Source organism: Dama dama, chromosome 19 (assembly GCF_033118175.1).
Source record: "Dama dama isolate Ldn47 chromosome 19, ASM3311817v1, whole genome shotgun sequence".
In the NCBI taxonomy this organism is placed as follows: domain Eukaryota; kingdom Metazoa; phylum Chordata; class Mammalia; order Artiodactyla; family Cervidae; genus Dama; species Dama dama.
The window spans coordinates 3,373,717-3,445,805 of record NC_083699.1 but is presented as its reverse complement, the minus strand read 5'-3'; the positions used below and the strand labels follow the sequence as shown (position 1 = coordinate 3,445,805).

Genomic DNA, 72,089 nt, shown 5'->3' with positions numbered 1-72,089 from the left:
TGCTTCCTCCCACTCTCCTTACTTTCCACAGGAGACGGGACCCAGGAAAGGCAGACCTGCCCACTCTCTGCTCTGTATTAACGAGGGGCTTTGGGGTCATGTGAACTACACTTTCTGTAGACTGAGAGGCCAGCCTTGGAGAGAAACAAAGTTTGGTCAGGATTTCTCAGGCTCCTCTTGTGATAGAGCCACATACCAGGGGAAGCTTTTGGAGGGGGATGTTTTAAATGCAGAAGGCCTGAGAGCAAGTGAAGCTGGGCATTTGTGCCCCTGAGGCCTGATGTCCCTGGAGAGGCTTCCAGCGGGCTTGGACATCCAGAAACTTCAGTCCCTGTGCTTAGACTCATTTCTGCAAGGAGACACCGTCCTAACTAGGGCACTATACAATTTATCATACAGACTAGGACATTTTTAAGAATAAATAGATTATCAGAATAATTAAAATAATATAGTTTTAAAAGTATTTTTGAATGACAAATTATTGAATTTATAAGGTAGTACTGGGTCAGCTGGTAAAGAATCTGCCTGCAATGTGGGAGACCTAGATGCAATCCCTGGGTTGGGAAGATCCCCTGGAGAAGGGATAGGCTACCCATTCCAGTATTCTGGCCTGGGGAATTCCATGGACTGTATAGTCCACGGGGTCGCAAAGGGTTGGACATTGCTGAGAGACTTTCATGTTACACACTCAAAAACTATTTTCAAAAGTAAAAATACATGTTCATATGTATTAAAGTTTAAAAAATTTATGCTATTTGAGCATAAAAAACATAAGAATAATTTTCTGGTACACAGTAACATACTTTAAAGTTCTCTTAGATATAATATGTCTCTAATAATACATCATAGGTGTTTTTTTCCTAAAGACTATATTCTTTTTCAATAAGGTCCCTTTGTTTTTAATTTTTCATGAAGTTGCCTAAAACCCTCAAATTTGCATTTTATAGTTAATTTGAATTGTTAGCAGCTTTTTTCTTCATAGTTATAATCTAAATTGAAACGTTAATAATTGTAAGGTCTGCATAATACCTGATAAGCTCAGAACAAAGTGAAAGAGTTTCAATTCTAATTTTATTTTATTTTTTTCATTTAAATATATAAATACTTAAATTCAAATATTTTCATAGGTACTTTCTTTTTTTCTTCTTTAACTGTCAATTTTGCACTTTTATATGACAAATATTTTTTAAAGGAAAAAATCATCAAAAATTCTGTCATGATTCTTTGAGTATTACAAATATACACATTTGTTGAGTAAAACAAATATACATATTACAAAAATATAGGCCTTTCAATTTCATTCTGTTGTGGCAAAGAATGCAAATTTAGGCAATTAAAAACAAACAAACAAAAAGTTTGTCCAACAGTTCTTTGTGTAAGTCAAAATAATGGAAAGCACAATTATGAAACTTTAAAATTAAATCTTGTAAAAACCATTTAAACTCTCATTGTTTATCAATTCCTCCCTTGCTTTTATGTGGCTTAGTTTCAGTATCTTCTTGTTTGCTTTAGCTTCAATAATTGCAATTTGCTAAAATGTACAGGCTAAAGTTTTGGGGAGCTCCTCTTATTGAATACTTTGAATAAGTACTTCCAACTGATTTTAAGCAAAATATTGCAAAATTTAAATAATATATTTACAAAAATGTTCAATGTCATTATAGGACACATGTTGAATTAGAAATTTGTTCTTGAAAGACTCAAATGTTTCTAAAATCTAACTAATTTTGGACAACAAAAAGTGAATTTATATGCCACCTTACCTAAGCATTTTCTTGCTTCAACATCAGTGTTGCCATGAAAATTATGTAGCTCAGTTATTTTACCTTTATATTTATAAAAATATTCATAAATTTTGATAATACAGTTTCTATTACAATTGGTAGAGTATCACAGCTTGTTTGAACACAATTATGAATCATCTGTATAGAAATCAATTCCAGTACATTTTTGTTCCATAGCACTGTTTTTTTTTCCCATAGTCCTGAACATCACCAAAATTTGTAAACATACAATGACTGCAAAAGCAAGTAATTTAATCCTTAGTGTTGCACTTTGTAACTGAATTTACAGTAATAGCATTCACAATAATTTCAGGCATTTTGCTTTAAACAAAATAAAATCCTGAAAGTTTTGCTTTGATTCCATGAAAAATTTTTTGGAAGTTTGCAAATATTGCTGGAACTAATGGGATTTTTTTGGTGACACCAGATGACACAGATATAAAATTGGCATCATTTAATAGTTTGGCTGGATCATCAAAAAAGCAAGAGAGTTCCAGAAAACATCTATTTTTGCTTTATTGACTATGTCAAAGCCTTTGACTGTGTGGATCACAATAAACTGTGGAAAATTCTGAAAGAGATGAGAATACCAGACCAGCTGACCTGCCTCTTGAGAAACCTGTATGCAGGTTAGGAAGCAACAGTTAGAACTGCACATGGAATAACAGACTGGTTCCAAATAGGAAAAGGAGTATGTCAAGGCTGTATATTGTCACCCTGCTTATTTAACTTATATGCAGAGTACGTCATGAGAAACGCTGGGCTGGAAGAAGCACAAGCTGGAATCAAGATTGCCAGGAGAAATATCAACAACCTCAGATATGCAGATGACATCACCCTATGGCAGAAAGTGAAGAACTAAAGAGCCTCTTGATGAAAGTGAAAGAGGAGAGTGAAAAAGTTGGCTTAAAATTCAACATTCAGAAAACTAACATCATGGCATCCGGTCCCATCACTTCATGGCAAATAGATGGGGAAATGGTGGAAACAGTGACAGCCTTTATTTTCTTGGGCTGCAAAATCACTGCACATGGTGATTGCAACCATGAAATAAAAGACGCTTACTCCTTGGAAAGAAAGTTATGACCAAACTAGACAGCATATTAAAAAGCAGAGACATTACTTTGCCAACAAAGGTCCGTCTGGTCAAGGCTATGGTTTTTCCAGTGGTCATGTATGGATGTGAGAGTTCCACTATAAAGAAAGCTGAGCGCTGAAGAATTGATGGTTTTAAATTGTGGTGTTGGAGAAGACACTTGAGAGTCCCTTGGACTGCAAGGAGATCCAACCAGTCCGTCCTAAAGGAGATCAGTCCTGGGTGTTCATTGGAAGGACTGATGCTGAAGCTGAAACTCCAATACTTTGGCCACCTGATGCGAAGAACTGACTCATTTGAAAAGACCCTGATGCTGGGAAAGATTGAGGGCAGGAGGAGAAGGGGACGACAGAGGATGAGATGATTGGATGGCATCACCGACTCAATGGACATGAGTTTGGGTGGACTCTGGGAGTTGGTGATGGACAGGGAGACCTGGCGTGCTATGGTTCATGGGGTTGCAAAGAGTTGGACACGATTGAGTGACTGAACTGAACTGAATAGTTTGGCAAGTTCTGCTTATGTTAATATAGTCAAAATATTATCAGCTATCTCTTTACACATGTATATATATAAAGAAGCTTGAAATTGAAAAAAGACAAAATTAAAATAGAAAAAGCTTATTGTTGCTGCTAATTCACTTCAGTTGTGTCTGACTCTGTGTGACCCCATAGATGGCAGCCCATCAGGTTCCCCCGTCCCTGGGATTCTCCAGGCAAGAACGCTGGAGTGGGTTGCCATTTCCTTCTCCAATGCCTGAAAGTGAAAAGTGAAAGTGAAGTCGCTCAGTTGTGTCTGACTCTTAGCGACTCCATGGTAGGCAGCCCACCAGGCTCCTCCATCCATGGGATTTTCCAGGCAAGAGTACTGGAGTGGGGTGCCATTGCCTTCTCCAAAAGGTCATTGGAGCTACATCAAAAGACATGCTTCAGAACGGGTTGTACAAATATACCCTCTGAAGCTGCACCTGCTTAACTCTTGTATTCAGTCCCAGTCTTCTTAGACAAACTATTAACTTTTGAAGCAGCCTCTGGTGCTTTATTAGATCTGTAGCTCCTCATTTTCAAGTGGTCAATGATTTCACTGTGGGTCCCATTGTGGGTCATAAATGTGTACGTTTTGGGCAAGTTTTGCTTTCATAATTAAGTTCCTTGAAAAATGGAAGTTCTGTGCTTAAGTTTTCATTAAACTCATACTTTTGCATCCTTGAGGTCATTGCTCTTGAATGGGTTTCTTGAAAAATAAGAAACCATTGTCAAATAATAAAATAAACAGTTGTGTATTTGCATCATTCAATAAATGGCAAAGCCTCCATAGGTTCAGACGACACAGCTCTACAGCAGAACTGCTTGTGGTCCGTTTCCTGGGCATAATTATCTAGCCCATAACTCTACATGTTTCCCATTGTCATGATGCTCGGTGGCTGCATTACAGAGAATGTCACAAGATGACACAGTGGCTGGCAAGGTCAACACCGTGGAAAATTTGACTCACCATGGCCTGAGACCTTTTGTCCCTAGCAACTTGTGACTGAGTATATCTCATTTTATCAGTGAGGGCCCTACATGGTGGCAAGGAAGTATTAGCTATCTTGCTTCTGGAAAAAAATTGGGAAAAGAAAAATGAGATATTGCTGGTTTCTTTCAGTTTTTCCATATGTGAAAGTGAAAACCACATTGCCCAACCATCCCATATACTCTTCCAATGTCCACCCAATCCATTGTGGCTTGTTTTGACACAGCTACTAATAAAGACATGATTAAAAACTGAAGTGTCTGAGACGAATGCTTACACCAAAAGGATGCTGAGAATATAAGTGTAAACTGGGACTCTTCTGAACAACCTGGGATATATAATCACCCTCAGTAAGTATTAGTTGCTCAGTCATTTCTGACTCTCTGCGACCCCATGGACTGTATAGCCCACCAGGCTCCTCTGTTAATGGAATTCTCCAGGCAAGCATACAGGAGTGGGTAACCACTCCCTTCTTCAGGGGAGATCCTCTCAACCCAAGGATCACACCTGTGTCTCCTGCATTGCAGACAGATTCTTTACCATCTGAGCCACCAGGAAGCTTCTTAAACCATGATGTTATTTACAGTGTTGATCACTCAGTCATGTTCAATTCTTTGCAGCCCCGTGGACTGTAGCCCGCCAGGCTCTTCTGTCCGTGGGATTTCCCAGGCAAGAATACCGGAGTGGGTTGCCATTCCCTTCTCCAGGGCGTCTTCCCAATCCTGAGACGGAAACTGGGTGTCCTGTATTGCAGGCAGATTCTTTACTGTCTGAGCCCAATAATCACCCATAACCTCAGTCATTTCTTTCTTTTTTTGGGGGGGGGGGGGCGGTGAATTTGGCTACATGACACAGTCTGCTTGTCTTTAGAGTTGTCATAGATAAACCTTATCATGTATTTCGGAGAAGGCAATGGCAACCCACTCCAGTACTCTTGCCTGGAAAATCCCATGGACAGAGGAGCCTGGTGGGCTGCAGTCCATGGGGTCGCTAAGAGTCGGACATGACTGAGCGACTTCACTCACTTTCACTTATCATGTATTTATTCTTAAAGTAAAGCAATTCACTGACTTTTGAGTTTATTTAACTTCTGGAACAAGACCTTTAATAAAGCATATTACAGACATTGTGCTTGGCCTCATGCTATGAAAAAAATCCCTGTTTCCATCTGGCCCACAAGGCCTTGTGGGAGAGGGCCCCCCACTCCCTCTCTTCAGCTCCATCTTGTTCCATTTCTTCTACACCATGACCTTCTGCCAAGCTTGTCTTGGTTCAGTCCTTCAGAGAAATCAAGTCTTCTCTGTACTCAGAGCCCTTACAGGCTGCTCCCTCTGCTAGGCTTAGTCTCCCTCCCGTGCTTCCAAGCTTGGCTCCATGTCTTCTTGGGGATGATCTCAGCTCGAGCTTCACGTCTTTAGAGAGCTCCCCCCTGGCTGCTTACCTAGGCGAGGTCTCCTTTGGTTTTTCTCAATCTCAGTTCATATTTGTTTCCTTCATAGCACTTACTGCTTTTTGTTGCAGTTAGTTTATTTGTTGGCGTCTTTATTTTATACAATAGCAGTCCCTACCATGAGAATGTAAGACCCAGCCCCTTTTCATCTTCATATCCCCAGGGATGAAAAGGGTGGCTGGCAGTTCGCACAATAAATATTTGTTGGAGGAATGAATAACATACATTAATATTGTGATTAAGATGCCAAATACATATCAAAAGATTTATAAACAGCTGGGTCAAATATACCGTATATGAAAATGTTGATTATAATACCAAGTTTCTAAAAAAAAGTCTTATTTTAATAATGGTTTCTATTTTATATTTAGTAAGTTATTCTCAAGAGTACCACTTCTGTTCATTACAGAAACACTTCCCAGACTCTCTAAGTCTGAAAAAAAAAACGGGCAGCTATTCAGGTCCACTTGCTGAGATGGTCCTGTGGCCATCAACATCCCTCCAAACACACAGGGTTTAGACACCGGGCAACTGAGAATTTAAGCCAAGCACGTCTTTTCAGCTTTTTACCTTTATAAACCTTCCCTTGTATGGAATTGTGGTTTTTGAACAGATGGTTGAAATGGCTTTGGTAATGGAAGAGTTTACTATGTTGTTTTCATAAGCTGCAAACCATTGATAACTTTATTTGCATTATTTGATAAACATGCTCTGTTCTTCTCTGCATTTCTGCTCTGCAAATGTTCTGGTTTCTGGAAAAAATTTACTCTAACTCTATTAAACCTTTTGTAAAACAAAATGAACATCTCCTCATACTTTATCATTTAAAAAGATAATTCCTTGAGTTTGGTTTTAAACTATGCTCATTCTTTTAGTTCCAATGAATGTCATAATCACAAACAGATAATTTGTGAAGTATTTTTAATGCACTGCATTTTTTCAATTATTCATTGGAAATAAAAGGATTCTTTATAATTAAATATTCCATGTATGGTTTTGGCTAAGGGAGGTACCTTAGGTTATGAGAAATTAGATAGACTGTGTTTACTGTCCATGAATAAGGGACAGAAATTAGTACCTCAAATCACACATGAAAGCCAGTCTCATTTCTATAGTCTTCATGTTTTCAACTCTCAACAATAGTGGTAAGGCTAAAAATCTAATAGTAAAGGATTAGTGGATAAATCACAGTACGCCCATGCTCTGGAATATAATAAGGCATTAAACATGCTGGAGAAGAATGTGCCGTGTGCTGTGCTTAATCGCTCAGCTGTGTCTGAAACTTTGCAACCCCATGGATTGCAGCCCACCAGGCGCCTCTGTCCTTGAGGATTCTTCAGGCAAGAATATTGGAGTGGGTTTCCATGCCCTCCTGCAGGAGATCTTCCCAACCCAGGGATCAAACCCAGGTCTTGCGCATTGCAGCCATTCTTTACTGCCTGCGCCACCAGGGAAGCCCAAGAATACTGGAGTGGGTAGCCTAGCCCTTCTACACGGGATCTTTCTGGCCCAGGAATCAAACCAGGGTCTCCTGCATTGCAGGTGGATTCTTTACCAACTGAGCTACCAGGGAAACCCTACAGAAGAATAATTAATGACAAAAAACTATAAATGAAAAAGGCGGGAAATACAAGCATATGTGCAAACATTATATCATTTTTAAAATATAGGAAATCAGAGAAATGTTTATGCAGAGGGAAAAAAGACTGGCTGGTAATGTCAATATGTCAAAATACTAATGATGGTTTTCCCCGAGTGGCGGGATTCTTTGTCCCTTCCCCTCTCTTTCCTTCTTTCTCTCGTCCCTCCTTCTTTCATTATCAAAATTAATGAAGAAAAGAAAGTGGGATAGGGAACAGTTAGAGTTAGCAACATTAATTTTCTCACTTAAAAATACACATTAATATCATTTAAAAAATTGGAAAAGTACCAGAGGAGATATGAGAGGGAGAGTATAAATTACTCACTATACTCCTACCTCCCTGCCCTCCAATTTTCTTCCCTAGAAACCACCTCTGTTAATACCTTTTTGTATTTAAATATATAATTAGAAGTTTGACCATCTTTTTTTTCTTTTCTCACAGAATTGATAAGCCCTAATAACGCACAAAAGCAGATGGCTTGCTATATACATTTCACTGGCAGTTTTCTTTCCTGGCTTTTTTCCCTTGTCTTTGAGTATTGCCTTCAAAGTTCCAAATAAACTACTTGCATACAATTCAGCATTCCAGTCCTCTTCTGGGAACCCAAATTACAACACAAAAGATGTTATTTAATTTTTGTAAAGCTCTGTGAGGTTGATCACACCATGATGGTGTGATCACTCACCTAGAGTCAGACATCTTGGAGTGCAAAGTTAAGCAGGCCTCAGGAAGCATCACTATGAGGAAAGCTAGTGGAGGTGATGGAATTCCAGCTGAGCTGTTTCAAATTCTAGAAGATGATGCTGTGAAAGTGCCGCACTCAATATGCCAGCAAATTTGGAAAACTCAGCAGTGGCCCCAGGACTGGAAAAGGTCAGTTTTCATTCTAATCGAAAAGAAAGGCAGTACCAAAGAATGTTCAAACTACTATACAATTGCACTCATTTCACATGCTAGCAAATTAATGCTCAAAATTTTCATAGATAGGCTTCAACAGTTCGTGAACCAAGAACTTCCAGATGTTCAAGCTGGATTTCAAAAAGGCAGAGGGACCAGAGATCAAATTGCCAACATCCATTGGATCATAGAAAAAGCAAGAGAATTCCAGAAAACCATTTATTTCTGCTTCATTGGCTATGCTAAAGCCTGTGACTGTGTAGGTCACAACAAACTGTGGAAAATTCTTAAAGAGATGGGAATACGAGACTACCTGACCTGCATCTTCAGAAACCTGTATGCAGATCAGGAAGCAACAGTTAGAACTGGACATGAACAACAGACTGGTGCAAAATTGGGAAAGGAGTACATCAAGGCTGTATATTGTCACCCTGCTTATTTAACTTCTATGCAGAGTACATCATGCGAAATGCCAGGCTGGATGAAGCACAAGCTGGAATCAAGATTGCCAGGAGAAATATCAATAACCTCAGATATGAAGATGACACCACCTTTATAGCAGAAGTGGAAGAGGAACTAAAGAGCCTCTTGATGAAGATGAAAGAGGACAGTAAAAAAGCTGGCTTAAAACTCAACATTCAAAAAATGAAGATCATGGCATCCAGTCCCATCAGTCATGGCAAATAGATGCAGAAACAGCGGAAACAGTGACAGACTTTATTTTCGTGGGCTCCAAAATCACTGCAGATGGTGGCAGCAGTCATGAAAATAAAAGACGCTTGCTCACTGGAAGAAAAGCTACAACAAACCTAGACAGCGTATTCAAAAGCAGAGACATTACATTGCCAACAAATGTTTGTCTAGTCAAAGCTATGGTTTTTCCAGTAGCCATGTCAGATGTGAGAGTTAGATCATAAAGACTAAGTGCTGAAGAACTGATGCTTTTGAACTGTTGTGTTGGAGAAGACTGTTGAGAGTGCCTTGGACTGCAGGGAGATCAAACCAGGGAGTCCTAAGGAAATCAGTCCTGAATATTCATTGGAAAGACTGATCCTAAAGCTGAAGCTCCAATACGTTGGCTACCTGATGTGAAGAGCCAATTCACTGAAAAAGACCCTGATGCTGGGAAAGAGTGAAGGCAGGAGAAGGGGATGACAGAGGATGAGATGATTGGATGGCATCACCAACTCAATGAACATGAGTTTGAATGTATCTAAATATGGAGACTTTATTTTTTTGGGCTCCAAAATCACTGCAGATGGTGATTGCAGCCATGAAATTAAAAGACGCTTACTCCTTGGAAGGAAAGTAATGGCCAACCTAGACAGCATATTGAAAAGTAGAGACGTCACTTTGCCAACAAAGTTCCATCTAGTCAAGGCTGTGGTTTTTCCAGTAGTCATGTATGGATGTGAGAGTTGGACTATAAAGAAAACTGAGCGCAGAAGAATTGATGCTTTTGAGCTGTGGTGTGGAAGACTCTTGAGAGTCCCTTGGACTGAAAGGAGATCCAACCAGTCTATATTAAAGGAGATCAAGTCCTGAGTGTTCATTGGAAGGACTGATGTTGAGCTGAAACTCTAATACTTTGGGCACCTGATGCGAAGAACTGACTCATTGGAAAAGACCCTGATGCTGGGACAGATTGAAGGCAGGGGGAGAAGCGGGTGACAGAGAATGAGATGACTGGATGGATCACTGACTCAATGGACATGAGTTTGGGTAAACTCCAGGAGTTGATGATGGACAGGGAGGCCTGGCATGCTGCAGTTCATGGGGTCGCAAAGAATCAGACATGACTGAGCAACAGGACTGAACTGAACTGAAATTTGGATATACTAAGACTCCCTTGAGGCCTTTACCCCACAGTTAAAGTACATTGAATGGAATGCTCACTTTAAAAAAATGCCTCAGAGAGACCCTGGGAAATAGAACAATTTTCTGTAATTTCTTAAGTCTTAAGTGACTCTCCTAAAACTAACACACATTGTTAATCAACTATACTCCAATATAAAATAAAAAGTTTTAAAAAACAAACTGATTCAAATACTTTGGAATGATAGACTAATTTGAGGATAATCCTACCATCATAATTAAATGAATTTAAATAATCTGAACTTACATTAGGTTTCCATTCATTTAGGCCTTTGTTATCTAAGATTATTCTACATCTCAAAAATCCTATAAATATACAAAGACACACATATATTAAAACACATATTATATATATGTCTACATATTAATATATAAAAATATATACATATATAATAAGTTTACATATATAAATATATATATATACACATATAATCTTAGAGGAAATACTTCTGAGATCAAAGAATTACAAACATGACAATATAAAATGATTTGGAGGTTGTCATTATTGTAGGCAGTCCAACAAAATAATATTAGCTTGTCAGTCAGTCAGTTCAGTTGCTCAGTAGTGTCCAACTCTTTGTGATCCCATGAATCGCAGCACACCAGGCCTCCCTGTCCATCACCAACTCCCGGAGTTTACTCAAACTCATGCCCATCGAGTTGGTGATGCCATCCAGCCATCTCATCCTCTGTTGTCCCCTTCTCCTCCTGCCCCCAATCCTAATTCTCAAGTGTAGGAAATGGTGTTGTGTACTGAAGACTAAAGACAGATCTTCAATAAGTTCTTAAATTTTAACTTTTCTGAATAAGCCAAAGGAAAAGGACAAATAAAATCATTAGTACATTGAGACGATGTCAGGGGAGGAAAACCAGTTGAATAACATTAAGAGTCTTCCAGAGCATGTATATTCATCTGTGGGGCCCCATTGATGAACTTAAGTATTTCTTGATGGTGTGTTAGAATTTTCAAAAACTCAGTTATTTTCATGTTAGGGGAAATCAGAGTCTGATGGAACTGGCTTGTACTAACCAAATTTATAAGAGCCTGATTAATGACCAGGTTGCTGATTAAGTAATTTGAAGTGAAAAAAAAAACAGACCTAGTAAGGGGTCTAGAATATTTATGTTCTCGGGTCAAGGTTTTCTCTCACTTGTGCAAAAGTGCCGGGAATTTGAGTTACTGTTTTAAGACACTTGTTAGAAACAAATTCAGAATAAAAGAGACTAGATCATCTTAATGAAAAGTATCATTATAAAGAATCAACTGAAGTGGAAATGATTTGGAGAAAATGTATATATATATATATATTTTTTTTTTTTCAGAGGCTCAGACTGTATATTCTCAGTGGAATTTAAAAAATTCTCTTTTTAATACATTCTGGTGATAACGCTCAAGTCCCCACAGAAAAATTCACCTCTAAATTATGTGCTAAAGATCATTTGTCACTGGTTCATTTGCTAGTGGTGGTTTAGAGGCTAAGTCATGTCTGACTCTTGGAGCCCCTTGGACTGTAGCCTGCCAGGCTCCTCTGTCCATGGGATTTTCCAGTATCTTTCAAGATACTGTTCTTTCAAGAATACTGAAGTGTGTTGCCATTTCCTCTGGACCCAGGAATTGAATCCCAGTCTCCTGCATTGCAGGCGTATTCTTTACCAACCGAGTGAAGAGGGAAGCCCTGATAAGACTTTGCTATAAAAGAAATTAGATTCAGCCCACACCAAAATTCAAGCCAAAATAGTTGGCGCTAGCAGACGAGTCAGAGCTTCTTTCCTAGCTCAGTCAGTAAAGAATCCACCTGCAATGCAGGAGATCTGCTTTCGGTCTCTAGGTCAGGAAGGTCCCCTGGAGAAGGAAATGGCAACCCACTCCAGTATTCTTGCCTGGAAAATCCCAAGGACAGAGGAGCCTGGTGGGCTACAGTCCACGGGGTCTCGAGAGTCGGACACAACTTAGCAACTAAACCACCACCCATCAGTACAATTGAGAGAGGTTTCCCTCATAATATTTTTCTTCTTTATCATTTACTTAATAATATTTTTCTATCAATTTCCACTTCTTTCTTTAAACATTGTTATCTACTTCCCCTGCTAATGACCTTTACCTTTATGTCATCTGGATCATTATTCCACAGATTGGATGCTTTGGAAATGCTGAAACACTGCACTTTTATGCAGTTGCAATGTGTTTCATTTTGCTGGCACTTACCACTAAAACACTTGACTAATAAACAAGTTGAGAAACAAAGGATGGAATTTCTGTCTTATGGATCACCCCAATGTTCTTCATTGTAAAAATCAAGTCGGGGGAGATACTAAACAAACTGTACTCCCCACATTTTCTGTGGACAGAATTTAAGAATTCAGAGTCATGCACTATTAGATATATTAGGAACAAGATAGCATGTTCTTCCTTTCAATCTTCATATCGTTAGCATTTATCTAGTGTCTGACGGAGAAGTGTCAGGAAGTAATGGTCCTTAGATTTCTCACATTTCTAAACATCTTCCATGTAGAGGCATTGACTGCCTTTGTTCGGGAGTATTTTTTCAGGGATGTTGATAAAGCAAACTACCTTAGAGGGAGGAAGTATCTCCTTCAACCGCAAAAAGCCACCATGCTTGCTGTTCAGTATAAAAGGCCTGGTTCCTGAAGCTCAGAGTTCTCTCAAATGCTGACGCTAGCTACGGCTGCAGCTCTAGGTAATAAAGTCTTCTGTCTCTGACCCAGGAATATCACCACTTGTGCCAGCATCTATGAAACTGGCAAGCTAACTCGTTAACTCAAAAGTAAGATAAAATCTCCTGCCCTTCACAGTTCCTGAGAGTAAGTGCTCAAAAAAAAAAAAAAAAAAATCTGTTGAATGAATGAATTAAAAAAAATATTTAGGGGGTCTTATCATTCTTCTGAATAATGAACAGTTATCCAGAGAAAGAGCCCAAGAACGTCTCTTTGCAAGGAGCTATTTCACAATATATTTTCATCAAAGTACCAGTGTGTGTTAGTCAGCCTATGTTTATTTTAGATATCAGTGTTGACTTTAAAATGTTGGCAGCAGTGTGTTTGGACTTGGCTAAACATTGAGTTGTACGATGGGAACTGTGTGTTTATTTTAGCATTACCTAGTCATATAGGAACTCCAGACCTTCGATAGTCTTGCTTCTGCATCAGTGACCCTAATGGACAAGGCCCCAGGGTTGGTACACGGAGCTGAAATTCTATTCTCTTTCTAGAAACAATTATTTTATCTTAAAAACAATGCTTCACTTGGGACACAGAATGCTAACTTAGATGTTTATTTTTCCATCTGCTCCATTTTAGAACACCTGACAAACCCGGGCCTACAAGCTCTTTTCCAAAGGGACGTGACCTAGTCTCTCTGTGGGGCAGATGGCCAAGCTACCACCCGCTCCCCCCACCTCCGCCACCCGCCCCGGTGAATCATGACTCCAGGAGTCTGAAGAGAGAGCTGGTGCCAGGCAGTTGGGGATCCAGGAAGAAAAAAAAAAATGCTTCCCAAAGAGACAAGTAATTTAAGGTCAATCATCACTCCTAACTATCTTAGAAACTGTCCGGCATGTCAGGAGGGAGAAAGGACTGGGACCCAGGGGACGTAGATTTTCTCCTAGATTTGCCACATTTTCTGTGCTCCCGGGCAAGTCATTTGAGCTCTCTGGGTCTTGGTTTTCCCAGTTGTCAAATGGTAACGATACATGCTCTGCATATACATAATACTGCTTCATGCATCAAATGAAAGCACTCAGGCCTAACTGGTGGTTCAGTGGTGAAGAATCCGCCTGCCAGTGGAAGAGACATGGGTTCCAGCCCTGGTCCGGGAAAGAGTCCACATGCTGCAGAGCAGCGAAGCTGGTGGGCCTCAGCTACCGAGTCTGTGCTCTGGAGCCCGGAGCTGCAACTAGAGGGAGCCCCTGATTGCTGCAACAGAAGAAAGGCCACACAGCAACAAAGAGCCAGCATGACCGAAAATAAATAAATTCAATTATTTAAAAAATAAAGTAGCTCAGTTCAGTTCACTTCAGTTGCTCAGTCGTATCTGACTCTTTGCGACCCGATGGACTGCAGCACGCCAGGCCTCCCTGTCTATCACCAACTCCCGGAGTTTGCTCAAACTCATGTCCATTGAGTCTGTGATGCCATCCAACCATCTCATCCTCTGTCGTCCCCTTCTCTTCTCACCTTCAATCTTTCCCAGCATCAGGGTCTTTTGAAATGAGTCAGTTCTTCACATCAGGTGGCCAAAGTATTGGAGTTTCAGCTTCACCATCAGTCCTTCCAATGAATATTCAGGAGTGATTTCCTTTAGGATGGACTGGTTGGGTCTCCTTTCAGTCCAAGCGACTCTCAAGAGTCTTCTCCAACACCACAGTTCAAAAGCATCAATCCTTCGGTGCTCAACTTTCTCTACAGTCCAACTCTCACATCCATACATGACCACTGGAAAACTTTGACTAGACGGACCTTTGTTGGCAAAGTAATGTCTCTCCTTTTTAATATGCTGGTCATAACTTTTCTTCCGAGGAGTAAGCGTCTTTTAATTTCATGGCAAGTCTGGTAAATAAATGTAGCAATCGTATCACCCTTTTCTCAAGATTTCGGTTATAAAGTTAGAAAGGCTTTGAAGACCCTGGTGGCTTAGTCAGTAAAGAATCTGCCTGCAATGTGGGAGACCTGGCTTTGATCCCTGATTTGGGAAGATCCCATGGGGAAGGAAATGGCAACCCACTCCAGTATTCTTGCCTGGAGATTTCCATAGACAGAGGTGCCTGGCGGGCTACAGTCCATGTGGTAACAAAGAGCTGGACACGGCTGAGAACTAAGCACAGAAGACGTTTAGACAGGCTTACACAAATGGAGGTATTATTAGTATGGAGTTTATCCACCATATTCCTTTTGAGTTTTTGCTTCACTTTTTTTGCACTGAACAAAAAAATATCACTCTAAGGAAACAAATACAGTTGGGAATACCACGTACACATGATTGAAATATTTAGATCCTGGCAAAACCGACTTGCTTTTTTAGGCACTTTTTTTTTTCTTTTTGGCACTTTTTATGTGATAATCTGGATCAAAGCACTCAAAACTAAAACAGAATCAAATAATCAAATCAGCATTTGATAAAGATACAGCAGTGATGATTTCTTTCTGACTCATTAGATGTTCTTAAAGGAGTTAATCAATTAACCTGGACTCAATTTGCCCCAGTAAGACCCTGAACAGGATAAAGAATGCTCTCTAATAGCTTGTTGATTTCTGCCATGAATCAGCTTCCTGGGTGGTGTAGGAAGATGTTTTCTGATTCATAGAGAAGAGGAACTGATTACACAGGGTCTTTGTGGTACCAAGTCACTATTGCTATAATAAAAAATTGTATGTTTTCACATGGAGTGGGAGAAAAGAATTAATATTCATATTTCAGTTTTCACTGGATGGTGTAACTCTATAACACTAAGACTAGTTTTCAGGGTAATATGGACTAAAATTCATAAATATGTGCTGATAGAGATGTTCATAAAATTGACAGAAGGGATAAATATTCCTTTTTTTAACTTAAATAGCATGCAGAAACTAATACGCTTCATTTGGATTTTAACAATCACTCCTAAATGTGGTATATTTGTCCTAATATAAAAATGCAATGTTACTGAGCAAAACAGAGATGAAACAACCTCCAGAAAAGCATTCTTGAAACTTCATATTTCATCTTTAGGCTCATCTGTAAATGGGTTATTGTCATTTTACAGTGCTTCCTTAATAAACTGTAATCACAAGTTTCATGTTCTTATGAGATAATCCTTTTAATAATGGATCTATGACTTGACTATAAGATAAAGTGGTGAATTATTTACGTATAGATATATTATCTCTAATTGTGATTCATTTGTGACTTTCTGTTGAAGGATATCTTTATAGTACTGAGTCTGCCATATGTGTTTCAAGATATGATGATTTCCTAAAACACTCAGTAAATAACAGCGTCGCCATTGTGAATTTTAATTCTATTTTAAATATATACTATATATTTTGGACACAAGACTCTTGAATCAATCATCTTGTTAATCACTCATATGTGTTTTCAGAAAAGACAGATATTCTAGTTTTTGCTATTAAAAAAACAGCAAATACTTCTGAGCAGATACAACTGGAGAATATCCTCATTGGCAGTCAGATCAAGCTAGCTGAAAAGGTGCAGGCAGAACAACAACAACAAAAACCCCATGTGTTTTCCTGCCTAGTTTAATGTTTATTACTTTATCTATAATATAAGAACATCAATATTAGTAAAATAAATCTTAGGGCAAGCTAGAGTACATAGCAACCATCTCTCCAGATGAATCTGAGTCTAAATTTTCACTAATTCACTTTCATTTATTTCCACAAATTTAACATGAATGTGGAATACCTTTTGTTTTTTCCTTTTGTATGGGCGAAGCTTCTAAATATCTTCATAATGAAAAAACTGAAACATACACAATGGTAGAAAAAAAAAGTAATGAATCCACATACACCCGTCAAGCAACGTCAACAGATATAAACATGTGGTCAATCTCATTTTATCTACACTTCATTTCATTCAAAAGTGCTTCAATGTGTTTCTCTAAAAAGCATGTAAATCTTAAGAGAATAACCACTCACGTAAATGGAATATGGTTTCTGTATTGGTGGAGTTTGGCAGAATACAGGCTGAAGGGTAAGCATGGGGACTTAATGAAATGCCCGCAAATATTTGCAGGTTTAAATATTTATTTCAAAAAAAAAATTTATTTCAAAACAGAAGAGCCATTGTATTTCCTGGTGGCTCTATAATTCCAGTTGGTTGGCACCTGCAAAGCCATTTCTAATGCCTTTTATAACTAGTTGTGGGTGGATGGAGGAATACTTTGGAGGTTCAAGAAAACCTGGGGAGCTTCATGTGTTCTTGTGGGGGATTGGTGGAGCAGGATGGTTTTATCCAGTCACAGAGCAGCAGGGAGAGAAGTCCTGAGATGCTCCGTGTGCAGAGGAAACTCTGCTTTTCTCACACTCTGTACCAGCCTCGAGTCAGGAGGACTTCTTCCTTCACGTGCTGTCACCGGCTCTATCTTTCTCTGGTCTGGCCCCAGGGTCTGTACACACAGTGAGAAAAGACATATAAAGGAGACCCAGCCCTACGTAAATACATAGTGGACTTCTGCAGTGTTTGCTCAGCTCTTCAGAACTTAGAGATTTCATAGATATTGCCACCTTTAAACTTCACGGTAACCCTGCCAGGTGGCTATTATTTTGCCTGATTTATGGTGATTGAGCCAAAGACCAAAGTCGAGGGACATAGCAAGGTCATGGAGGAGATGAAGCTGGGGCACAAGGGTTCTCTGGCAGGCTCGTGTGTGTTCAATTTTTCTGTGCTCATTTGTTTGTTTCTTTTTTAATAAATTTTTAAAGTTGTGAAGGATTAGGAAAGGAGTATGGAATGAGTTTACAGTGTTTAAGAGCTTAAATACAGAGTTTAGGTATACAGGCTTTAAAGGAGCAAAACTAGTAGACCTTCCTCTTCCTTCTCCCACCTCCTGACTGGGAGCAAAGACGCCTCTTGCCTTCTCATGGAGGGATGGGTGTCATTAAGGTGATCTCCACATTAATAGGAGAAATGGAGTCAATGTATTGATCCTGGGTCCCTGTAAAAACAAAGGTCTTTTGTCTGGGTGCAGGAACAGAATTCAGTAGTCCGTGGGTTTGGATGAAGAAAAAAATTTTTCCTGAACCTTTAGCACTTCCTTCAAATATGAATATGGATTCCGAACCACAGCAATTATTAACTGTTTCTGTGAGTTTGTCACCAATGTAAATGATTCCTCTCACGTTATGATTGTTGTAAATATCTTGAAGATATCCTTTATGCTCATCACTATCTCAAAATGTTACTAGATTTGGAACTGGATTTTATTGCTACTATGCTAATAAAGACACATGTATTATGTTATTAGGAAGTTTAAAAGCCATCTTGATCACTGTATTTATTTAATTACCTATTTAATTGTAATAATACATATATTATTTTATGCACTTAAAAACATTACTCCTAGAAGAAGCATAAGCATCAGGATGCTGTCATGGGGTCTGTGGTACAAATAAAAGTTTTAGAAACTTGCTTTAAAGGAACATTCACTGAAAATCTTAAATTATTCTTAAGAGATCACATTTTCAAAACTTTTTTTTTTTGTTTAAGGAAGAAACTAGGTTGAGGAAATAATTCCCTGATTTCATCATCTCTTCCATCTCTCTACTTGATCCATTGAGCCGCTAAACAGCACAATTGCAATAAACTTTCATTGAGAATGATGCTCCTTTTTCTCCTTGGAAAAATGACCAACCTGCTAAAAACAGACCAAATTTGCTTCATGGGACACTTCCCAAAAGGAGAGATGGTTTAAGCTGGAGAAAGTGGAAAGGAAAGGAATATCTGGGTGGAGAAATTAGCCAAGGACAAGACCTGACCTTTAAAAGGACATTCTGAGTTAAATCTGAAAACAGCATTTGTCTTTATGTGGAAAACCATGCCCTTTACTAAATCTTCTGTGTCCTCTCGACCACAGGTAATCAAATTATGCAGGAAATAATTTAATAATTTTATTTTCAGTTGACAAGCAGTAAATTATATGCTAAATTTGTTTGCCTAAGGGAAGATATTTGTTGCACAATAACATCTGCTAATACATGTTCTTCTCAGAAAACCATTATATTGCAAATTTTAAATTTATGTACAGAAATGAAAGGGCCTAAGCATTTGGCTAATGTATACCTTCTTTAATATTTATTTAGTTAGTTAGTTATTTCTGGCTGTATCGGGCCTTAATTGTGGCATGTTGAATCTTTCATTGTGGCGCACAGGCTTAGTTGCCAAGACATGTGGGATCTTTGTTCCCTGACCAGGGTTTGAACCCAAGTCCCAGCTTTGGAAAGTGGATTCTCAACCACTGGACCACGAGGGAAGTTTCTTGACTGATATATTTTGATTATCCATATATATCCAGAGGAATTCAGAACTTCCATATGATTGTCTGAAAAACCCCTCATAGTTCAGCCCTCTACTTTGTGGCTAGAAATCCTTTTGCTTCGTTTGCTATTTCTTCTTACATGTATCCACACTAGGCAAAGTCTCTGAGAAATTAGTTAGGTGACTGTCGAGGGAAATACATAGAGCATAATGTTTAGAAACAGCAATAGCCAGAAAGAACGCACGGCTGTCCCTCTCAGAACTTGTGTCTTCACAGTGTCAAATTCTGTGTTTTACTGAGCCGATGATACTCATCGTGTCCCCATGAGTGTGCCTCGGCTGATCCTTCTTCCTGCAATATTCTTCCTGTTCCCGTTTACTCTCTACAACCTCAAGATCTGCTAGGGCTTCATTTTCTTGCAAAACTTAGCCTGACCCTTCCTCTTATTCCAGATGGGATTAATTGCCCCTCTGAACTGCTGAAGTCCTCCTTCCCTCCTTCTAGGGTTGTGAACTGGTCTTGATGTCCACCCTCCCCCCGTCCCCCACCAATCCTCCTCCTCTCTACTTAGTATCATGCTCTAGGCTGTGACCATCTCAAGACTAGAACTATGCCTTTGAGTTACAGGTGAGTATCAGGCCCTCAAGATTTTCTGTAGAATTAAATAAGTGAATGAAGCCAACAAATAAAAGGACTAATGTAACAAGCAATGTGAAGACTGAAGGATGTGTATGGAAGACAGGGGAGGCAAGCTGATCCCAAGCAGTCTCAGTCCCAAGAAGTTTTTGGAAACGTGTGTGTGTGTTTGCATGGGAGGAGGTGAGATTATACCTGACCGTGCATCAACGTGTTGCTGCTGTTCAGTTGTTAAGTCTTATTTGACTCTGTGACCCAATCGACTGCAGCACGTCAGGCTCCTGTATCCATCAATATGTCACAGAGCTTGCTCAAACTCATGTCCCTTGAGTGGGTGATCTCATCCAATCATCTCATCCTCTGTTGTCCCCTTCTCCTTCTGCCCTCAGTCTTTCCCAGCATCAGGATCTTTTTCAATGAGTTAGCTCTTCACATCAGGTGGCCAAAGTATTGGAGCTTCAGCTTCAACATCAGTCCTTCCAGTGAATATTCAGGACTGATTTCCTTTAGGATTGCCTGGTTTGATCTCCTTGCTGTCCACAGGACTCTCAAGAGTCTTCTCTAGCACCACAATTCAAAAGAATCAATTCTTTGGCTCTCAGCCTTCTTTATGGTCCAACTCTCATTTCTGCACATGACTACTGAAAAAACCATGGCTTTGACTACATGGACCATTGTTGGCAAAGTGATGTCTCAGCTTCTTAATACACAGTCTAGTTTCGTCATAGCTTTCCTTCCAATGAGCAAGCGTCTTTTAATTTCATGGCTGCAATCACCATCCACAGTGATTTTGGAGCCCAATAAAATAAAATCTGTCACTGCTTCCACTTTTTCCCCTTCTATTTGCCAGAAAGTGATGGGACCAGATGCCATGATCTTCGTTTTTTGAATGTTGAGTTTTAAGCCAACTTTTTTAGTCTTCTCTTTCACCCTCATCAAGAGGCTCTTTAGTTCCTCTTCACTTTCTGCCATTAGAGTGGTAACATCTGCATATTTGAGGTTGTTGATATTTCTCCCAGCAGTATTGATTCCAGCTTGTGATTCCTCCAGTGGTATTTCACATGATGTATTCTACATAGAAGTTAAATAAGCAGGGTGACAATATACAGCCTTGACATACTCCTTTCCCAATTTTGAACCAGTCAGTTGTTCCGTGTCTGGTTATAACTGTTTTTTCTTGACCTGCATACAGATTTCTCAGGAGACAGGTAAGGTGATCTGGTATTCCCATCTCTTTAATAATTTTCCACAGTTTGTTGTGATCCACACAAAGGCTTTAGTGTAGTCAATGAAGCAGAAGTAGATGTTTTTCTGGAATTCCCTTGCTTTCTCTATGATCCAGCGGAAGTTGGCAATTTGATCTCTGGTTCCTCTGCCTTTTCTAAACCCAGATTGTACATCTGGAAATTCTTAGTTCACATACTGCTGAAGTCTAACGTGAAGGATTTTTAGCATAACCTTGCTAGCATGTGAAATGGGCACAATTGTAGGCTAGTTCGAACAATGCCCGTTGGCATTTTCCTTCTTTTGTAGTAAGTATGAAAGTGACTCTGTCACTTTCTAGTGTGTAAATGCTACATTTCTCAAAATCAGAAAAATTGTTTCTATACTTTCACCTATATGACTGGCAGGCAATTCAGTCTCAATCATTCTTGGGGGATTCTCTCTTATCCTCTGGGGGTTCATTCAAGAATTTCCTGGTATCTAGGATGCCACAGCCTGTAGAGTCCTTATCAGCTGTGGCTCACCACTTTTCCAAAGCACTGGTCAGGCAGTATGCTCCAGGCACCAGAGACGCCCCTCAGGGTGGTCCACTCCTCTCCCACACATGGGCCCACAGGGTCTCCTCTGAGCTTGGGGGTAAGTGTTGAGCCTCCGAGGGACATCCTGAAATGATTCGTGATAGGCACTTACATGCCAGGGACCCCAAGTCCCAGGTCCTTCCAAAAACCTGCTTACTTCCTAGGCACATGTCCCCTCCCAGCCTGAGGGAAGCCTAACATTCCACCTCGATTAGGCAGTTTCTGTGGCTTTTACTGCAAAGCGCCAACTTCCACGTGCTCCTCTGGGGAATACATCCAGGGGAATTGCTGGATGGTGTGTCATGGGGAGGAAAAGGAACTGAAAATACTGGCTACGCCTTCCTTAACTCACCTTGCTACACTGGTCTTCAGAAGCAACAGAGGCTTACCTCCCTCCTCCCACAGCCTGTCCCCACCCTGACTGTCCCCACCCTGACTGTCCCCACATGGCCAGCCCTGAGTGTCCCCATGCTGCCAGCCCTGAGTGTCCCCACGCTGACTGTCCCCACGCTGCCAGCCCTGAGTGTCCCCACCCTGACTGTCCCCACACTGCCAGCCCTGAGTGTCCCCGCGCTGCCAGCCCTGACTGTCCCCACGCTGACTGTCCCCACATGGCCAGCCCTGAGTGTCCCCACACTGCCAGCCCTGAGTGTCCCCACGCTGACTGTCCCCACGCTGCCAGCCCTGAGTGTCCCCACCCTGACTGTCTCCACGCTGCCAGCCCTGAGTGTCCCCACCCTGACTGTCCCCACACTGCCAGCCCTGAGTGTCCCCGCGCTGCCAGCCCTGAGTGTCCCCACGCTGACTGTCCCCACATGGCCAGCCCTGAGTGTCCCCACGATGCCAGCCCTGAGTGTCCCCACCCTGACTGTCCCCACGCTGCCAGCCCTGAGTGTCCCCACGCTGCCAGCCCTGAGTGTCCCCACCCTGACTGTCCCCACACGGCCAGCCCTGACTGTCCCCACCCTGACTGTCCCTACCCTGCCAGCCCTGACTGTCCCCACACTGCCAGCCCTGAATGTCCCCACACGGCCAGCCCTGAGTGTCCCCACACTGCCAGCCCTGAGTGTCCCCACGCTGCCAGCCCTGACTGTCCCCACGCTGCCAGCCCTGACTGTCCCCATGCTGCCAGCCCTGAGTGTCCCCACCCTGACTTTCCCCACATGGCCAGCCCTGAGTGTCCTTACACGGCCAGCCCTGAGTGTCCCCACACTGCCAGCCTTGAGTGTCCCCACGCGGCCAGCCCTGAGTGTCCCCACGCTGCCAGCCTTGAGTGTCCCCACGCGGCCAGCCCTGAGTGTCCCCACGCTGCCAGCCTTGAGTGTCCCCACGCGGCCAGCCTTGAGTGTCCCCACGCGGCCAGCCCTGAGTGTCCCCACGCTGCCAGCCTTGAGTGTCCCCACGCGGCCAGCCTTGAGTGTCCCCACGCGGCCAGCCCTGAGTGTCCCCACGTGGCCAGCCCTGAGTGTCCCCACGCTGCCAGCCTTGAGTGTCCCCACGCGGCCAGCCCTGAGTGTCCCCACGCTGCCAGCCCTGAGTGTCCCCACGCTGCCAGCCCTGACTGTCCCCACACAGCCAGCCCTGACTGTCCCCACACGGCCAGCCCTGAGTGTCCCCACACGGCCAGCCCTGAGTGTCCCCACCCTGAGTATCCCCACACTGCCAGCCCTGACTGTCCCCACATGGCCAGCCCTGAGTGTCCCCACCCTGAGTGTCCCCACCGTTGCAACCACTGTTTCACTTTGCAGCCTGGGAGAGCTCAAGGCACAGGGTCTTGGCGGTTATCCCAGTTTTCTACATCCTGTTCGTGACTCCAAAGAAAACACAATTTCTGACTCAAAAACAAGCTGGAGGTTTCTGTTGAGACCTCAAATATTTTCCCAGAGTCCACCATAAAAACAATAATGTTATGTTTTAATTTAAAATGACTTGTTCAGGTTTTTGTGGCAAAACCCTGCTATAGTTTTGTTTATCCTACAAAGAATTTCAGGTTCACTTCTAAACAAAATATTTTCTAAGAAATAAAACAGACTTCCCTCTGCTGACCTAAATCTCAGTAAGAATAAGTGTTTGTTACAAAGTGCCAAACAAATATTTATAAACAATATTCTTTTGCCACTTGCATAATCTTGGCAATTATTACTCATGTTAGCATTGCTACTCAAAACCCAGCATTAATGTTTTCTTCACAATATTTTACTTTGGTAGTATAAAGGTACTCTATATTGCCAAAGACCTGTTGGACAAGTGCGGTCTTTGGTAGATTATGCTTACACTTGCCTTCTTTTTTTTGGAAACAGTAGGAAATTTATGAGAGGGGTTTTGGAAAGAAGAAATATTTTAGTTCTCAAACCCCATGATATTTATGTTCTCATACAAACACTAGCAACTAGACCCCATTTATAAGTAACACAGCTAAAAATCTGCCCCAATCTATGAGTAAGACTTCACTTTAAACATATAATCAAAAGATGGACAAATAATAGGAGACAAAAATGATTAACTTGTGAATATGAATATGAATGTTCATATTCTTCCTTTCACTGCCCATTAAGAGTATTTCCACCAGTGCCAACAAGGTTCGTGAGCATTTCTGATACAACACAGAATCAGAGACAAGATGGGAACGTGTGTGTTTGTTTTGGAATAGGCTAAGTTTTGGGCTTCCCTGGTGGCTCAGCTGGTAAAGAATCTGGCTGCAATGCAGGAGACATGGGTTTGATCTCTGGGTCGGGAAGATCCCCTGGAGAAGGGAATGGCTACCCACTCCAGTATTCTTGTCCCATGGGCAGGGAGCCTGGCGGGCTACAGTTGCAAAAGATTCGGACTTTCCAACCAAACAACCACCACCAGGCTAAATGTTACTTCTGGAAGACAATCGGCTAAAAGTGGAAGGAAAGGCAAAAACCAAGTAAGTCTTAGAATACATTTCTTGGGAGTTTGGACTGAATAGGGAGTTGAAATGACATAACTTTCTGGGCTTATTGAAGGACAGGCTAAGGTTCCAAAGACAAGGTGGGAACTGGAATTTAAGATGTGCTGCCAAGTACTGTATATCAGTCCCCTTGACAGACTCTACTAAGGAGTTTTCAAATGTTAGATTTTATTTATTTAATTTTTTAATAGATTGTACATTCACAGGTTTGAATTTTTAATGTACTATGTACTAGGATGTTTATCAGGAAGAAGTCTCCCTAATACTCTAGGCCCCAGGCACTCAGTTCTCATCCTTGGAGGCCACCAATATTACCAGTTTGTCTCTCTTACAAAGACATTTCATGCATGTCCAAGCAGGTAGACATTTGTATTATATGTCCTTTCCCACCTCACTTTTATATAAGTAGTAGCATATTACACAAAGCGTTCTGCAGTTTTATTGCCTTTACAATATCTTGTAAAGACATTATTTAGATAGAGATTTCTCTCTCTCTCTCTCTTTGTTTGGCAGCTGCAGAGTGTTCCATTGTAGAAACATACAAATACTTTTAACCCAGCCTACTTTTGAGGTTACCTCCAATCAATTACCATTATATACATGATGTTATGAATTCAGTTCAGTTCAGTCGCTCAGTCATGTCTGACTCTTTGAGACCCCATGGACTACAGCACGCCAGGCCTCCCTGTCCATCACCAACTCCTGGAGTTTACTCAAACCCATGTCCATTGTGTCGGTGATGCCATCCAGCCATCTCATCCTCTGTCGTCCCCTTCTCCTCCTGCCCCCAATCCCTCCCAGCATCAGGGTCTTTTCGAATGAGTCAACTCTTCGCATGAGGTGGCCAAAGTATTGGAGTTTCAGCTTCAGCATCAGTCCTTCCAATGAACACCCAGGACTGATCTCCTTTAGGATAGACTGGTTGGATCTCCTTGCAGTCCAAGGGACTCTCAAGAGTCTTCTCCAGCACCACAGTTGAAAAACATCAATTCTTCGGCACTCAGCTTTCTTTATAGTCTAACTCTCACATCCATACAGGACCACTGGAAAAACCACAGCCTTGACTAGACAGACCTTTGTTGGCAAAGTAACGTCTCTACTTTTCAATATGCTGTCTAGGTTGGTCATAACTTTCCTTCCAAGGAGCAAGTGTTTTTTAATTTCATGGCTGCAATCGCCATCTGCAGTGATTTTGGAGCCCAGAAAAATAAAGTCTGTCACTGTTTCCACTGTCTCCCCATGAAGTGATTTGCCATGAAGTGATGGGACTGGATGTCATGATCTTAGTTTTCTGAATGTTGAGCTTTAAGCCAACTTTTTCACTCTCCTTGTTCTTAACTTAGTTTGTGCCCACGCACCCCTTTGACAGTCTGGTGAAGCCAGACTTTGAAGTCTGTTGAAAATATTTTCTCACCATATTTTCAAGAATATAAAATAAAATCCTTAAGATCAAAATTAAACTAATCATATGCATGCTAAGTCACTTCAGTTATATTTGACTCTTTGTGACCCCATAGACTGTAGCCTGCCAAGCTCCTCTATACATGGGATTCTCCAGTCAAGAATACTGGAGTGGGTTGCCATGCCCTCCTCCAGGGGATCTTCTTGACCCAGGGATCGAACCCATGTCTCTTAAGTCTCCTGCATTTGCAGGTGGGTTCTTTACCACTAATGCCACCTGGGAATAATTATAAAAAACTTTTTTATTTAGAAATATGTGTTTATTAATTGATGAATTAAATAATAAGATCTAGTACTGGGTCTAACTACTCTAATTTCAGGCTATGGATTAACATAAATGATACTTCAAAATATCAGCAGGAACTGTAATATGACATAAAATATCTGACTTCTATTGGTAACAAAGGCACAGACTGATACATTGTGGCTTCCTGCCTACTTTCATAATGAAAGGAAATGATAAATTTCAGTTAGAGTTTAATGAAACCCAAAACGCAAAAATTATTTTTTCCATTCAAGTTGATAAATTCTCTGAATTTTTCTGTGGAGTCCTTGTTAAGAAGTTCTGCCTTGCACACACATTGTTTTCTAAACATTCAAGCAAGCTTGTATATATTTGTAAATACCCAGAAGTACTTTCAATTAGCAACTGCTAATAAATTTTAAATGAATGCATATTGTCAAACATGACTGTCAAACAGCCGTTCCTAAAGCATTGAATGAGGATGTGCTAGTAAGCATTTTAATCTTTGCCAAGCCGAGAGGTGAGAAATGGTAGCTTGGCGTAGATTTATTTTGGATTTGCCTTCTTAGAAGCCAGTCTGGGCATCTTTTCGTACATTCAAGAACCGTTTTCTCCACGTTCTGTCCTTCGCTTTTCTCCCTCTTGGTTTGTCAGCAGGCCTGTTGTGTGCTGCAATTCCAGAAGAAATCAATCACCGAGTCTGTGTTGTAAACAGCACCCCCTGGAGTTAGCAACACAGGAGGCCTAGTTATTGATTCCTGGTGGCTCAGTGGTAAAGAATCTGCCTGCCAATGCAGGAGACTCAGGAGACACAGTTTCCATCCCTAGGTTGAGAGGATCCCCTGGAGGAGGAAATGGTATCCCATTCCAGTATTTTTACCTGGGAAATCCCAAGAACAGAGGAGCCTGGCAGGCTACAGTCCATGGGGTCACCAAGAGTTGGACATTACTTAGTGACTAAACAACAACAATAAAACAGTTTAATTGCTATCCTTTGAAGTTTTACCTCAGATAACTTTCTTTGCATCATCTGAATGGAGTAAAATAGAATCTGGAATCCTTAAGTCAGGAGCCTTATTTAGGTAACAATGCTGCTGAGACAAAATCTGGAAGAATTCACGACAAATTGATGACTGAAGTTATCTCTAGCAGGAAAGCGGTACCAGAAGTGTGAGAAAGATTTTTTTTTTTTTACTTTTTCTAAAAAATGTATTATGCATTATCATATGGCATAAATAAATGAAAAGAATGAATACATATGATGAAAATTCAAATAATACAGAAGAGTATAAAAGAATCCCTTTATCCAACTTCTTCCTAACCTAAGAATTAAAAAAAAAAAAATCTGTGGTTGATTTCTTGAGCCCATATTGTGGTTTTGAAATATCTTTTCCACTACATGGAACCAAAGCTTATTGGGGAAATAACTGATTGCATGTCTGGAGCAGGAAATGTACAAGATGAGCCTGGTACATCTTGTTATATCAGATAGCAAGGAAGTTATCAAAGATGACTAGGGCCATGGAAAAGGACCCAGGATTCAACTAGAAGAAGGTGCCAGTGACCAGAGAGAAAGCAAGTTGAGTATCAGTAAAGAAAATAACACAATGGCCTGAAGTACATCATGAACTCCAGGAGTTCATCATGGTATTAAAGAAAATAAAAATTAATTGATCATTCCGTGAGGATGATGGGGAGCCCACTTGCTATTTTGCAAGCTTGTAAATCAGGACAGAATCTAGCATTTACTCTTTCTTGTCCAAACTGTATCATTGAGTCACCAAATAATGGACAAGGGAAAGGTTCTTTTTAAAAAAAGTAGGCCAGCTGGAGCTTCCCTGGTGTTCAGTGATATCCAGTGGCTAAGACCCTGTGCTCCCAATGTAGGGGGCTCAGGTTTGATCCCTGGTCAGGGAATTAGATCTCACATGCTGCAACTAAGCATCTGTATGTTGCAGCTAGAGATCCCATATGCTGCAATGAAGATGGAAGATCCCATGCGCTGCAACTAAGACCTAGTACAGCCAAATAAATAAATGAGTTTTAAAAATAAAATAAAAGTAGGCCAGCTAAGAAGTGAAAATGCAACAACAATATACACCATTATTGTAACTTCTAATGAATCTGGACGTTGATCATTCACAGTGGTGAGCATCATCACATGGGTGCCTCCTAATGAAAGAATACAATCCCACCTAAAACGTTGTCTTGTCAAAAAAGGGAAGAAAAAGATCTTGCATCTGATGAAGCCTCCAGGTCCAACTACCAATTTGTAGGAAATGTAGTGCGTGCTCAGTCGTGTAACTCTTTGTGATTCCATGGACTGTAGCCCACCAGGCTCCTCTGTCCATGAAATTTTCCAGGCAAGAATACTGGAGTGGGTTGCTGTTTTCCCCTCTGGGGGATCTTCCTGACTCAGGGATCAAACTCGTGTTTCCTCTGTCTCCTGCACGGGCAGGAGTATCATTACCACTGCGCCAGCTGGGATGTCCATGCCACGGCTAACTGTTGAAGCTGGCTGAAGGAATCTGCAGGGGCCTTATTTTATATTATTCTTTCTAATTTTGTTATGTTTAAAGTAAACAAAATGATTAGAGATCACTTTTTCCTCAATGACAACACTGTGATGAAAGACTGAAAAATAGCTCACTTCCGTTAGGTTCTGTTGCCACGTTGCTTAAAGAGCAGAACCTGAATTTTAAAATTCACATTTGTTATGGATCAGAAACATTCCTATCAGCAGTCCATAGGAGAGAGCAGCTATGTAGCCAGGCAGCCTAGCCATGTGATCAGGAGGCAGCTCTGTGGGCTTGAAGAAGCACCTGCTGAAGATCAGCTTACCTGGAAAACAGACTTGGGGTGGAGATGGCCTTTGAGAAGGTTTCTTAGGGAGGGTTCTAGGGAAGTAGCAACCCACTCCAGTGTTCTTGCCTGAAGAATCCCAGGGACAGAGGAGCCCGGCGGGCGACAGTCCACAGCGTCGCAAACAGTCAAACCCAACTGAATGACTGCGTACGCTGGGATCATCGCTTGTGAGGTTCGTGGAGGAGACAGGACTGGGGAACAGGGAAACAGCTATGATGATGCTCCTGCAGAAGCTTCAGCTAACCCCACTGGGAGCCCTCGGAGCAGAATGGCCCTTCCAAGTTGTCTTCATGGAAGCAAGGGTCTATCCCTCCTCCTCAGTCATCAGAAGTGGGTTGCCCTCTGGCAGGGCCTTTCCTCAGCTGAGGCAGCTTCGTTAGGCTGGGAGCAAGGCCCACAGACATCCTCAGCTGGGGCTGGCTGTCACGCCCGGCACACTCTCAGCAGACAGGGAAGCAGGGTCTCAGGCCCAAAGAGAATCTGGGCGATGCCCCTATGAGTTCATTACATGTCACCACCCTAACTCTCCTGCGCACCAACCCCAGGATCGTTGCTCCTAAGTGAATAATGTGTGAGGTTTAGTCCCAAAGGGCAAGTCTCTACGTCAAATTTCTGATAACAAGCACCAAACCCATACAAGGTGATCAAAGGTTCTGTATTATTCACATTCTTCATATCTATGTAACTCGGTAGTATCTTCTATGACATAGTCCCTAAGTCCCCTGAATTTCCCAAAGTGGCAATAGAGCTGGAATTATTTCCAGTACCATTTTGAAATGAAATCTCACATTAAAATTTTTTAAAATTCTTTTTATTTTGAAATAATTTCAGGTTTACTGAAAAGTTGCAAGGATAATGCCAAATATTCATGTGTAGGCTTTATCTAGATTCACCAGTAGTTAACATTTTGCTATTTCCTTTATTATTTTCTTATATAACTGCCACACAATGCTTAAAATCAGGAAATTCAATATTCATAAGATGTTATTATCTAATCCATAGTCCATATTCAAATTTCCCAATAATGTTCTCAAGAACAAGAGTTTCCTCCCAGGTCCCAATCCAAGATTGTCCTTTGTGTTTAGTTGCTGTGTGCCCTAGTTTCCTTTAATCCAGCTTCTTTCATCATTCTCTCCTTACTTCCATTACCTTGACACATTTTAATATTGCAGGCATCTTTGGCAGGCATATTGTAGAAGCAACTGTACTCACTTTCTATCTGGCACAATAAATTACTGTGAACTGAGCAGATGAAAATAGCACACATTTATTATCTCACAGTGTCTGTGGACCAGGACTTTGGGCTCAATGTAGCTGAGTGCTCTGTGAGGCTGTTTCAAAGTGCAGTCGAGGACTGGGTTGTCATCTTCTGGTTTTCCTGGGGAAGGACCTGCTTCAAAACTCACCCAGGTTGCTGGCAGGATTTACTTCATTTTGGTTGTAGAGCTTATGCCTCTTCAAAGTCAGCAAGACTCTAGAATGGTTCTGCTGGTAACACAGAGGTTTACATGATGTAAGACAACTGCAGGATGACACCCCAGCCCCTTTGTCATAGCCTCCTTATTAGAAGGAAGTCACAGTCCCACTTACACTCTTGATGAGGAGGGCATGAATACAAGGAGGTGGGATTACGGGGGCCATGTTCAAGTCCACCACAGGGATGCTGTGTCCTCCTTGCATCCCACCCAGCGGTTCATGGTACCCGTTAGTCTCACTACCGGTGATGTTAATTTGGATCACTTGATTAAGTTTGTGTCCACTAGGCTGGGGAGATACTAGTCCTCCTGGGGCCAGTCAGCTGTTAGAGATAGCAAAGGCCCAGCATGCCTTTGATGTGCAAACTAATCAATCCAAGGCCAGATGTCCCTTATCTGGCCCTGGAGGGCCCAGGAGGCATTATTCCTCCGTCTTCATCATCCCAGGGCCAGGTGCCAGGCAACTAGGAAATACCCTATAGCTTAGAGCCTGCTGATATTATTCAAGCTAGCCAATCCGAGCTTGCTTACCCTGCCTGCCTTGCGCTGCCCTTGGATTTCCACCAGTGGTGGCCTACGCCCCTCCCCTCACTCCTTGCCTCTTTTGGCTCCCGACCAGCCTGGTGTCTCTTCCACGTGGCACTGTATGACATCCTGTTTCTAGGACTGTGAGTATGATAGATTTAGTTTTCCCGAGCTTCTCTTGTGCCTCCTCTTGTGGCCACACCTGGCTGATCATTAGAAAAAGAACACAGAACACAGAGCACAAGATAGTCCAGAATCATCTCATATTCTGGTGCTTCAGCCCTGGAATCAGCCATTTCTCCCAAAGGTCTTGGTCCCCTTGATCAGAGAATGGTGTTTAGAAACCAACAGGGGTCTTCCCTGATAAAGACTCTGCCTGCAATGCAGGAGACCTGGGTTCAATTCATGGGTCAAGGACGTCCCCTGGAGAAGGAAATGGGAACCCACTCCATTATTCTCGCCTGGGAAATCCCATGGACAGAGAGGCCTGACGGGCTACAGTCCACGGGGTCACAAACATGGGAAACGACTGGGTGACTAACACTCATGCCAGCAGGTGGATGTACCATATAATGTGCATCTGGGCTCCAGGTGTGTTTTACTTAAAATGGCATTAACATTTGTGGCAATACCTTTTCTCATCTGAGCAAGCAACCTGGGTTGGAGGCATTGTAGTGGTTAAAAGAGTGGGCTCTGGACCCAGACTGCCTGAACCCAGGCTCTGCCACTGTGACAAGCTGCAATGCCCTGGGAGAGTCCCTTACAACTGATCACCTGTGTGACGGTGTCTCTAACAGTGCCCGCTCTGAAAGGTTGCCGTGAGAAGGCAGTGAGATGTGCATGAAAGCTCTCAGGCTCATGCATGCCACTGCACTACTCGGCAAATATTTATTGAATGAAGGATCCTCATGTTGCTCAGAAACTCTGAAGGAAGAATGAAAATGAGGGGAAAACTCTTATCTACATCCTTTTAGAGCCAGACATCCTGGAATGTGAAGTCAAGTGGGCCTTAGGAAGCATCACTACAAAGCTAGTGGAGGTGATGGAATTCCAGTCGAGCTATTTCAAACCCTAAAAGATGGTGCTGTGAAAGTGCTGCACTCAATATGCCAGCAAATTTGGAAAACTCAGCAGTGGCCACAGGACTGGAAAAGGTCAGTTTTCATTCCAATCCCAAAGAAAGGCAATGCCAACGAATGTTCAAACTACTGCACAATTGTAATCATCTTACACGCTAGTAAAGTAATGCTCAAAATTCTCTGAGCCAGGCTTTAACAGTACGTGAATTGTGAACTTCCAGATGTTCAGGCTGGATTTAGAAAAGGCAGAGGAACCAGAGATCAAAATGCCAACATCTGCTGGAACACTGAAAAAGCAAGAGAGTTCCAGAAAAACATCTACTTCTGCTTTATTGACTATGCCAAAGCCTTTGACTGTTTGGATCACAATAAACTGTGGAAAATTCTGAAGGAGATGGGAATACGAGACTACCTGAGCTGCATCTTCAGAAACCTGTATGCAGGTCAGGAAGCAACAGTTAGAACTGGACATGGAACAACAGACTGGTTCCAAATAGGAAAAGGAGTACATCAAGGTTGTATATTGTCACCCTGCTTATTAACTTATATGCAGAGTACATCATGAGAAATGCTGGGCTGGAAGAAGCACAAGCTGGAATCAAGATTGCTGGGAGAAATATCAATAACCTCAGATATGCAGATGACAGCACCCTTATGGCAGAAAGTGAAGAAGAACTAAAGAGCCTCTTGTTGAAAGTGAAAGAGGAGAGTGGAAAAGTTGGCTTAAAGCTCAACATTCAGAAAACTAAGATCATGGCATCCATCAGTTCGTGGCAAATAGATGGAGAAACAGCAGAAACAGTGGCAGGCTTTATTTTTCTGGGCTGCAAAAATCACTGTAGATGGTGAAGACAGCCCTGAAATTAAAAGACCCTTACTCCTTGGCAGGAAAGCTATGACCAATCTAGATAGCATATTAAAAAGCAGAGACATTGCTTTGTTAACAAAGGTCCGTCTAGTCAAGGCTATGGTTTTTCCAGTGGTCATGTATGGATGTGAGAGTTGGACTATAAAGAAAGCTGAGTGCTGAAGAACTGATATTTTTGAACTGTGGTGTTGGAGAAGACTCTTGAGAGTCCCTTGGACTGCAAGGAGATCCAACCAGTCCATCTGAAAGGAGATCAGTCCTGGGTGTTCATTGGAATGACTGATGTTGAAGCTGAAACTCCAATAATTTGGCCACCTGATACGAAGAGCTGACTCATTTGAAAAGACCCTGATGCTGGGAAAGATAGAGGGCAGGAGGAGAAGGGGACGACAGAGGATGAGATGGTTGGATGGCATCACCGACTCGACGGACAAGGGTTTGGGTAAACTCTGGGAGTTGGTGATGGACAGGGAGGCCTGGCGTGCTGGGGTTCATGAGGTTGCAAAGAGTTGGACATGACTGAGCTACTGAACTGAACTGAACTGAACATCCTTTTTAGAAAACACATAAAAAGTGAATTTATCAAGGATCTTCATCCTCTTGTGTAAATATTTTTCTTCATGAATTCCCCAGCATACATTTTATTTCTTTATTTATATTTATTTTAGCCGTGCTGGGTCTCGGTTGCTGGGCGCGGGCGTTCTCTCGTTGCGGTGAGTGTGGGCCACTCTCCGTTGAGGCTCAGGAGCTTCCCGTTGCGGTTCCCCTCGTGGCGCGGAGCACAGGCCGTAGGGGCACCGGCTTCAGTGAGCTGCAGCCCATGGGCTCCGCAGTTGTGCGGAAGGAGCTTAGTTGCTCCACTGCATGTGAAATCTTCCCAGACCAGAAACTGAACCTGTGCCCCCCCATTGTCATGAGAATTCTTATCCACCTCGCCACTGGGGAAGTTCCCCCATAACATTTCTTTTTTTCTGGTTTTATGCACTTTTAATACTATTTTTTCCTATCCTCTGTGTTCACTCAAGAAGATTTAAAATTTTTTATAAAGCTACTTTTCATAACTTTTTGCTTTCCATTCATATTTATCATGTTTTTAAAGTCTTCTCTAAAGAAGAATTCTCTGAATCTGTATCTTCCAATTTGATCCAGCGCCTTTTGAGGCCACTATGGCCATGAAGAGCCCTGCTGCTGTCTGTGTCTGGGGGTCAGTGGGGTCCTCTTTCCATTCCAGCATGGGGGGGTGGGGCGTCTCAAAGGCCACTTCAGATCCACAGCAATCTTTGTGTAGGAGTATTCCCATCAGAGACCAGTTATCACGGTTGGTGTCTGCATGTCCTATAGAAGAGCAGGCCCCTGCCTTCAACTCCCCAAACTTCTGCCCGTTGTTGTGGTGGAGAGGGGGGCAAGCGTCCAAGTGTCCATTGTTATGGTTGGCACAGATGGTTTTGAGGCTCCTCTCCTCACTCAGTTGCCAGATCCAATGCTGAGAAACGCCATAACTTTCAAATCGGTTTTACTACCTTGTAAGAAGCTAGAAGTGCGTGTGTTAGTCGCTGAGTCACATCTGACTCTTTGCAACCCAACGATCTGGAAGCCCACCAGGCTCCTCTGCCCGTGGAATTCTTCAAGTAAGAATACTGGAGTGGGTTGCCATTCCCTTCTCCAGGAAATCTTCCTGACACAAGATTAAACCCTGGTCTTCTGATTACAGGCAGATTGTTTACTGCTAGAAGCTAGAAGATCACCTATGAAATGTCATATATATGATTCAAAGAAAAAAATACTTTCCACTTATTTGTATTCATGTTCTTCCTCTTTTGTTTAAAAAAAAAGTCAGAAAGGAACTCACACAAACCTCACGCCAAACCTGTGCCCGAGACTCCGATTCTTACAAACATGTAGTCATCACAGAAGACACCAAGGCCATCGAGAAGACAGCCCGGGAACTGGAGGAGGAGGCAGTCAAGAGAGACAAGGTCCCGTAACCATGCACCCCTGTGCTCTCGTCCGCGGGGAGGAGAGCAGCCAGAACCACTTCTGCAAAGGCAGATGCAAGGAGAGCAGAAGTTCCACATCCTACGCCGGCTTTTAATAACGTCTTCTTGACAGCTGGCATCTCTAGCCCAGATTCCTGATTTAATGACTCAGAGAGACAGCGATCCTGAAGGCTCTCACAAAGGAGCTTATTTGGTTTTTATTAGGCAAGGAGCAAATGCATTAAAAATACTCCAGACAGGGGGACTTCCCTGGTGGTCCAATGGTTAAGACTTCACCTTCCAGAGTAGGACTTTATAGGTTCAATCCTAGGTCAGGAAGCTAAAATCCCACATGCTTCATGCCCCAAAACAAAACATAAACAACAGAAGTAATATCATGACACATTTAATAAATACATTAAAAATGGTCCACATCAAAAAAAATTTTTTTTTTAATCTTAAAAACAGAGAAATATTCTGCATGATTTTTATCTTTCAATTTGGTATTTCAGGCCCTTTGCAATTTTTACTCAAGTTCTCCTCACCGTTTAGGTCTGAAAAAGTAATTTCTGAATCACTGTGAAGGCCTTGTTGAAAAACCATGACTCTCTAAAGAATCTTTTAGTCATTTGAAATAGGTCAGGCTAACGGTTTAACTTGAAAACAGAATGAATTTCCCAGCAGGGTTCCCGTGGTGCATGACTGTGCTTTCGTAAGGTAAGACAATGAAGGGAGTTGTTACTAGGTGATTCAGCTAATTTAGAGTCTCAGCTCCCTTTCTGGGAAGGAAATCTGAGGCGTGGTGTTTGTACTAGATCCTGGGATCATGCTAACTCAGACTTCAGTTCTCCTGCTTTGGGCCAGATGGAGACTATGAACAGGGAGTTAGTAAGGTCAGCATCCACTTTGGCCAGAACTGAGCCTTGGATCCAAGGAAGTCTGTTAGGTTTCTTTGAATCTGTCTGTCTGTCTGTCTGTCTGTCTGTCTGTCTCTCTCTCTCTCACACACACACACACACACACACACACACACATCCCCCAAGTCTTCTATTCTGGGTAAAATTCCCTAGGGCAAAATCCACAGTAACCCAGGTTTTCAGCTCGTTGAGTATCGGTGGGAATTGTGCCATGCTGGCATTTGACTGACAGCCTCAAAACCAGTTTGACTGAGAGTGAAGCCTGTGAGGGCTAGGTGGAGGATTAACTCACCAACTTGGAAAGGTTACTTGGAGAAAGTTCACGTTGCCTCTTATTTATGCTTCAGTCTGTCTCAGAGCGTGCTGAAGTCACAGTAATGACTGAAAACTGAACAACAGGAGTGTTTTTAATTCAGAGTTCAACCACACACACACATACAAGCTCTGCTGTCGCCAGGGACCTCTGGAAAGTGATGCCTAAAAATCAGCTCAGAGCCAGCCTCCCTTGGCTTCTCTTGTGTGGTCTTCTACTGCTACCTGACAGAAGCTCCACTGGGCTGAATTTTAAATGACAGGAAAGGAGGGGAGAGGGTTCCACCCCAACCTTTCTGGAAAAATGAAAGGCAAATATGTATTTTTTTTAATATAAGCTCAAAGGGCCAGTGGGGAAATCCTTTAAATGTTAGACCAGGGTTAAGGAAATGAAAACAGGTTTTATTACTTCTCTCCTATACTGAATCTAGAAAAATAAATAAATTATTCTTATTTTTACCTACTGTTATTGTTGTTAAGTAGCTAAGTCGTGTCCAACTCTACGACCCCATGAACTGCAGCATGCCACGCTTTCACTGTCTCCTGGAGTTTGCTGAAATTCATGTCCGTTGAGTAGATGATGCTATCTAACCATCTCATCCTCTGCCACCCTCTTCTCCTTTTGCCTTAAATCTTTCCCAGCATAAGGATCTTTCCCAGTGAGTCAGCTCTTTGACATCAAGTGGCCAAAGTATTAGAGCTTCAGCTTCAGCATCTGTCCTTCCAATGAATATTCGGGGTTGATTTCCTTTAGGATTGATTAGCTTGATCTCCTTGCAGTCTAAAGGACTCCCAAGAGTCACCTCCAGCACTACAGTTCAAAAACATCAATTCTTTGGTGCTCAGCCTTCTTTATGGTCCAACTCTCACATCCATACTTAACTACTAGAAAAACCATGGCTTTGACTATATGGACCTTTGCCGGCAAAGTGATGTCTTTGCCTTTAATACACTGTTGAGGTTTGTCACAGCTTTCCTTCCAAGGAGCAAGCATCTTTTAATTTCATGGCTGCAGTCATTGTTCACAGTAGTTTTGGAGTCCAAGAAAATAAAATCTGTCACTGCTTCTACTTTTCCACCTTCTTCTTCATGATATGTGCACCATTAATTTTTAACTATTAATGGTCCACATATCTTGATTGTTGATAAACAAAGCCAAGTTCATGAAATACCGGCTCTAACCTTCATTCTATGCTGTCTACCAGGGTTATGCCCAAACAATCCACGTTGGTGGAGAGTCTTCTCATTTGAAAACATCAAGTTACCTTGATTTTAAAATTTTGTTTATTTTTTAATTAAGGTCTAATTGATTTACAATATTGAATTAGTTTCAAGTGTATAACAAAGTGATTTAGCTATACATATATATGTATATGGCTTTCCCAGGTGGCTCTAGTGATATAGAACCCACCTGCCAATGCAGGAGACATAAGAGATGTGGGTTTGATCCCTGGGTTGGGAAGATCCCCTGGAGGAGGGCATGGCAACCCACTCCAGTATTCTTGCCTGGAGAATCCCATGGACAGAGGAGTCTGATGGGCTACAGTCCATGGGGTCACAAAGAGTCGGCTGTGACTGAAGTGACTTAACACACACTCATGCATGTATGTATATAGCTGTATTCTTTTTAAAAATTCTTTTCCATTATAGGTTATTATAAGATACTGGATATAGTTCCCTGTGCTATCATCCTTATTGTTTAACTATTTTATATACAGTAGTATGTATCTGTTAATCCCATACTCCTAATTTATTCCAAGTGAACTTCAAAATCATTTATCTAATTCAAGTAGAACCCAAACAATTAATGTCTGGGAATTATGTTATTCACAAATGCCGAGTAAAAAGCTCTCAAATCTGGTCAACATTTTTCACTGGAAAGGGTGTGGTGAAATAATAGAGAGAAGCCCAGCGTGTGGAGGGAAGAGCATGAGTGTCTGAGTCATGAGCTCCTGGGCAGGAGGAGTCCAGAGCGTGTCACTCCCCAGCCGTGTGACCTCAGGCTGCATCGCAACCCTGACGAGGCTCAGCCCTTCACCTGTGGAGTCCTTGACGGCTGTAAAGTTCAGTTATAGCCTGAGAAGACGGGCGCATGTCTGCCTGGTGTTTAATTGTCCCTCCCTCCTTCCTCTAATAATGCACAGTAACTGGATAATAGTTTCTCTCATTCTCCCCAAAGGCAACTGGGATCTGGGGAAGATTAAAAAAAAAAAAACCACAAAGGGAATCGCCCGGTTGACCAGGTGCAAAATGAATTCATTCACGCACAAACAGATGAGTTCATCACTTAAGTTCACTGCTGAGGGCTTGTTTTTGTTTTAATTATCGATGGCTTTTCTTCTGAACTGAAATGAAACCTTCTGGATCTCGATGGCCTCATTTCTAAAATGACTAGAAAGTTGGGCCACCTGCATCAGTGGATTTAAACTTAGGCTGTGCGTTAGACTCTCTTGGGGAGCTTTCTTACAATGCAGAGTCCTGGTCCCACCTTAAGAGAGTCCTTGTTCCCTTTGGGCTAAATCAGGGTGTTTGGTTTCAGATACCCACAGCCCATTGAGACCCACTCGGTCTCTCCTTACCATCTCACACAGCAGGCTCTATTACAAACCACAAGAAATGACACTCAGATCAGAAAACTTTTCCCTAAAAGTTTTTGTGCGCTGGTTTCACAGGCATGCTCTGAACCTTCGGCTCACTCATCCCTTTCCGGAGCAGCCAGCCTCCAAGAAGGAAGAGCCAGATCCACATCTTGGGCTTCAGAGCATGGATGAGGCATCCCAGGAGGTGTCTTGTCTGAAAATGTCTGTGAGGCCAAGGAGATTCCCTGGCTCAATGAGGGGGCAAGATGATGGCTGTGAGATGTTGAACTAAAACTACCAGATGAGGATGAGGGTATTGAGGAGGAAACGGATGAGGGTAAAGGTAAATCCTAGTTTAATCCTGGGCCAAGAAGCTTATTTTTTTTTTTTGTTTGCATTTCCATTTGTTTTATATTTAGATTTCCACAGTGATAACATAGAGTATTTGTCTTTCTGTTTGACTTTTTTCACCAAGTATATTACTCTCTAGGTCCATCTGTATCATTGAAAATGGCAGAATTTCACTCCTTTGTATGGCTGAGTAATATTTATATATGTGTATATATATATATATATATATGTATATGTGTATACATGTGTGTGTGTGTGTGTGTGTGAATACATCTTTATCCATTTATCTGTTGATGGACACTTAGATTGAATCCAGATCTTGGCAATTTTAAATAATGCTGCTATAAACATTGGGGTGCATGAATCTTTTTGAGTTAGTGTTTTCATTTTCTTCAGATATATACCTAGGAATGGAATTGTTGGATCATATAGTAGTTCTATATTTAATTCTTTGAGGGACTGCCATACAGTTTTCCATAGTCTATAATCCCATCAGGGTAAAGTCCCCTTTTCTCCACATCCTCATCCGAGATGGCTCACCGCTGCTCCCGCTCTCTGCCTGCCTCTCACTGTGGTCGTGTACCCTGCTTACAGTTTCACATGCAGAACAGCGCCTGGCTTCTCCACCTGCCCCAGCTCTCGCCTCTTCCTGAGGATGCCTGCTCCCCCATCAGCCCGCTGCAGAGCGGGCCCCTGGCCACCACATTGTTCAGGCCCCCCAGCCACGGGCGCGTGTCACAGTCCAGTCTTGCCCAGTGCAGCTGCTCCGTTCCCTCAGAACCTGGAGTTGGGAGGGTCTCTCGAACAGAGGAAAAACTGTAAACTTGGGTATTGTCAGTAGCCATACTTTTTCACGCAACAGAGAAAAGAATTCTTTTCTTTCATTACAAAGAATAAAGTTATAAACAGAAGAGTCAAAGACATAAGACAGAGAGTAAGAAGGACATCCTGGATTTCCTACAGAGTTTGGTTCTCCTTGTCCATAGTTTCATCATCCTAGCTACATCCCTACCTTGGAATTCACAACTAATGTCCCTTGAGTTAAAGAAGCGGGAACTGGCTTCTGTTACTTATAATCAAAAAAGCTCTAGGGACTTCCCTGGTGGTCCAGAGGCTAAGACTCTGTGCTCCCAAGGCAGAGAGTCTGGGTTTGACCCCTGACTCAGGGAACCAGCTCCCACATACTGCCACTAAAGATCCCACATGCTGCAATGAAGATCAAATATCCCACGTGCTGTAACTAAGACTCAGAGCAGGTCAAATAAATAAATATCAAAAAACAAAGTGGCAGGGGAGGCAAAAATCCCAGAAATAAAAAACTGTGAGTATGGTTACTATGTACGAATGGTTATGTTTCTCAAGGGTCAAATGACTGAGAATCCAGCGCTTTTCCAACAGGAAAGGCAAAATACATGTGGCAGAAAGCAACCAAAAGGTAAGAGATCTGAGTTCAGATCTTCCTCTTAGAATCCCACAACCACATAAAATCATCGATCACCGATATTAGTTCTTAAACGTAACTCCTTTCTATTGGCCACTAGTTGGATGACATTGGGAAGAGTCTCGTGGATTTAACTATAAAATTTAACCCTTGTGGATTTAATTATAAAATGACCATAAAGATTCTGTGACGGGGTGGAAGCTGAACCATTCACTCTATCGAGGCTTCTTCCAACATTACAACCCATGCTTACACTGCTATTATCTTGATATAATCAAAAGCAATTTTCCCTGGAATTATTCTTGAAGGTATGTTACACAGAGCAAATAGTCAGGAGACTCACTGTAAGAGGCAGATGACAACTGCTCATGTGCATGACGGGCAAAAGAGGAATTTCAGGACCTTAAGTATAACAAACGCCAACTTTGCCCAACTTTTCATAGGACCTTCGGGCATTGCTTAAAAGCAAATCATCTTAGAACTGAGCAGATTCAACTTGTCTGTGTACTTGAACAAAACTTAGCAGATCTTTATTGGGACCCAACTAAATGCCTGACTGTGATAGATGTTGAGCCCTCAAAGAAGAAAAGACAGCCTGCTCTCTGGGACCCCGGTGCGGCTCGGCAGGCGGCTGACTGTGCGCATTAATGCACTGTGGCCTGACTGGTACCCAGTGGGGTGTGTTCAAGGACAAGGTAGGAGGGATGAGCTGGTCTGGGAGGCAGGCAGGGATGTGATGGGCGGTGTCACGGAAACGTGATGACTTCACTAGCTTTGTCTAGGGAACAAAGCCGAGGGGGACGGACCAGGGCAGGATGGAAGAACAGGGCCTCTCCGGCAGCGGGGGGGGGGGGGGGGGGGCGGCACACATAAGACGTGAGGTTGAGAACCAGCTCCGGTGTTTGGAGACTGGCCGTCCTTGTAGTGCAGTAAAACACTCTTTCCAAAGGTATTCATGGGATGGCGCTGATTCCCGAGTAAATGAGGGAGATAAAAGTGAGCTTTTAAATATCTGTGGGAACTCCAGTATTTAAAAATTAGTCACAAAAAATAATAAAGGGATCTAGTATATATTGGAGTGATGGAATCCCAGGGACGGAGATATAAGGAATCATAAATGGAGTACAGACATCCTGCCCGGGAGAGTGCAGAGTAGATGAGAAGAGCAATAATAAGTAACATTTATGGAGTGATTGTTAAATGCCAGGTGCTTCGTGCCTTAGACACAGTGACTCACTTCACACATGGCAACTCTGTGATGTAGGTTCTGTTATTATCCTGACTCAGAGGCCCTCTTCCTCACCCAGTCATTCCCCTTTCCTGCACTCATCACCAGTACACAATACATTTTTTAAAGTGCTATTTTTTTTAATGCGCTCTCTCCTGCTGATAGATTGCACTCTCCTTAAGAGCAGGAAGTTTTGTTTATTGCCACATCCCCAGCACTTGGAAGACATAGTAGTAGCTCAATAAACACTGGTGAACCCATGAATGACAGAAAATGAGGTGCGGGATTGTTGATAACGCACCCCAAATCAAATAGCCAGGCAGTGTCAGGATCAAGGAGCAGTACCGCGGACTCTAAAACTCCGGAGTGAGACCGTGTGCTCAAAGGGAGGAAAACAGAGTTGAGGGTGGAGGGACTGGAGCACCATCCTGCTAAGAATAGGCTTGAGAGGTCATCATCGGTTCATTACTTTATTCATTCAACTTTCAGTAAAAATTTATGGAGCACCTACTGCTCACCAGGCCCTGGGGGAACAACAGTGGACAAGGCAGAAAGGGTTTCACAGTCAGAGGGGAGGAGGGGGGAGAAAGAAGAAAGGAAATGAGTGAACACACAGAATAATTTCAAGGATGACAACAGAACAGGGGTATGTGATATGTGCACACATCTGGCCTCCGTGAGGGGATGTATGAGTAGAATCCTACAGCCTGAAGCTCCAAAAGAAGATAAGGCTCAGAACAAGGAAGACAGGAAGGCAGAGTTGGTGGGAGAGCTATGGATGGGGGTTGGAGAGTAGAAAGAAACCCAGGACGATGACAGTTCTGCACAGGAAACTGAGGGTTCACAGCCAAGAGGAAGGCCAGGGTCATCTCTGGGGCAATGTCTGGCCAGGACCAGAGCCAAGTGGTTGAAGGAATTGTCTAGAAAACCATATCTGGTCTTAAACCAAAAATTCAAGCCAGAAAAGACCCTGCTTTAGGTTACCCACAGAGGGATAGAAACAGAGGGTGGGCAGGGGAAAGGGACTCCATATTACAGGATAATTTTGTCAGCTTGAGCCTGAAAGTGCCTATAATGAATTGTGACATGTCCCCACAGTTCATAAAGGCACTCTCTGGTAGAGCTGAGAAGCCGTTGGAAGTGACAATGGCCTTAAAAAAAGAAAGTATTGTTGTTCAGTCATGTCTGACTCTCTGCGGCCCCATGGACTGTACCCCGCCAGGCATGGAATTCCTCTGTGCATGGAATTCTCCAGGCAAAAATACTGAAGTGCGTTGCCATGCCCTCCTCCATGGGTTCTTCCCAACATAACACAAATGATACTTAACCTGGGCTGTGGACCGGACCAGTGATCCCCAAATCTTATGGAGTGAACACAAGATCCACTTGAAATGTTTGTAAAACATGCAGATGACTGGCCCCAACCCTTGTTGTTCAGTTGCTAAGTTGGGGACCCTTTGAACCCCATGGATGGCAGCATGTCAGACTTCCCTGTCCATCACCATCTCCCGGAGTTTACTCAAACTCATGTCTGTTGAGTCGGTGATGCCATCCAACCATCTCATTCTCTGTCGCCCCCTTCTCCTCCTGTTCTCAATTTTTCCCAGCATCAGGGCCTTTTTCAATGAGTTGGTTCTTTGCACCAGGTGGCCAAAGAATTGGAGCTTTGACTTCAGCATCAGTCCTTTAACCCTCACACTGACAAACTGCTGTTCGGCATGTCCAGCGAGGGACCGGAATATGTGTCTGACATGCAAGTGATCTCTGAACAGGCCACATCTTGGGAAATGTGGGGCAGGATCCACTAATGGGCTTCAAGGAGTCCATGAATCCCCAGGAATGGAGTGAAAAATGTGTGTGTGTTAGTCATTCAGTCATCTCTGACTCTTTGCAAATGCATATTTGCATAATAAATGTATATTTCTTTTTCTGGGGAGAGTCCTTATCATTACAAGACTCAAAAACTTAAGAACCACCAATTGAGTTCTGCCCTTTATCTCAGAGAGCAGGAAACACAGAGTCCCAGGAATATAAGTGACTCGCCTGATCGTCAAAGCTGGCAGAGAGCAGAGCTGGGCTGTCATCCCAGATTTTCTCTTTCCAAGCCCCCTGCTCTCCTCTCCTGGCTCTGCTGACTGTAAGGGTTGGGGGAGAAGGAGGAAGGGGATCTAAGCACATGGAGGCAAAGTCATCAAAGGGTCGCTCACCTCCTTTGTGGCCACAGGTGGGCTAGATCTGCAGAGCGGAGAGTTAGAACGATGATGCCTCAGCAAAGGACCCAGTCACTCACCTGCACTACCACCCCATATTCTGACCCCTGTGGATTTCATCCCCAGTAGGACCTAAAGCCATGACAGAGGGCATCCATGCCTGGTTGTTGGATACCAGGTGGTGATGGAGGGATGTTCTTATTTTCTTTTTTAATGCTCCTTCTGCTTTATTCATTTATTTGATTTAATTTGGCTGTGCCGGGCTTTCGTGGTGGTATGCAGGCTTCTCTAGCCTTCCCGCAGGCTTCATTGCCCGACAGCATATGGGATCCTAGTTCTCCAACCGCAGCTCAAACCTGCATCTCCTGCATTGGAAGGTGGATTCTTTAGCCCTGGACCACCAGGGAAGTCCTGTGATGGTCTTACACAAAGACCTGCCTCCCTATCCCTGAGCAGCTGGGTGATTCTGGGCCTCCCTGTCTGCACTCAGTTTTCCATCCATCTCTTTCTTAGGCCAGTCTGAATATTCACCCTTTCCAGTATGCGCAGGCCATGCTTCCTCTTGGATCCTTCTCCCAGTCTGGATCCCATGTCATTAACACCAGCTGGCTCCTCAATTTTGACATGTGTTCTGCCCTCTAGATCTGGTCCAAATCCTTTAAACCTTGGCCTCAGCCTGAGCTTCTAGATTCATCAGCTGGGTTCACCTTCCTCTTTTTTTTTTTTTTTTTAAATTATTTATTTGGCTGCACCAGGTCTTAGCTGCAACACGAAGCATCTTTGGTTGCAGCATGTGGGATCCAGTTCCCTGACCAGGGATTGCACCCAGGCCCCCTACATTGGGAACATGGAGTCTTAGCCACTGGACCCCCAGGGAAGTTCCTCACTCTCCTCTTGTGAACTAACAACCCCTCATCTTGGCCTTTGGCTTCTATTTTGTATTCACTATTTTGCCCTGGTGATGCAGTCCATCCAGTCCTGGCCCCACTTAGCCAATCAGTCCTCCCCTTACCCACCTGGCCAGAGCCACCTGCTATTCAAGGGCTAGACCTATTCAGAATCCAATCCCTCCTTCTGTAAGATAATCAGACCAGAAAGTTAGTCTAACGTGCTTTCAGGCCTGCAAAAGCTCATCTTGGGATCCGGCTGGCAGACCACCACTTGCCCTGTGCCCTCTTCTCTCAGTAATCCCAGACTCTCCCAATCTCGCTTCCCCACTCCGCTTGCCAAGTCCCGTTCTCTTCTGATCCTTTGTTTTTCTTTCTTTCTTTCTTCTTTTTTTATTCTTTTCCCAGGCTCTAGGTCTCCCTCGGCCCATGCTGGCCTCGCTCCGCCTGAGAGCAATACTCGGGAATAAAAAGGCGTCTGAGCCCTTTGTGTTGACGAATGCCACCTTTGTGTGGGTGCCAGATGTCCGGGAAGGCGGGACAGCAGGCGCGGTCCTGCCGAGCACATCAGAGGCAGAGGAAAGAAGGCAGCCCTGTCCTTTTCCCAACGGCCTCCTTAAATCTGTGAGTGATGGCTCCTACACCCTTTAGCAGACAGGGACGCGAGCTTCCAACTCCGGAGACCGCTTCAGGTCTCAGATTAAATCAGCGCAGAGGTGGAAGCTGAGGAAGCCCTCAGCCTGGAAGCCGTCCAGGAGCTGCGCGGAGCAGACGGGCAGCCTCCACCAGCGCTGCGAAACGGTGGGCGCTGGGCATTGACTGGGAAGTTGAATTAGACTTTCCTGTGGGTTTTTTTTTATTTTAAATCCTGTGAAGGAGTGACACAGTGAATTCCTTGTGGAGGATGAATCATCTCTCTCGCCGGTAACAGAGGCTGTGTCTCAGCTCCTGACCCTGGCTTCGCTCGTCCCAAGGATTTCATCTGGAGGGCGGGACATTCTCTCCCTCCCACCACCCCAACCTCCTGCAGTCGGGACCAATGAGAACCAAGTACCTCATCCACCGGTGGTGACTAAGAATCAGAGTATTTAAGAGTTCGCAGGAATGGGCTGAGAACTGTGTTTGCTTCCTCCTGCAGGCGGGGCACGCTCTCATCGGACCAGGGCCGTCACTGAGCCAAGTCTCGGAGTAAAGCGGGGGGAAAAGAAACTCCAGCACCATGTGCTACGGGAGATGCGCGCGATGCCTCGGACACTCGCTGGCGTGGCTCGCCACCCTCTGCATTGTTGCCAATATTTTGCTTTACTTCCCTAATGGGGAAACCAGGTATGCTTCTGAGAACCTTCTCAGCCGCTTCGTGTGGTTCTTCTCCGGTATCCTGGGAGGGGGCTTGCTGGTAAGTCGTTCAGAAATCATTACAGCCTCGAAAAAAATGTTCTTTCCTGTTAGATGAGATGTTTTCATGGAAAGTTTCCTATCAGGCATGTTTCCAAATCCAGGACTTTTGTTCATTCTTATTTTGAAAACTTATCAAGGAATGTTGAGATAGGGATAGGGTATTCATTTTACTAGAGGTTGGTTTACAAAATCCCCATTTCAACTACCTTTTTGCTAAATTCTCTTACTTGACAGCTAGGAGCAGAGACTAGCTCTTCAATCAGATCTGAGAACCTCTAGAGTTTCTAGTCCTGGGGCCGGCACCCATTTCACATCCGCTCTGGGAAACAGGGAGGAGTCCGAGAGTTCTCTGTCCAAATCAACAGAGTTTTGGATACAAATTCTTTGCTGTTTTGTTCTCAAGCATCTGTGACAGGGAAAAATAATGAATTGTGAGAGCGCTGCTGTTTATAAAGGACTATAAATTTTCTCCTTTATGTAAGCCTGGGGTGTGGCGTTTAGGGAAAATCCTTCAGTTAGCAGCAAATCACGGTCTGAAGCTAACAGTGGAATGTGTTGTTTTTTCCAAGGTTTGTTTTTAAGTGAAGTGAGAGGAATTTGCCTGCCAACCTGGGAACTGAAAGTATTAGCTTTGACCATAGCCTGGAAAGAATGTGGACAAACTTGGGTTTGCCACTTTGAAATACTGGGATTGTGAATTTTTTGAAGAGAAGTTTTATGGAACTGCTAATACCATACAGAATATTTTTCTTAGTCAAGTAAATGATATTTAAACTTAATACACTAACTCTGGTATGGCAAATCTGCTTTGAATTTAAGCATTACTATCATGCTAACATAATCACTTGTTTTTCTTTCTCCCACGAGTTCTCAGGTCAGTTTTTGTCTTGTTTTGTTTCATTGAGGTATAGTTAATTTCATAACCATTTGTCTTCAATACAATACCTTGCCTGTTTAAACTTCTTTTGATCTTGAACTCAAAGGATTTCAAACTCATTTTAAGAGCTTTATTGTGACGTTACAGTCATGCCATGGTGTCTTCAATGAAGCAGTGCACCTGTACTGAGTTTTCCTCTGTCTTGTTTATAAAAAAAATTTTAGTTATTCTCTCAAAGTTTTGCTGTTATCTTCCAAGGGCAAACAAACCAACCAACAAACAGATTTAAAGACAGGGTTTAATATTTTCCAAACAGTTTGCATCTGGAACTATGTTATGAACTCTTATGGAATTAACACATTTATGGGTTATTATTTTACCCACCCCCCCCCATGCTACATCCTGACCCTACCTAATGGGACACACTACATAAAAATAATCAGATATTACACTTTGAAGGTTTTTCTCTTCTCCTCAGAGTTTATGTTCTCTGAGATATTTGGTCAGCCTAACCCAAAGACTTTCAGCAATATCGGAAAGAAAAATGCTTTACCAAAAGAGGCTTAGATTGACTGACCCTTATGGACCTGGGGAAAGTCAGTGATTTCAGTCTGCATGCTTTCTAACCAGATGTTCGTGCCGGCATTCACCTTCATCGGGCTGGACCAGGAAGACTGCTGCGGCTGTTGTGGCCACGAAAACTGTGGCAAGAGATGCGCGGTAGGTCTCCCCGCGCTGGTGGGGAAGTGGTCCCTAAGGCGCAGCTGTGATGTTCCGTGCCTCACTTCTGGTGGCCCTCCCTCCCCTAGATGCTGTCTTCTATACTGGCCGCACTCCTTGGGATTGCCGGCTCTGGCTACTGTGTCATTGTGGCCGCGCTGGGCTTAGAGGAAGGACCAAGATGCATGGATGCCAGTGGCCAGTGGAACTACACCTTTGCCAACACGGAGGGAGAGTAAGTGATTGTACCCTAGAAGGCTGCACGTTCTTATCCACCACGTCCGTACAGTGGTAAACCCGTCAGACTCAAAAGGCATCAACCATTCATTCATCCATCCTCTTGCCAGGTTTATTCTCACTGACTTGGGGGACAATTCAGGCAATGGGTATCAGAGGATGGATTCCCAGTCTCTGACCCAGAGAAGCTCTTTAATGGATTCACTGGCTCAGTCCTCTTGATGACATGTAAGGGGGCTTCCACTGTTGCTCCCATTTTACAGAGAAATTTTATGGAGGCCCAGGGAGATCAGGTAACTTATCCAAAGTCACACTGGTAAGATGTGGCAGTCAGGATTTGAACCCAGGCAGCCTAGCTATAGTCTGTGCTTGTATAGTGTGTATACTATACCAGAGCAATTGTCTGATTCTACTATTTTATGAGAAAATCTTATGGAATCCTATATAGCACCAGTGAGAACCATATGCATTTAAGCAAAGTCCAGGGTCAATCATACTACCAACACGCACACACTCACATGTAACATAGCAATTATGTATAATACACCCTTTATTCAAAGTGGTCAGGCTGTATAAAACAGATCTTATTCATGACTTTTTTTTTTATTCATGACTTTAACACTGGGAAAATCCAAGTGGCTCCACTGTTTTATGCTGATACTGTATTTCTTATCTATTATTGAGAAAAGGACAGAAATAGCTGATAGAAACTGATGTACATAATGATAAATGAATGACATACTGAATTTTGAAAGGTTTAGTCATGAGATTAATGAGTGAAAATAATATGAATCATGAATTTGAATTGCCTGTATACTTTCAAGAATGTTTTGTCTCTCATGAATTTTGTGGCATGGAGTGATATCTTAAGATCATGAATATGGATTCAGTTCAGTTCAATTCAGTCGCTCAGTCGTTTCTGACTTTGCGACTCCATGAACCACAGCACGCCAGGCCTCCCTGTCCATCACCAACTCCTGGAGTCCACCCAAACCCATGTCCATTGTGTCGGTGATGCCATCCAAGCATCTCATCCTCTGTCATCCCATTCTCCTCCTGCCCTCAATATTTCCCAGCGTCAGGGTCTTTTCCACTGAGTCAGTTCTTCACATAAGGTGGCCAAAGTACTGGAGTTTCAGCTTCAGCATCGGTCCTTCCAGTGAATATTCAGGACTGATCTCCTTTAGGATGGACTGGTTGGATCTCCTTGCAGTCCAAGGGACTCTCAAGAGTCTTCTCCAACACCACAGTTCAAAAGCATCAATTCTTCAGTGCTCAGCTTTCTTTATAGTCCAACTCTCACATCCATACATGACCACTGGAAAACCATAGCCTTGACTAGACGGACCTTTGTTGGCAAGGTAATGTCTCTGCTTTTCAATATGCTGTCTAGGTTGCTTCCAAGAAGCAAGCATCTTTTAATTTCATGGCTGCAGTCACCATCTACAGTGATTTTGGAGCCCCCTAAAATAAAGTCAGTCACTATTTCCACTGTTTCCCCATCTATTTGCCATGACGTGATGGGACCGGATGCCATGATCTTAGTTTTCTGAATGTTGAGCTTTAAGCCAACTTTTTCACTCTCCCCTTTCACTTTCATCAAGAGGCTTTTTAGTTCCTCTTCACTTTCTGCCATAAGGGTGGTGTCATCTGCATATATGTGGTTATGGATATTTCTCCCAGCAATCTTGATTCCAGCTTGTGTTTCCTTCAGCCCAGCGTTTCTCATGACGTACTCTGCATATAAGTTAAATAAGCAGGGTGACAATATACAGCCTTGACATACTCCTTTTCCTATTTGGAACCAGTCTGTTGTTCCATGTCCAGTTCTAACTGTTGCTTCCTGACCTGCATACAGGTTTCTCAAAAGGCAGGTCAGGTGGTCTGGTATTCCCATCTCCTTAAGAATTTCCCACAGTCTATCTGTCAAATATGTATTAAATAGATATCATATCTATCGAATATGGATTAGATAGATCCTGAGTTCAATTCCAGCTCTGTATTTACTGTCTCAGTAATTAGGAAAAGGTGAACTGAGCTCTCTGCATCTCAGTTATTTTATCTGTAAAATAAAGCCAATGGCAGTTGTCAGGAAGGTTAGTAAGTTACTATATGTAAAGTATTTGTCACAAAAGCTGACAGAGTGAGCACTGCCCTCTTATTACAGCTTTTGCAACAGGTACAGCCCAATGGTAGGAAGACAGTGTTCACTGGAATTTGAAATTTTGATGTTCAAAATTGTTATTGATCATGATTTTCAGATCATACTTTTCATGCTTTGTTCTGAATATACTGAATGTACATGAATTCAGTAACCGGTAGAAACTGGTTACTCCTGTATTCAAAACTGGTTACTCCTGTATTCAAAAACAAACAAACCCACGGCTAAAAACATTATGATTCATCCGAGGAGAGGTGATTCATCAGCTATAAACTTATAGGAAAGTTTATAGCTGATTATTCTATCTCCCCTCTCATGGATCCAATCAACTTCTGCAAGAAGCCTCCAGTTTCTATGTCATTCCTCATTTCAACTTCTTTAGAGACTTCAGTATGGGAAATAAAAAGCCAGTGGTTAGTTGCTTAATAGCCAAGTGGAGCCAAAGAATTTTTTTCTATTGTGTCCTGAAATTATGGATTTTTGTTAAATACAGTGTCAGAAGGACAGAATTTTTTTCATAATCAATCATAATTCCATCAATCAAATTGAATTTCTGATTGGCTCCATTAACCACTCCAAAATAAGGTCTGTAATCCTCAGTCCCTTTGTTCTGTTGTGGTAGGAAGACATTACAAGGAAAGAATTATTCTAGATCTCTCAGTGGAATTAAGTCAATCCTAGATTTTCCCATATGATTGAATCCTATTTTATTAAGAAAATATATATATTCAGATAATGACTCCAGTCTGGTTTGCTGAGGCTTCCCTGCTGGCTCAGTGGTAAAGAATCTGCCTACAATGCGGGAGATGTGGGTTCGATCCCCTGGAGAAGAAAATGGCCACCCACTCCAGTATTCTTGCCTGGAGAATCCCATGGACAGAGGAACCTGGCAGGCTGCAGTCCATGGGGTTGAAAAAGAGGTGGACACGACTTAGTGGCTAGACAGCAGCAGGTGGTCAGCTGACATTTCACAAAATGACTTCAGATTGCTCTCTGTCACTCAGTTCCTTTTCCAATGTGTTGAATACTTACTATGGGCCAGATACTGGTCTAGGGGTTGAACAGACAATGATGAATAATAGCTCTAGTTCCTACCTTCATGGAGTTCAGACTTGTGGATTAGATACATAAGCAACTCTTCTCCCTTGCCTAAGTTTCCTGTCCTTCCTCTGTGACCCTTTGACACTTCATACACCTGATCAGGGTACTGGTTGCATTGAGATTGCCTATCATTTCTTCTCTTAAGAAATGCTTTTTCAGGACAGAGTTCAGGCTCTTGTATCCTTAGACTTGTCTACATGTCTAACTCACACTGAGTATTCAACAGTCTTTGCTGAATTTTCTATCTATTATTGCAGCAAGATCTGGGCTAAATTCCTTATTCTGTGGAAAGACTTGGATTGGAAGCATCTGATATAAGGCGTTGAATTAATCTTTTTTTTTTCCTAAATGAAAAAACACGGCATGAGAAGTATGTTTATGAGACACCCCACTGGATGTGGCTGTGCGTCAGAAGTTTCTCTTTTTATCCACAGCTACCTTCTGGATAGCTCCATGTGGTCCAAATGTGTGGAACCCAAGCATATAGTGGAATGGAATGTTTCTCTGTTTTCGATCCTCTTGGCACTTGGTGGGATTGAATTCATCTTGTGTCTCATTCAAGTAATAAACGGAATGCTTGGAGGTGTCTGCGGTTATTGTTCCTCTCGCCAACAGGTAAGAACCTGTGTAAAAATGCACCGTTGTTTTCATCCGAGAGAAAAGAAGACGAAAATTAAACCCTGCTCTACCTACTAGTGTTTATCTCATTTTTGTGGAAAAGCATTTACAGCAGTTGGGTTTTTTTTAACTTTTTATTTTATCCTGGGGTAGAGCCAGTTAACAGTGCTGGGATGATTCAGGTTGACAGCAAAGGGACTCAGTCACACATACACATGTATCTATTCTCCCCTAGACTCCCCTCCCACCCAGGTTGCCCTATAACACTGAGGCAGAGTTCCTTGTGCTATCCAGGAGGACCTTGTTGGTTATCCATTGTAAATATAACAGTGTGTACACAGTGATCCCACACTCCCTAACTATCCCTTCCCCCGTTGGGCTTTGCTCTCAGGGGTAAGCTTCCTTGAGAGTCACAGTTCCTGGGTTATCTTGGCTCTTTGCAGTTGGCTCTGTGTAAATAAGACAATGTTGCCCATAGACACAGTGCTCCTTCAGGATTTAACCCATTACCCCTTTCACCACTCCTGCTCTGGCTACACAGACACAAAAGAAATGTCCTCTCTCTGCCTGCTGTCACATTCCCAACTAGTATACGCAAGTAACTGCTATCACCCATTGCCCTAGGCATCGCGTTAAACCCCTATTCCAGAAGAGCGTATGATGCAGAGATTAAGCAATGTTTCTAAAATCACCTAGTCAGGAAGCAACAGGCTTCAAAGGCCACGGCTCCTGCTCTTAACCTGTATGCAGGACTTGATGTTCTGTTGGGTTTTCTACAGTTTCTTCCTAATAAGGAGTCACAAAAAATGCCCCAGTAGCTAAGGATAGAGAATCACTAGTAGCCTTTGAATAGAGCTTATTAAAAACCTTTCACTGTCAAAGAAAACCAGGAAGCGCTTGTTCCCTGGGGATGTGATTTGGAAAAGAAATATGCATTTGTTAGTAGTGGGGAAAGTTCTTGTTTCTTTATTTTCCTAAAAAAACATATATTACCGAACTGATGGAAGTCCAGCTTTGGTTGAATTTGGGGGAAGGGGAGGGTTGTTTTATGTCTTGTTCTGTAAAGCAGGATTAGGAAAACTGAAACTTACTTAATTTGTATTTTCCTAACCATTCACTTCTCTGGTTTGGGGTTTCCTAACTTTCTTTGAAAGTAAGACAAAACCTAATGAAAAATGAAAACCCCATGGCTATCATGAAAAGCTTTGCTGTAAATAGATGGAAACTTTCTATAATTTTTGAGGGGAAGTTAAAATAAAAATCTAGATGTCTTTATCAGGCAAATACAGCAAGATTAATAATTGCTTTGGGAGCCTGCCAAATTTCCGAGAAAACAGCAGAGTGGAAAACTTTCAATATGGAATTGTTTCCAGGCAATACGGTTGGGCAGAGGCAAAGAAGGCTCTTGGGATTACTATAATATAACCTATCTTTAGCCTTGAGTTTCCTACAGTTGGGTGAGACCCCATTGTGCTTCAGCACTGGTGCATTTTGGGGACAGGTATCCGCCTGCCAGAGCAGGATCCCTAGCTCAGGAAGATCCCCTGGAGAAGGAAATGGTAACCCACTGTCCTGTTGCCTCATGGCAAGAATCCCATGGACAGAGGAGCCTGGCGGGCCACAGTCCCTGGGGTCATGAAGAGTCAAACACGACTTAGTGATTAAACAACAATGTAATGTGTCAATGACTAAAATTGTTGCAGTGGTTTAGCAGAATGACTCTCATTTCCGGGTTAAGGGAGCCAAGAGTCTTACTGGGTTTCCCAGTGACTATGGGGGTGGCTTCTTCCCAGACACTGCAGGTCAGATCTGTTATATTTGTTTGCAAGACAAAAGACAGTTTCAAAGAGCAAGGCTTTTAGTATAGATTGGTCAACTCTGTATGTAGCATTTAATTCAAAAGTTGCCCACATTGAGTTGGCACCAACGTAAAAGTCCCATGACATTATCTCTTAAATCCTTGAGGTTAAAAACCCACCCTGAGCATACAAAAACCAGCCAGGCCCTGTAAGCTGCACTTTCCAAGGCCTCTTTCTTCAGCTTTTACTTGGGAAGGACAATGGTCCGGTTTGTTTAGGAAACTTTTTGTGAGCATTGTCCAAGCTCTCATTGTTGTTGGCCCAACCCCTGCTGAAGCTGAGATTGGTCGGCTTTACGTTTGCTTAAAACAGATTTAAAGCACTAAAATGTCATCATTGTTTGTTTAGCCTGATCAGAATCTGATACTTATTTCATTTTCTTTACAGCAATATGACTGCTAGAAGAATTACCCCAAGACAAACCTGAACTCTCCCTCAATGTCACTGTAATTTATATATTTTACTTGTATTAATTTGTACGACTTTGTACTAGTGTATCATACACCACATGTTCTACTTTTATAAGTGTGTATAAAGACTGGCATCTTCTCTGGATATTGGTGTTTGAACTTAGCAGGGAAATTCTTTTTATTTTTTTAAGAGTAAGAAAATAAACCACACTCTGGAATTAATTTAACAGACTGACAGTTCTCAGCCCACCTGAGATAAACTCTGGCTGAAATCATGTTTTTGAGAAACATTACAAGGATAAATATCACATTCCAGTTACTATTCTATATATTTATATGTGCATGCATTTATTAAATGAAAGATTTCTAGTTGCTTTTTTTAAAGACCATTAAGGAGAAAATCCAACAACCTGAAAAGATATATTTTTTCACTGTTTATATGATGTTTCCCATTTGTATGCAAACCTCTAACAAAGGGCCTTTTGAACTGATTCATGTTATGAAAGAGACATGTAATTCCCTAGGTTGGGGGTTGGGAGGTAGATTGAGAATACTTGAATCTAAATAAATGAATGAGTCAAAATAGGCAAGGCAGTGAGTTATTACAAGGATTGCCAAATCCTGAATTTTTCTGACACTTGGAAAACTTTTTGGCCTTCAGAGACAAGACTGAGGATCATGGATGTAAAAAGAGGAAGGCCTGGACAAGAAGAAAGATGGGAAATGGAATAAAGCAGTTGATCACCATGGGAATATGGGGAACGAGGGGCGGGAGGACCGTGAGGAAATGCCCCCAAATTTACTGGTTTCATGCAACAAATAAAGCGTTCACTACCATTTTGTTGTTTGGTGTCATCGTCCTTCGTTTCATGTTCCTCCTTTTTTCTTCCTTTTTTTTTTTCAGTCTGCAGACAGTACAGCCTCCATTGCTAGGGGCTTTGTGTCTTCTGGGTTCTTGATCCCACTTTCTCTTCTTCATCCTCTTTCTCCTTTTCTGTCTTCCTCTGCTATCCATGCATTTGGGCCATCCACCTCATCAGGCAACTTTGCTTTGCATTGGGTGCTCCACACAGCAGGCTCCTCCGGAAGGTAACAGACATTTTCTCTCTTGACATCTCGCATCTGTTGTATTGTTAGGTTCTTTCAAGTGACAGAGTCCCCTGCCCTACTGGGAATTGTATACAGAAACTGTCTGCATTTGGTGTTTACTGGCCTAGGCAACAGACAAACTAGTTAGTTAACAAAGAAGCCTCACTGGCTGTTAGATGGCAGAGCTCCTCCTGAGACCAAGGTCTCCTGCCTGAAGAGTTCTAATCTTTCTTATGCCTTGGTCTTTCAGGCAGTCTGGTGAAGGTTATGGACTTCTTTGAAGAATACTGTTTAAAATGCAAAAAACAAAGACAAAGGATGAGAAAGTAAATCCAGATATTGACTATTTTAACAAGACATTTTTTAAAATCATAAGACAGTTGTCTTGCAAGGCATCTGCATCACACCAGGACCTGTAGACAGGAAGGCAGTGATCAAGTGTGATCTAGCAGTGGGCTAAAGAGAGGGTGTCTGAGAACTACTGTAGTTCTTTTTATTTATTTATTTGGCTGCGTGGGGTCTTCATTTCGGCGTGTAGGATCTTTACTGGCATGTAGGATTTTTAGTTGTGACATATAAACCCTTAGTTGAAGCATGTGGGATCTAGTTCCCTGACCAGGCAGCAAACCTGGGTCACCCTCATTGGGAGCATGGAGTCTTAGGCATGGGACGACCAGGGAAGTCCCAGAACTACCGTACATTTGAGATACAATTCCAATTGAAATGAAATTTTGAGATATATCCAACGATTTTGACGTGATACAAAAAGGTGCGTAATTTTATATTGTTGTTAAAAGTACAATCAGTATCCTGATTCTGCTGTGACTCCTTCCATGCAGTCACAGTAAAGGATATATTAATACAAGATTTTCATTAGAGGTTAATAAAAACAATGATAAAATTTCTTTCCATCCAAGTTTAACAACTTCCCTCGCCATAGATAGTAATCCCTGGGCCTCTTAGGAGTCCTTAGGCCTTAGACTACCCAGGCTGGGCTAGCAGTAAAGAACCCGCCTCCCAATGCGGGAGACGTAAGAGACACAGGTTCTATCACTGGGTTGGGAAGATTCCCTGGGAGGAGAGCAAGGCAACCCACTCCAGTATTCTTGCCTGGAGATTCCCCTGGACAGAGGAAACTGACAGGGTACACCGCATAGGGTCACAAAGAGTTGGACACGATGAAGCGACTTAGCAAGCACAGGCATAAATAAGAACTCCTGCAATAGAAAGAAAAAAGCAAATGTCATATATTAACATATGTATATGGAATCTTAAGAAATGGTAAGACGATCCTATTTGGTAGAGATACAGACATAGAGGATGAACCTGTGGACACAGAGGGGGAGGGAAGAGAGTAGGACAAATTAAGAAAGTAGCATTGACATATATACACTACCACGCGTGAAATAGATTTATAAAGCAACTATACTCCAACTGACAAAGATAAACAAATACTTTAAAAAAAGAACCCCTGCAACAACAGAGGATCCAAAAAAGAGGCATAATGATCCCCTGAGTGAGCACTTTCCCCCCTCTAAATCTATCCTCAAAGGAAATGGCAATAATGATTATTAATCATGACAGTAATGATAGCAACTCAACTGAGTTCCTTCAACGTGTTCATTACTCTCTTAGTTTCTACACAGATTTCACTGAAATCTCTTAACAGAACTCTGAGGTGGGGCATGTCTCCACTTTACAGAGCTGATGATCAGAGAGATTGACTAGTCTGCCCCAAGCCACATTTTGCAAGTGCAGAAACTATGTTTAAATCCAGGTGAGTCTAACATGAAAACCCACTAGTTTCCTCGGCCCCTCCTGTTTCTCTGCCGCCCCTGTCCAGATGCTGGAGTCTTGTCTCTTGAACTCAGACCCTTCCCCCACCAAAGGGGGCTTTGGCAGGCTCCTGTGACCCTTTGGAAAAGGGTCTCATTGGAAAATGAAACTCATTGGAAAAGACTCTGATGCTGGGAGAGACTGAAGGTAGTGGAGAAAAGGACAATAGAGGGTGAGATGGCTGGATGGCATCACAGTTCAACGGACATGAACTTGGGGCAAACGCTGGGAGATGGTAAGGGACAGGGAATCCGGGCATGCTGCCATCCCTGGGGTCTCGAAGAGTCGGACACCACTTGGCAACTGAACAACAGAAGTGACCCTTTAGTCATCCCCATCAGAGCCCAAATTTGAGTGACTCAAAGTTTCTCCTAGTTTGTAGATCCTTTAACAGAAATTGTCCAGAGGCAATAGCTTACACAAATTCCCTTCTACCTTAGTTTATTTCTATTCATAGCTCATATTCTGCATCTGTCATCGTCTGAACTCCTCAGTTTGGCTGGGAATTCCCCCGGGAACTGTACTGAAACAGCTTATTATCACCTGGCAACACGAAAACAAAAATTCCTGTAGAAACGGAGTCACCTTGGCTTCAAGGTTGGGTAGTTCCCTCTGAGGATCAGTTCTCTGTTGTTACCAAATTTACAAGCGAACACTTGCATCAAGGAAAACTCTTGAACTGAAATCTAAGGAAACTGATGGGATGTACCTTCACTACCATTTGGTTTTTATGGGTGTGTGAGAGCTCTTCGACTATGTTTTCTCTGACACTTAATGCTAGTGGGAACGGGTATGGGACTTGGTGCAATTTTTCAGAAAGGTGACAATCTAGAAAGTCTGCACATCATTTTTAACCCAGTATTTTTGCTTTTAGCAATTTAAGAGGATCATCAAAGATGTTCCGTTTCCAGGGATAATTTTGGGAGTATTGTTTATACCTAGAAAACTGACAAGAGCCTTAGTGTCTGACAACAAGGAGCTGGTTTGATAAAACATAGTCAGCACAGTAAAATATTATGCATATTTATATTTCTAGCATATATGTATACATACTAGAAAGTATTTTGGATCAGATTCTTGGTGACTTTTGTTTTGATTCATTTTGCTTATCTATAGTTACTGAAATGTCTTCCATAAACACATATTACTTTAGGAAAGAAAAGAAAAAAGAAAGATTCAGTCCTAAAATTTGAGGAGCAGTCCACAAGTCTTGGGGCTTCCCTGGTGGCTCAGACGGTAAAGTGTCTGCCTACAAGGCGGGAGACCCTGGTTCGATCCCAGGGTCAGGAAGATCCTCTGAAGAAGGCAATGGCACCCCACTCCAGTACTCTTGCCTGGAAAAGCCCATGGAAGGAGGAGCCCGGTAGGCTACAGTCCATGGGGTCGCAAAGAGTTGGACACGACTGAGCGACTTCACTTCACTTCCACAAGTCTTTAAAGGACACTCCCCAAGTGTGTGAGAAAACCATTGTTCGTGTGGGCGAACAGAGGAGTCACTCCACGGTAAATACTGGAGAACAATTGCACCTGCAATTAAGTAGAGGGATGGGCCAGGGGAGACGAGCAGTGACCACAGGCTAAAAACGTGACAGGGAAGCCGTAATTCCCACTCTGTTTGGGAAACGTAAGCACGTGGTGTCTACTTAGTCTAGCTACTAAATGAGGTTTTTCTAATAAGTATCAAGTGTATACCTTTTTTGGGGTTCATTTTAAAAATGAAAGTAATGAAGAGCTCTACTTTGAGCGTTTTATCAGGACATTTTGTAGCGCAGCCTGAGTGTTTCTCATTTCACGTCTCTGAGACGAGAGGAGGATTAGCAACAGCCTAGGTTTAAAGGACTTGGCTCAGCCTGGTTTGTGAAAATGGTCCAACAGGTCTCAACAAGTAGAGGAATTGAGTCACCTACCCAAGGCTAGTACACATTGTTCTTCCTTCTCTTTTCACATGAAATATTTCTCTGTATGTGTGTCTTGGTTAATTTAGATACTTATTTCGATTATTGCAGTTACAGAAGTCTACCAGGCCTTTCTGGACCTGGGTTTCATGTGAACTCTTGGAATCGAATTGATTAACCAATCTCTCTCTCACACTCTTCCACACACACACACACACACACACACACACACACACACTTGCCACATACACACATACGTTTCCTGGCAGTCTGGTGAAGCTTGTGGACTCACTCACTTGCATAAAACAAAGACATAAGATGACAAAGTAAACCCTGATATCTGACTCTCTTATCAAAATGCTTTTTAAAATTATAAGATAGTTGTCTTTAATAGACAGCTCCTTCACAGCCAGTTAGAAGGAACAGACTACTGCAAATGAGACATCATGGGTGAATGTCATGGACAATGAGGGCAGGACCCTTCTGCACTAGCCCCTTCCCCAATTTTGTCTACAAGATTCTGGATGTCATACTGACTGATGGAGTCAAACCTTTAAAATAGAGGGAGAGATGGTGAGTCCCCTTATACAAGATGTCACATGTTAGATTTGTATAGGAACAACACTATTAAGTCCCCAAGAGGGGCTGTTTCAAGACGTCAATATCCACAAGTTGCGTCCTGGAAGTGGAAGGCTCTGCGTCAAGTGTTCCACTTGCTAATTTCCACCACAACCCCCTTCGTAACATGTGTACAAATATCACTGATTCGTGTGCAGGGTTTAGGGTCAACGGCAGTGACCTCTCCTGTCTCAGCTGTAGACAATGCTAGAAGGGTCTGAGAGTAAAACTGAGGTCACCGGGCTGAGATCTCTCTCGATACCCGACTCCATGTCATTTAAGGCACACCTTTCACTAAAGCAATAACTTTATTTTTTAAATTTTATTTATTTATTTTTAAAACTTATCTGTTTTTAATTGGAGGATAATTGCTTTACAATATTGTGCTGACTTCTGTCATATGGAATGGCCATTATCAAAAAATCTACAAGCAATAAACGCTGGAGATGATGTGGAGAAAAGGGTACCCTCTTGAGTTGGTGGTGGAAATGTCAATTGACACAGTCACCATGGAGAACAGTATAGTGTTGAGTTGCTCAGTCAAGTCCAACACTCTGCAGTCCTTTGGGTTGTAGCCAGTAAGGCTCCTCTGTCCACGGGATTTTCCCAGCAAGAATACTGGAGTGGGTTGCCATTTCCTCCTCCTGGGGATTCTCCCAACCCAGGGATCAAACCAGCATCTCCTGTGTCTCCTGAATTAGCAGACTCATTCTTAATCTGCTGAGAACAGCATGGAGATTTCTTGAAAAACTAGGAATAAAGCTACCATACTAAAAAAAAATTTTTTTAATGTAGACCATTTTTAAAGTCTTTATTGGATTTGTTACAATATTGCTTCTGTTTCATATTTTGGATCTTGGCCCCAAGGCATGTGGGATCCTAGCTCTCTGACCAGGGATTGAACATGCACTTCCTACAATGCAAAGCAAAGTCTTAGCCCCTGGATTACCTGGGAAATCCCCCCAAACAGTAGTTTTAAACCTACAGTCAGCTTTCCCCGCAATCTCTAACATTTATTATATTTTGAACCCTAAAAAATTTTTTATTTTTTGTTACATGCAGTAAAATACATGCAAAAATGTACAGCTCAACAAAGTTTTACATGTGTTTATTTATACTTGTGTAACCACCAACTACATCAAGATACAGGACATTTCCAGTCATGTCCTCTCCCAGGCAATAAGTACTCCGGGAGTAACTACAGTTCTGATTTCCACCAGCATAGATTAGTTTTGCTTGTTCTTGAACTCAGTATAAATTGATTCGTAAAGCATGTTTTCCTGTGTGTCTGGTTTTCGTCACCACACGTTGTGTTGTTGATTACTGACTCCCCAGATATCAACAGAACAATCTGTTCCTAAGACGAAGCTGTGTGTGTTACTCTCTGCCATCAGGGAGGGCATCACCTTGACAGAGCTTTGTGGGGGGGGCAGGAAAAAGATGAATTTGAGATTTTAATTCTGGTTTAAGGTGAGTCCTTTGATGGGAAGGCTTGACTCGGATTAATAAGAATTATGATATCTTTTCAGGATTGATGAGAAGAGCAAGGCAAGGATTTTGAGGTGAGAGGTTCAAAGACTCTTTGAGATGGAAGTTGCTGTCATTCACTGTTGAAGAGATAATGGGTCTCTCAAGAAGTTCCTGTAGTGAATAAAGTTATTTGTCTAGGCAAGAGTACCCTGGAGTAGGAACCTTCATTGTCCTCCAGTGGCCAAGACTCTGTGCTCCCAGCGCAGGGGGCCTGGGGTTTGGTCCCTGGTCGGGGGTCTAGATCCCGCATGCCACAACTAAAGGTCCTGAATGCTGCAACTAAGACCTAGTGAGAGCAAATAAATACAAATAAATTTTTTTTAAAAAGCGTATTCTGGAAGAGTAAAACTGTGCCAACAAAGACTGTGTGCGTGCTTAGTCGCTCAGTCACGTCTGACTTTGTGACCCCGTGGACTATATATAGCCAGCGAGGCTCCTCTGTCCATGGGCATTCTCCAGGCAAGAATACTGGTGTGGGTTGCACGCCCTCTTCCAGGGGATCTTCCCGACTCAGGGATTGAACCCGGCTGTCCCACATCGCAGCAGATTCTTTACCACCTGAGCCACCAGGGAAGCCCGTGCTAACAAAGACTGAGGAGGAATAAACCGTGAGGTGGTTTATAATTTCAGTCCCTGGTATCCCCGGTAGCGGGGCATAGATGGTTCGAGTTTGTGACATTTTTGAGATTCATCTGTGTCACCTCATGTAGCAGTAGTTTGTTCATTTCCTTTGTTGTATAGTACTCCATGGTTTGAATATACAACAGTTCATTTACCCATAATTCTATTAATGGATATTTTGTGTGGTTTTCAGGAAATATGTTGCTATAATCATTCTTGTACATGTTTTTTGGTGCATATAAGAACTTGATGTAAGTTTGTTTTTGTCTTGTGAAGGAATCAACCTGTCAATGGAGATTGTTTTGTTGGGCTTTAGTTAGCATCTCAGGGGACCCAGAGATTCCCCTTGGCCCAGCAATCCCACAGCTTGGTTCATATCTTCCTTCCAGAGGACTGTCAATCACTTACTGGTTCAATGCATATCTTCCTGCCAGAGGACTTTCAGTCACTTACTGGTTCAATATTTCTGGATTGTAAACTGTGAGCCCTATACTTCCTGACCCAGGGACTGAACCCATGTTTCCCGCATTGCAGGTGGATTCTTTATTATATGAGCCACCTGGGAAGTCCCATTACAATGGAAGTGGAGCACAATGAGTATTGTTATTCTTAAGCTTATTATAAAATTTCTAAAAAAGTTTACAAAAAGAGGTAGAGAAAAAAGTGAACCCAATTTACCTGCCATCTAGCTATAAGGATGGATATTAAGGGATGTATTAGTCCCCCCGTGGCTCACCAGTAAAGAAACTGCCTGCCAAGAAAGAGAGGCGGGTTCAATCCCTGGGTCAGGAAGATCCCCTGGAGAAGGAAATGGCAACCCACTCCAGTATTCTTGCCTGAGAAATCCCATGGACAGAGGAGCCTGGAAGACTACAGTCCATGGGCTTGCAAAAGAGTTGGACATGGCTTAGAAACTAAACAAAAACTAAACAACGACAATAGCTTCCTAGTTTCCTAGCTGTAACAAACTACCACAACTGGATAGCTTAGAACAACAGGGATTTATTGTCTCATGGTCTGGAGGCCAGAAGTCTGATATCAAGACCTCAGTCCCTCTGAAGATGCTGTTTCAAGCTTCTCTTAGCTTCTGGTAGCCTCAAGGATTTCTTGGCTTGTAGACAATCATCTTCTCCCTGTGTCTATTCACATCATCTTTCTTCTGCGTATGTCTATTTCTGTGTCCAAATTATAAGGACACCAGTTGTGTTGCCTTAGGGCTCACTCTAACCATCTAGTTTCAACTAGATTATCTCTGAAGTAAAGTCGCTCAGTTGTGTCTGACCCTTTGCAACCCTATGGACTGTAGCCTACCAGGTTTCTCTGTCCATGTGATTTTCCAGGCAAGAATGCTGGAGTGGGTTGCCATTTCCTTCTCCAAGATTACCTCTGCTAAGACCATATTTCCATATAAGGTCACACTCTGAGGTGCTGGGTAGTATGACTTCAACATATCTTTTTTGAAGGGGACACAATTCAACCCAGAACAGAGGAAGGGATAGCAGTCTCTGACTGAGACTTTATCAGTCCTTTCTAAACCAAACTGATGTCCTATGACATGTCCTTGAAAAGTCTGGGAGGAAGAAAGACAAAAGAAAAAGTCCGAGAAAGAGTGCACACAATACACATCTTCCCGAAGATTCACCACACGCATTTCCTAAGCACTGAGAAGTCTTATGGAAAGACCTGTTTAACTCAAAACTTCCCAGATTATTTAACTATCAAACCCTACAATTGCAGCTTTGGAAAGAAGTGAAGGACAGATGAAAAGAAAAGCACAGAGCTGGAAAATGAGAAAATCATTAAATGATGACAGAGGATACAGATTAGAGGAGTCCTTCCCTGTTGGCTCAGAAGGTAAAGAATCTCCCTACAACACAGGAGACCTGGGTTCAATCCCTGGTCAGGAAGATCCCCTGGAGAAGGAAATGGCTACCCACTCCAGTATTCTCTGCCTGGTGAATTCCACGCAGAGAAGAGTCTGGCGGACTACAGTTCATAGGGTCGCAAAGAGTTGCGCATGAGTGAGCAGCTAACACACTCAGTGACAACAAGGAGTTTAGAGTGAAAAGAAAATTTCATGTAATTAGCTGCTGCCTGTTCAGTGGACAGGAACTCTGACGTGTACTCTGTCCATTTCTTCTACTCTTGAATGGGTGTGCCGATCTTGCTCCAACTGTAAGGGAAAATGTTATGTGCCCTTTAAGCAATACAGCTCCCTAGGTTTGGGAGGAATCCTGACTCCCAATTTTAGAGGAAAATTTTCTCCAAAAATTTTCACAATTTTTGAGAAAAATTTCTATTGTAGCTATCTTGGCCTCCAAGGGGAAGACCTCTCTGAGTGGGAAAGGCAAGAGAATTTCACAGATATGATAATCCAGTTGTCAGACATTTCATCCCTCCATAGTTTAGGATCAAGTCAGTCCACCCGCGAATTCCATTTCTGAGTCCATATGTGTTTATCATAAGGTGTTCTTGTATTGGGTTGGCCAAAACGTTCACTGGGTTTTTCCATATGATGTTACAGAAAAATCCAGATGAATTTTTGCCCAATCCAATATGTGCATATGGGCAGTGGTATATGTAATCTACAAAGACCTGCAAAGGTTGAAAAACAACTTCCTGCATTTGCCAATAGTTCCCTTGGGCATTGGTGCAGAGGTAGGGGCCGGGGGCAGGTAGGGGAGAACGACATTCCAAAGGTGTGTGACAGGCAAGACTGGAGGTTGGAAAGAGACAGAAATGAAATGACATATTAGTAACCAGTTTCTGCAAAGGCAATCTTGGTGATTCAGTCTTCAGCGTCCATGGCCAGAGGGTCAGGGAGTCATGAGTCAGGTAACCTGTGAACTACTGTGTGTTTCTTTGGCTCAGGGAAGCGTCACCCTAGAGGCAATGATGAGTCTCATGCTGAATAATGAGAGAAATATTCATGTCCACATCCTCAGGGTTCCCTATGCAGGTGAGGACATCAGAGTTTGGTGGTTCGTGGAGACGGCCCAGATGGAAGCATGGGGCTCAGGTATGGCATGTATAACACCAACAGTGAACCCCAATGTAGCCAATGGACTTTGAATGATTATATTGTGTCATTGTAGATTCGTCAATTGTAGCAGAAGGACACTCTGGTGGAGGAAGTTAATAACGGGGGAGGTTGTGTCTGCATGGGGGCACAGGGTACAGGGTAAACCTCCGCACTTTCTGTTCAGTTTTCCTAAAATTGAACCTAAAACTACTCTAAAAAATTAAGTCTGTAGAAAAAAAATTTGCTGTAGCTTTTGAGATTTCCAACGTCTAAGCCACACCCCAGATCAATTAAATCAGGGCATACAGGGCTGCAATCTAGACATCGATAAAGTTTTCATACACATTTACGTACAACTTTTCACACAACCCATGTAATCCCAGTGTACGGTCAAGACGGAGAGTTACTCCCTGCTGCTGCAGCCCACCAGGCTCCTCCGTCCACGGGATTTTCCAGGCAAGAGTACAGGGGTGGGTTGCCATTGTCTTCTCCGATTTACTGCCCCAGGAAGTGATAATCTCACAGCAGTGAATCTCAGCTCGGGATGCCAATTAGACTCACCAGCACTTTAAAAATATGTAGATATACTTACTCCCTGGAATTCTGACTCAGTTGGTCTAGGATGAGTCCTGGGCACTACTGTTTTTTAAAAAGCTCCTCGACTGATTCCAGTATGCAGCCAAGGTTGATCTGCAGCAAGAAGGGCAAATTCCTGGACCTATGCTTTAAACTCTCCAGTCCGGTCCCCAAGGGAGACATCACCAATCAGTGCCAGTACCCAGACTTGGCCTTAGCATCCTTCCCTACTCAGCCCATCAGGCAGTCACCGACAATGGATCAGAAGAGCCAATGGAATCCCCTTTGGCAGCTCCGTGTGAAAGATTTGCTCCCTCTCCAAGGCAGAGCCAACAAAGCCATCTCTGGTTTGGAGATCAGAGACGGCTTTGTTGGCTCTGCCTCCCTCAATTCCACGTCTATCTCCGTGACTTGGAAAGTCTGACACTTTCACAGAAGAACTCACTAAGGCTGTGACTCTGTGACGGCTGTTCGGGCTTTAGAATAGTGTTGCCCCTTCTTCATACTGTGCCTATGGTCTTCAGATCTCAAGGGCTGTTCTGCAAACATTAACTCATTTGTTTGAAAAGTTGTGGTGCTGTAAAGACTGATGAGATGATGTTCATGAAACACTCCTCTGTTCCCAAGATGAAAGGCAGCATGCTATTCATGTAAAAGACAGATTCCGAGCCACTGAAAACTCTCCCAGGAATTGGCAGCTTTTTTTGCTTTGCTGTGAATATTGTTTAAGGCCAGGAGAGGGGCCACCCCACTGTTCTTTGGAGAAGGCTCAGTGATGCGGGAGGGACAACAGCAAGAACAGCTTGGGTGAATGCCAGGCTGTGTCACCTTCTAGTTTTGTTACCGTAAGTAAGTTTCTTCATGTCTCTTCCCTCATACGTCCAGTGGGAGTGATGATGCCTAATATGTGTGAGAACGCTGGCTTGGACCCTCATGTCGGTTCTTATAAGGAGCTTAGAAGCCGCCTTGGGCTGGTGTGAAAGAGCCATATGTGAGTACATTTTCTCATCACAAAGAGGAAATGTACAGGGCAGTTCTGAATAAGAATCCAGAAAAGAGGGACTTCCCTGGTCTTCCAGTGGCTGACTCCCTGCTCCCAATGCAGGGGGCGTGGGTTCAGTCCCTGGTCAGGGAGCTAGATCCCACAGGATGTAACCACGGGTTCCCATGCCACAGCTAAAGGCCCCATATGCCGCAACTAAGATTCAGCATAGCCAAATAAATAAGTGAGAAAGTGAAGGTGCTAGTCATTCAGTCTTGGCTGACTCCTAGTGATCCCATGGAGTAGCCCACCAGGCTCCTCTGTCCATGGAGTTCTCCAGGAAAGAATACCGCAGTGGGTAGTCAATCCCTTCTCCGGGGCATCTTCTTGACTCAGGGATTGAACCCGCATCTCTTACATCTCTGATATTCTATCATTTAAAAAAAAAAGGGGGATCATTAGGCACTATGTGTATGTGTATGCTAGTTGCTTGTTGTGTCTGACTCTTTGTGACCCCACGGACTATAGCCTACCATGTTCCTCTGTCCATGGGATTCTCCAGGCAAGAGGACTGGCGTGTGGTGCCATTCCCTTCTCCAGGGGATCTTCTGGACCCAGGGATTGAACCCGCGTCTCCTGCATTGCAGGCAGATTCTTTACCACCTGAGCCACTGGGGAAGCCCAAATAAATAAATATTTTTTTAAAAATCAGGAAAAAACTTTCCCTTGACTAACATGAGAATTGTGAGAATTATAATTCTGAGAATTATAATTGTGAGATCTATAATCAGAACAAAATCTATGCTGAGTCCAGCTTGGCCCTAGCATCACACCGATCTGTCTAGTGAAAATAAAACCTCTCAACGGGGGTATACTAAGCAGCCGCGTGGCCCTGGGCAGGGAGCTTCAGTCTCTTGTGATGTGATCCTTCCCACTGAGCTGCTTGCACCAAGGCAACTCGTTTCTCCTAGAGTGAGCTATCCGAGAGAAAGAGAGAGAGAGCCCAGGATGGAAAGATGGGAACTGCAGACGTTACAGGCCATCTCCTCTGCCATATTCTATTGGTCACAGGCCCTCCCTGGTATAAGATAAGAGGGGGGAGCCTGGAAAGCAGCGATCCCTGGAGCCATCTCGGAGACTGGCTACCACAACACCCAACACAAGGACTGATGAAAAGGAAATAAGAAACAAAAAGTTAGTTTTTCTCCCTTGTTCAGCATTTTCCTTTTTACTTCACACGAGTTTTGTTGGAAGAGATTGAGTCTTCCAATCTCCTGATTGATGGGTACTATTCTAGGTTGTACCACCATCAAACTTACAGCTTCAGTTTATTCAGCAGTATAGCCATCGTGGCAAATGGGATGAAGGTGAAAGGATGCTGAAAAGAACATTTTGTGTTTGGTTATTTGGTATAGCTGGAGGTGAGAATCTTTCCTTCTGGCTTCCAGGTGCAAAATGGAGACTCTTAGGGTTTCAGTAATCTCTCTTTTGAAAGAAATGTGTCCAAGCTCTAGGGGCTAGTCACCCAAGAGAACTTGGCCACCCTAGTTCTTCTGACCTTTGCAGAGCCGTGGTTTGGCACCAGACGGGAGCTCTAGATATAGCAAGAGCTCATAGGACCTCAGACCTAGGCTTTCCTGGTTGAGCACAAGGGGATCAGCTAAGCAAATCACCATCAGTTGGCATAGGGCAAGGAATAAATATGTGCACTATGAAATTCTGGAGCCATGGAACCCTGATTTTCACAGTATTGTTAGAAAAAAAGAAGCCTGGTTATTAGAAGATGAATTTATGACATCCCTGGATATCACCCCACATATCCTGAGTATATGATTCTCAAAGTGTGGTACTAACCCAGGATCATCAGCGTCACTCGGAAACTGGTTTGAAATCCAAAGTCTCAGTCCTCACTCCAGATCCAGTGGACCACAGCCCACGTGGACATGGAGCCCAGTGAGCCGTCTGGGTTTTACTCAGCCCTCTAGGTGGTTCTGATGCTCGTTGAAGCTTGAGAACCAAGCCCTGAAAAGCTTGAAAAGCACTGCCCACTGTAAAACCCTCTTCCTTGGTGTAAGACATATTCTTTCTTTAATACCCCACCCCACTCGCCAAATACACACACACAAAGGCAAAACTGAGTTTTAGTATATGGGGATGCACTTGGGGGATAAAACTATAGTCATGTCCGACTCTTAGCAACCCCCGGGACTGCAGCCCACCAGGCTCCTCCGTCCGTGGGGTTTTCCAGGCAAGAGTCCTGGAGCGGGGTGCCATTGCCTCCTCCTTTTAGGGAAGAGGAAAGGACAAGTGGGCTGCGAAGGAAGAGGCACACGGAGGGCTTCTGATGTGTGTTACCCATTCGAAGGAGCGTGGGCCTTATGTGTCTAGCTGGGCTTCAGGAAGACAGACATCACAAACATGATGGCTGGGCATTAGATACACATACATACCTGTTCCCAGCACAGAATAGCTAGGCAGCTCTCCCCATAAAGCTAGAGTCTCCAGCAAGTGAAACCCAGTATATTTGGACAAAATATGGGGTGTTTTTCAACACCCACAATTGGTTTTCCAATTATCTGGACACCAATTGGGGGTCAACAATTAAATACAATTCTGATACTAACTCCCTGGAGTTAACTCCACAGATTTAAGGGTTTGGTCCCCCCAAGACTGCCCCTACTTCAGATGCCAGTTGCAAGTCCTGGCCACTCGCACTTCTGAGCAAATGGCTATAGGTTGGAGGTTCTCATCACCCCCTTCTTAAGCTTGATAATTTGCTAAAATGACTCAGAGAACTTGAGGAAACACAGTGTTTGCTAATTTACTATGAAGATATAACTCAGGAACAGCCAAATGAGAGAGATGCTTAGGGCAAGGCCCAGGAAGATGGACACAGAGTTTGACTCTATCTCCAGGTGGACCACCCTCCCCAGCACCTTGATGTGCTCACCAGCCTAGAAGCTCATCAAATCTTATTGTTCTAGAGTTTTTTTTTTTTTTTTTTTTTTATTATTAGTTGGAGGCTAATTACTTCACAACATTTCAGTGGGTTTTGTCATACATTGATATGAATCAGCCATGGATTTACATGTATTCCCCATCCCGATCCCCCCTCCCACCTCCCTCTCCACCCGATTCCTCTGGGTCTTCCCAGTGCACCAGGCCCGAGCACTTGTCTCATGCATCCCACCTGGGCTGGTGATCTGTTTCACTATAGATAGTATACATGCTGTTCTTTCGAAACATCCCACCCTCACCTTCTCCCACAGAGTTCAAAAGTCTGTTCTGTATTTCTGTGTCTCTTTTTCTGTTTTGCATATAGGGTTATCGTTACCATCTTTCTAAATTCCATATATATGTGTTAGTATGCTGTAATGTAGAGTTTTTATAAAGCTGCATCTCCAGCCTTCCTTCCACTTCCCAGAGGCTAGTGGGTGGGGTGGGGCTAAACCTTCTAACCTTCTAATCGCTGGGTTTTTCTGGTGACCAGCCCCATCCTGAGGCTCTCTAGGGCTGTCATCCTAAGTCACTGCATCAGTGCAAACTCAGGTCTGACCAAAAGGGGTTAATTACGAATAACAAAAACATCCCTATCACTCAGGAAATTCCAAGGGTTTTAGGGGCTCCGTGCCAGAAACTGGAGACAAAGGCCAAATATATTTCTTATTATACAGCACAGAGGAAAAATCTGAAAGGGGAAATAAGTTAAATGTGACCGAAACTGGACTGGGACGTCAATGAGTTCAAGAGACTCCAGGCCTCACGCCGGGCTGTCTATACATCGCGTCCTCTTCCTCTCTGCCGTCTTCCATCTCTCCACCACCTGCTGTGTGGCCCTCGTTTCTCTTATTGCAGAGGACGCTCCTCCATGTGGCGGTGTGTGGGCAGAATGCATAGTGTCCCATAATTCCTGAATTAAATGATTTGTCATCCCAGCTCACGGACGCCAGAGGAAAGCGCCATCTCTTCCAGTGTCCATAAATAAAATTCCGGGGAGAGGCCATATTTGCCTTGCTTGGGTCACAAAACCAATTTGCTGAGGCCCTGGAGTTTGGGTATTTTGACTGTCTGGTGTAGAAGGAAAATAAAAATGAAGTGAACATTACCAAGAGAACACTCTAAAATAGAGCCAGGGGGCCGCTGAAAAAGTGTGACATGTACCCGTCTCAGCCTGGATGGACTCTGACCTTTTGACCATGCATTGTCCTACTCCAGATACTTATCAGACGCTTACTCTAACATAACTCATGGTGGCCTATCTACTTATCAAACTCCTGCCCTAAAATTATTTTCTGACGTGGGTCAGAGTGATCACAGTCTTCACTGGGCAACTTTAACCGCCCTGTGGGTTTTGTCTTTGTAATCGCTTGACCTTTTCTTTTTCCCAGCGCACTCTTTCAATTTACTTGAATCTGTGTCTTCTGAATTATAATTCTTAAGGCCTCACATAAGGCTGTCTATTCTTTGTGGCCTCAGTACTGGGCATGGATCATACAAGTGGGTGGCGAGGGGTGGTTGGGACTGGCCAAACCCACCAGGGTCACACAGAATGCTAGAGGGTAGTTCCCCAAGGAGAGAGAAGAGGAACTCCAGGTGGCCAAGACAATCATTCATGTTTGCTGTCAGTTTTGATGGAAACCCCACATGGGGGTATTTTTTTGCCTGGGATAGAGAGAGGGGCAAATAGGGAGGAGAGTGAGGCTATTCTGAAGATAGGCTATAGTCTGAACTCACCGGTCCCTGGAAAAAGACATGTGTGGTCAGCGGAGGGATGCAGAAAACTAGAACAGATGCCTTGGGCTCTGCCTTGCCCATCTACCTTGAGTCATTTCCATCTCTCATCAAACATCTAAGGAAATCCTTGACCTTCCCAGACTGGAGTATTCTCCAGAAATGGAGATGCAGTGCTGTGTGGCAGAAAGGGCACTGGACTGGATCAAGTTCACCCCCTTCTCCATAAACATGTCATTAGACCGGATCAGACTGCGTGCTGCAATCCATGGGGTCCCAAAGGGTCAGACACGGCTTAGCGACTGGACAACAACAACAAGACCAGATCATAGTTAAGCAGAATATTGTGAAAACAGGGACAGGTCTGGGACTGGGGAGAAATAGAAGGATGAAACACTGCCAAGGGGTTGGATACACTGACTATCACAATGTTATTATACTACAAATCTATAACTTCATCGAAAAATAAAAATAATAGATAGAAATATATTTTGTATTATTTTATTTCAGCCCCGTCAAAGGAAATGATCTGCTCTTGTATCTCTTCAATTCTTTAGTGGGAAAAGTACAAGCTACCTTTCTCTATGAACCAGGATGAAAAATACCTTGTGGACTCCTGGGGAGAGTTTTCCTTTAAGAGAATACGTATCATTTATGCCATAGGAGACACGTAAATGAAGGGTGAATAGCCCAGACTGCCTAGGGAAAGGCAATATTGAGAAAGCCTTTCTGTTTGGGAAGCTGGGAGTCAGGAGGATAGATGGTAG

General features: G+C 42.9%; 1 protein-coding gene across 2 annotated transcripts; it reads left to right on the top strand.

Annotated features, from left to right (window-relative positions):
- Positions 1 to 46,150: 46,150 nt before the first annotated feature.
- On the top strand, positions 46,151 to 55,259 carry TM4SF1 (transmembrane 4 L six family member 1). 2 transcript variants are annotated; one of them, XM_061168084.1, is made up of 6 exons: positions 46,151 to 46,437; positions 47,947 to 48,036; positions 48,126 to 48,271; positions 51,970 to 52,150; positions 54,400 to 54,458; positions 55,084 to 55,259. In XM_061168084.1, exons 1-5 carry the CDS (start codon positions 46,261 to 46,263, stop codon positions 54,412 to 54,414), a joined length of 609 nt encoding a protein of 202 aa, XP_061024067.1. In that variant the 5' UTR covers positions 46,151 to 46,260; the 3' UTR covers positions 54,415 to 54,458; positions 55,084 to 55,259. The 2 variants fall into 2 exon arrangements, with proteins under 2 accessions (XP_061024067.1, XP_061024066.1); XM_061168083.1 differs by having other exon boundaries at positions 54,400 to 55,259.
- Positions 55,260 to 72,089: the final 16,830 nt, after the last annotated feature.

Excerpts from the sequence above, each read along its gene's own strand:
- TM4SF1 (XM_061168084.1), top strand. The coding sequence starts at position 46,261 with ATGTGCTACGGGAGATGCGCGCGATGCCTCGGACACTCGCTGGCGTGG. Across the intron at positions 46,438-47,946 it reads TCCTGGGAGGGGGCTTGCTG|ATGTTCGTGCCGGCATTCAC; the intron begins GTAAGTCGTTCA and ends CTTTCTAACCAG. Across the intron at positions 48,037-48,125 it reads ACTGTGGCAAGAGATGCGCG|ATGCTGTCTTCTATACTGGC; the intron begins GTAGGTCTCCCC and ends TCCCTCCCCTAG.